The sequence below is a fragment of the Camelus bactrianus genome, chromosome 10, assembly GCF_048773025.1.
Source record: "Camelus bactrianus isolate YW-2024 breed Bactrian camel chromosome 10, ASM4877302v1, whole genome shotgun sequence".
Classification (NCBI taxonomy): domain Eukaryota; kingdom Metazoa; phylum Chordata; class Mammalia; order Artiodactyla; family Camelidae; genus Camelus; species Camelus bactrianus.
Window position 1 is genome coordinate 11,957,620 of NC_133548.1, and position 56,805 is coordinate 12,014,424.

Here is a 56,805-nt window from a genome sequence, read left to right on the forward strand (position 1 = left end):
AGCTTAGACTGGTACAATGGCCTAAGTTACACCTCAGGTCCGCCACTTGCTGTGGGACCCAGAACAGGACACGTTAGACACTTCATTGCATGGATTCCTCACCTGTAAAATCAGGAGAATCATAGGGCAGTTGAGAATATTAAATGAGTTAGTGTGAGTAAATCATTTAGAATAGTGCCACAACCACTTGGTTCTAAATAGCAATGTCAAACCATATGAAGGGACCCAGCTTCACATGTGATGTGTGTGATCCAGGGATGGGACTAGGTGATAACCACTGCCATTCAGAGTTCACCTGGATCGGGGACTGTGTGCCTCACTCTTCATAGGGTTTCTGATCTGATGCACCCAGCTGGCTAAAGATCCCGTTAGGATATGGGCTCAGGGAGGTGCTTGCCTGCTGGAGGTCTCAGGAATGGAGGCCAGGACTGACTGCTGCACATGCTGTTTCACGGAGGAGAGGTTGCATCTAATTCCCATCCTGAGGGGTGCTCTTGGAGAACTTCGCGGCTATTGAAATGTGTGGGTCACTCTCGGTAGAATTTTGTGTGACACCAGTGCCACCATGACAGCAGTGCCTTCACAGTAGAGGGAGGTGTCTGGGGAGGTAATCTCACCAGGTCGGGGGCTCACAAGTACAGGAGACAGTAGAGGCATTGATTTTCAGGCTTAGAAGTACTGGTTCAAGTCAGACTACCTGGGGTCAAATTTTCTTGCTGTGTGATCCTGAGTGAGGCATTCAACTACTCTGTGTCTCAGTTACCCCATCTACAAAGTGGTAATAAATGTACCTACTTCATTGAGTGGTTGTGAAAATTACATGTATTAATAACTAAGACACTTAGGAAAGTGCCTAGCTCATCCATGTTAAATACTCAATAATATTAGCTCTTCAAAAAAAAAATTGCTAACTGATGTAAGGAGACACCAGGTAGACCCCAAGAAAACTTCAAAACCGTTGCCTGAGGAGTGGCCAGAGAGCCTCCTCCTTTCTAGGTGTTGAAGTGCCATTTTGGGTCAACAGGTGGCGCTGTCTGCTCACGGGATCAGCACTGCTGTGAGCGATTCTACAAATGGGTATTCTTTGCCTATTTGTGGCCATTATGCTAGAAGAGGATAGTGATGAGGAAAACAGATATTGTACCTGCCCTCAGGTTTCACAAGGAACATCAAAAGTTCTCTGATAGCACATTGACGGAATGTCTAGAAGAGGTGGCAGGAGTGGAGAGAAGAGGTTCCAGCTGGAGAGAGAGCACTCGCAAAATATTTGAAGCAGCAGAAAGTGTGGAGCATTCAAGAAACAAATCTTCAGTGTGCCTGGAGCCGAGGGAAGGTCGTGGTGAGAGATGAGACTCGAGGGCTGGGCAGGTGCAGCTGCCATGAACCTGACGGACTGCGTTAAAAAGTTTGAATTTTCTCCTAAGGGCATCAGCAAACTGTTGAAGGGTGTAAACCCTGGCAGTGAAAATGACTGATCTGCATCTTCAGGGCTCCCTCTAGCTGCCAGCAAGGTGCACAGTGGTAAATGATGGTTTAATGGATTCAGGGGAGACACACCAGGGAGCCAGTGAGGAAACAAGGGGGATGATGTGAGTAAGAATAGCTATTGAGTTGCTATATTGTGCTAATAAGTATTTTATTTCAGTTACATCTTATAACAACTCTGAGGCAGGTAGGATTACTCTCATTTTATAGACGAAGAAGCTGAGGCTCTGGAAAGTTAGTAACTTGCTGAAAATCTTACAACAAGCAAGTGGCAGAGCTAGGATTCCAACTTACTCTGAGAGCCCACTTTTACCCACTCCCCTAGGACTGGAGGTGGGGAATGCTCCCTAATGAGATATATAGGAGCAAAGTCAGTGAAATCTGACATCAACATATTGTTGGCCTGCTACATGCAGACAGCTAGAGAAAGTGTGCAGGGTGAGTTAGCTAGGTCCCTGCCCTCAGTGAACCGGGAGGGGCGGCGGGGGGAGCGGGAGGGTGGGAACAGGAGAGACAGAACAACGTGTAAAGGGTAGTGGAATAGGTTAGGCCTTTCCTTCCATAGAGAAGAGTCAAAAACTTAATCCTCAAATGTGTGCTAGCTAGATTATCACAGTTTGAAAAACCAGGAAATGCCTCGTGGCAATCTGGCTTCTTCTGAAAAGTTAGAAGACCCGACAAGTCAATCTACATTCCTGCATGGCAGCACTCTGCTGGACAGTGGGCAGAGGCTCAGCTGTGCGCCAAACCTCCCACCACGGTTTCCTCCCAGGGCATCGTCTTGACCTGTAGGCATTTGTTTTTGCTTTTGTTTGGGGGGTGGGGGGTCATTAGGTTTATTTATTCATTTATGGAGGTACTGGGGATTGAACCCAGGACCTCAGGCATTTGCTAAGCATGCGCTCTACCACTGAGCTACAAGTTTGGTCCATGCATTCTGCTCTGGGTTTTCAGATGAGCTGGATGCTGTATGAGAAAACCTGTTGTCAATGTCCTGGAGTGGGCAGCCTCTAAGATGGCCCCTAAGGACCCTGCCTGCTGCTGTCCATCCCTATTCATTCCTAGTGTAATCTCCTTCCCCTGAGTGCGTGCTCCATCTAGAGAGAGACTTGCTTCAACAAGTGGAGCACGGCAAAAGTGACGGGATGCCACTTCCAAGGTCAAGTACGAAAGATTGTAATGGCCATCGTGTTAGTGTGTTCTTTCTCTCTTTCTTCCCCTCTCCTCTTGCTTGCAAACTCTGATGATGCAGGCTTCCATGTTGTGAGCCGCCCTATGAGGAGGCCACGTGGTGGGGAACTGAGCGCAGCTTCCAGCCCACAGTCAGGGAACTGAATCCTCTTGGTGACCGCATGAGTGAGCTGGGAAGCAGATCCTTTTCCAGTGGAGCTTTCAGATGACTGCAGCCCCCTGGCCAACACCTTGTAGTCTTGTGAGAGACCCTGAAGCAGACGACCAAAGTAAACTGCACCCTGACTCCCAGCCTAGAGAAACTGAGATAATAAATGCTGTTTTCAGCCCTTACGTTTTAGGGTACTTTGTTGAGCAGCAATAGATAACCACTACACAGACAGTCCTCTTGACTCTTACAATTGTCAGACACTGTGTTTGGTCATTCTACACCTACCCCTAGAAAGGGCCAGGCAGCATTCCAGGCATCTGGGGCATACTAATGAAAATCTTTGCTCTCTTGGAACTTACATTCTAAGGTGATGGTTTTGCATACACATCTGGGTTGGCAGTGCTGTTTTAAAGGAAAGACTACTTCAGGTTCTGGGAAAAGGTTCTTAACATTTCAGGTCTCGGACCCCTTTGAAACACCAACAAAAGCCACAGACTGACTCTTCAGAAAAATCGTACATGCACAAAGAAGTCTGCACTCAACTTCAGGGATTTTCATAAGAATTCTTGTGGGCTGACCTGAGGGGAGTCTTGTGAAAAGCATTGTTTTAAATGCTGAGATTGGGGGAGGGTATAGCTCAAGTGGTAGAGTGCATGGAGGTCCTGGGTTCAATCCCCAGTACCCTCTAAACATGAATAAATAAATAAACCTAATTACCTCCCCTCCAAAAAACAAAACAAAACAAAAAAAGAAAAAAAATGCTGAGGTTAAGAGAAGCAAGTCAGAACGTCAAAGAAGGGAGACATACTAAAATCAGGCACTTTTACAGTTGTGGTAAGTCCTGCAAGAGATGTCCGGAGAGCTGTGGGGCTCTATAAAAGGAGAGAATGTGTCCCCAGGTCCAAGTGCTCAGAGAAGGCTGTCCCCTAGGTGAGTAAGATTTAAAAATGGGTAGGAATTGCCAGGCAGGGGGCGTGGTGGGTGTTGGCGCCTGTGTTAAGCGGTGGGGGGACGGCGGTGAGGAAGATGGGCACAGTCCCTGCCCTCTGGCCCACACAGTCCATCAGAGGAAACAGACATGTTGTGATGAGCTTTGTAGTCAGGCAAGGAGCCTTCCCCTAGGAAGTGACTGGTAAGTCAAAATCTGACGGATTAGTTAGATAGGCCAGGGCAGGGAATGTTCCAGGCCCAGGTGGGAGAACACAGGCATTAATGGGTGAGAACAGGTTACCATGGTGGAAGCACAGAGAGAATAGGCCAGAGGGAGGTGGGGATAGTGGTGGGGGAAGCCCAGATGGACTCCGACGGGCGTTAGAGGTTGTACCTTTGCTCAGCTGTCACAGGAAATTCCCAAGGGGAGTGGCCTGATCGAAGCTGTGTTTCCCGTGACTCATTCTATCTGGAAGGTGGGCTTAGGTGCCCGAGTGGAACCAGGAAGGCCAGGCCGAGAGGGTCGCAGGAGTCCAGGTTGGAGCTGAAGAGACCTAGGCTTGGGGGATGTCAGTGGACAGAGAGGAAAGTCTTTAAAGGTAGGACCCACAACTCTCTGCTGGGTCAGATGTGGATATTCAGGCTGGGGGTGGAGTCTGGATAATTTCAGTTTTGCCTCAAGCAACTCCGTAGAAGGTGAGACTTTTACCGACACTGGCAGCAAGGGAGAAAAGCAAGTTACAGAGCAGCAAGGGGATTCCCTGTCCTTACTGAGCACTTCTTATTTTCTTAAAGATCCAGAGCAACTGGCCAGTATCTGCTTTGCCAGCTGCAACCTCACGCCACAGTCCCCCTGATTCTATGTGCTTGTCCACCCTGGCCCTCATTCAGCTCCCTGAATGGTGCAGGCATCCTCCTGCTGTAGTGTCACCCCAAAACATAAAGACCCCAGTTCTTGTCATAGCCGGAAGATAAGTTTACAGTCAGGAGATGGTGCATTGTGTAGCGAAAGATTTTAAAAGATTTATTTAGAAAAGGCAAAGTACACCCCCAAGAACGGGAGGCGGTGGGGGGGGGCTGACCCAGGGGAGGAAAAGCAGCAGTTTTTGTCTTATCCCCTCGCTCAGAGGTGGTCTCTTGATTGATTGACGGCTCCTGTCCCTGGAGTGCTTAGTCATGTTTGACCCCTTTTGCGCATGTCCTTACCCATCGTGCACACAGAAGTCCCCATGGAGGGGGGCCTAAACCACAATGTTAATTACATTACAATGAGCATTGGGACATGTCTGGTTAAGACCTTTCTGCTACCGCAGACTTGCGGCTGTTAGGTTGCAACTGGTTTCTTGCTGGCATGCGTTTAGAAGAAGTAAAGTCCCCTTATGCTGGAGGCGGGCATAATGCCATCTTCCAGACCATCCTCCATCTCTTCCCGGTGCCCCAGCTTATCCAACTATCTAACAGTAGGACGTCTGCATGTAGCGTGTCCTCCTTTTGGGGGTGGGTGAATCCTACTGATTCAGATATGGAAAGCTATCTTCGGCTCTTGACATGAACAGCAGCTTTAAGGACTCCTCCTTGACCGCCTGTCTAGATCAAACCCCCCTCCCCAGTGATCATTATAACACAATACCTCTCTCTTCTGAGGCACTTCCTTTAGATGCAATGACACTTACGTGATAATTTGATTCATCTCTGCCTCTCTCCCACCAGACTTTATGTTCTCCGAGGATAGAGTCTGTGTCTTATTCATCATCCAATCCTTAGTGCCCGATGCAGACGAAGGTGTTTTTAAATTTTTTCAAAAACTGAGATATCATTCACATATCATAAAATTCACTCTTTCACAGTGTACAAGTCTGTGGATTCTAGTATATTCACAAAGTTGTACAACCATCACCATTACCTAGTTACACAACATTTCATCACCCCAAAAAGAAACCCTGTACTCATTAGCAATCACTTCCCATTTCTCCCTTCCCCAGTTTTTGGCACCCCTCCCCAATCCACTGCTGTCTCTGTCTCTGCCTATTCTGGGCATTTCATGTAAGTGCAGGCCTACCGTATGTGGACTTCTGTGTCTGGCTTCTTTATGTTTTCAAGGTCTACCCATGTTGTAGCATGTACCAGTACTTCCCTCCTTTTTATGACCAAATAATAATACATTGTATGTCAGGTTATCACATTTTGTTGATCCATTTGTTAACAGACAATCGGGTTGTTTGCACTTTTTGGCTCTTATGAATAACAATGCTATGAACATTTGTGTCCAAGTTTTTGTGTGGACACATGTTTCAGTTCTCTTGGGTGTGTACCTAGGAGTGGAATTGCTGGGTCAGAGTGGTGACTCTGTAACTATTTGAGGAATGGCCAAATTGTCTTTCCAAAGTGGCTGCACCATTTTATTTACAATCCTCATCCAAAGGTTTATAGTAACTATTTGTTTGGCTGAATAAATGATGTCTAGCTAGTGAACTGAATACTGTCATTTCCAGCACATAACAGACTGGAAGAGTGGAGTTCAGGAGAGTGAGTCCCTTGGGCGAAATCACACAACTAATCAGCCACAGAGCCAGGATGGGGACCCAGCCTGTGACTCGTGAGCCAGGACTCCTGTCCACTTGGCTGGGAGGCAGACTCAAGCCAGCAGCCTGCAGGAGATCCAAAGTGATCGCACTGTTCTACTCAAGCTCCAGGTACTGTCCGGGGAACAGAGTCCAGGAAGGGATCGCTTTTGGGAGCAGGAGAAGGGGTTGATAAATCCTGTTGATTTGGATATGGAAGTGTGTCTTCAGTCTCTTCCCTTCTCTATTTTTCAATCTGAACTATTACAGTGGCCTCTTAATTGCGTTGAATTCCCTCTTGTTTCCACTATATCCCCTTCCATTCATTAAACACACAAATGCCATCATCCTTCCTCTGAAACAAACAAACTAAACCAAAAGAAAATGCGAAAACTAAATCCAGGAGTGCCCGTCACCCATCTCACAGCATGGGAAGACCTTGGTCTGGCAGAGATCATTTCAAGCTGACCTCAGCCCACTTTTCCAGCTCCATTTCCCACTACTCCCTTCAATTTATTGGACACTTGCTCACCATGGGCTGTTACATGCCAGGTCCCAGGATAGGTAGCAGACATACAAATAATCCACAACGTGGGTCCCGTGGCTCCTGCCCTCCAGAGATTTCTAGCTCACGGGGAGTGGAGGGGGCAGGCAACTAAACTGCTGATTCTGGGTCGGTGTGAAGGTTTCATTTCAGGATAAAATAGTGTTTGGGTGGGGGTGGGGGTGTGGGGAGTACCTGGGCAGGGCGCCTGATCCAGCCTAAGAGATCAGAGCTTCTAGAAAGAGGTGAAACTTCAGGTGAGTTATGAAGGACGAACGAGTATGTTAAAAATGAAGAAAGGAATCTGTTTTTCCCACGAGAAGGAACAGCAAGTGCCAAGGTAAGGAGGTGTGAAAGCAGCTGGCTTCATACTTCTCCCCACAGGTGTTTACTGAGTGCCTCTTAGGTGCCAGATGCTGTTTCAGATGCTGGAGATACAGCAGAGAACACAGCAGACCAGACCTTTGCTCTCATGGAGATGATAGTTCACAGGGAAGGGGTGGAGGGAGGAAAATGGAAATGTGGGTTGGAGATAAGGAAGAGCAGGCATTACAGCCATGGGGCCCATGGCCCCTAGAGCCTGGGAGGGATCCACAAAACCCCCGAAATTTGCGTAAAGGTGTGTGTTCATGTTCACACGTGCATTTTCACAGGGAGTGAACTCGGGACATGTTACTGTATTCTCAAAGGCATCCACCCATGACTGCCTGGGGTTATGGGGTCCTTATTCTATCTAGGGCCCCTTGTGTGAAGCTAAGGAATTTGATCTTGAGCTGGAAGTTCTGGGAGCCAGTAATGCATTTTAAGAAGTGAAACCATCAGACCCTGAGCCATCTGCCAGAGAGAACTCCTTTTGCCTTTTCTGCTAAGCCTTTGCCCTTGCTGTGTCCTCCAGGCCTGAAGGAATGGAAAGGGCCACACTTAAAAGCCAGACAGACCTGACTTTGCATCTGGCTTCTACCCACCATTTTCCAGCTGCCAGCCTCCAGTCTTCTCCCTCTGTGAAAAGCTGTGATGTTTAAATGAGCCGGGGATGTTTGAGGATTTAACGATAGTTTTTCCTTGGAAAATGCCCAGTGCGTAGTAATCACTCAGCAAAGGTGAATTCCTCTCTTGACTTGGTGGCTCAGCTGTTCTGAGACCCACCTCCTGTCCGAGATCTGGAACTTCCTGGGCGGCTGCTCACATTCCCACAGAGCTCTGTGGGTATCATCAATATCACTCTCAACACACCGTAATAAACTCACCTCTGTATTTAATTGCCTTTGTCCTCATTTCATTAATCCACATCGCAATCCAATTAGTGGTACTTCCCTTCCTTTTTACAGATAAGGAAACATGCTCAGGGAGGTTGAGAGATTTCCCAGGAATAGGTAAGTGTCTGGAATCACCCCATCACCACATCTTCTGAAATAATAATAATAATAATGACAGCAGTAACAAAGGTGAACACTTATTATGCTTACTCTGTGCCAAGTGCCGTCCTGCTGAGCATTTTATCTGCATCATAATCCCCAATTCCACCCCCCATCTCCCCGCACTACAATTGTAGGTACTCTTGTAAGGTAGATACTATTGTGATGAGAATTAACAGGAGGAAATCGAGGCTCAGAGAGGTTAAGCAACTTGTCCAGTGTAACCCAGGCCAGTCAGTTTTCAAGTCGACGCTCAGACCTCGAGCTGACTACAAAGAAACCCGTGTCTTTCTGCCTCTCGGAAAACACGACACCCAAATGCACAGTTCAAAACCCCACCCAAGCCTGTCCTGCAAAGCGGTCAGTCTGCTCCAGCAAGTTCTTTGTTTTGACCAAGGATACGGAGGGCGCTGCCTGATTCATCTTGGGGGCTGAGGGAGAGGGGAGGAAGTAAGGGTAGAAATTTTAGGGGCAGGGGCGTGTGCCGGGGCCCAAAGGGCGAGTCACGTGCGCGTGAAACTTGAACTGGGAGGAGGGGAAGGCAAGAGAGCCCCCGCCCCTACCTCAGGACGCAGCCCGGGAGGGGTGTAAATACAGCTACGAACGCCGTCGATCTATCTCGTCCTAGCCTCACTTCGCGGATTGGTGGCGCCTGGCGGGTTCCCGTTCCTTGACTTCGGATGGGTCAGGGGAGGTGAGAACACCAGGCTGTCTGGCTGAATCTTCGAGGCCGCCCGGACCTGGCGCGCAGAGAAGCCAGGAGCTCGGCTGCGGTTCCCAGCTGGGCACCCCTGACACCGGAGGCCGAGAGGGTGCACCCGCCGCGAAGGCGCTGCGCTCCCGCGAGGGTGCGCGGCTGCAGAAGGCGAATTTGTCCCGATCAGAGGTGAGCTGCGAGCGTGGCTGGGGGTCCCTAGCTGCGCGTCGCTGAGAACCACCCTGGCCTGCTCCCACCGACAATCCCAGGCTCCCCAGGAGAAACCCGTTACCTGAGCCCTCGGGTCCCGCCTCTCCAAGCGCGTCCCTGCCTCCCCTTTAGTCTGGCCCCTCCGACTCCCCTGCACCTCCCGGCCCCTTCTTGCTGCACTGCCTCTGTTTAGAGCAACACTCCTGCCAGAGTTCGAACGGACCTGCGGGAACTCCGGAATGCAAAGCCCCATTTCCCAGATGGGATTACTGAACCTCTCGGGCGAAGGCACTCCCGAGGTACTTTCCTCCGCTCCCTCTCGCCCTTTCTCTGTTGCCCTTCTGGTCCGTCTTCTCTCTGCTTTTCTTGGTCTCACCCCTCTAGCTGCTTTCCGCCCCCGCCCCGCCCCGGGTCCAGTCTCCTCCCGCGGTGGCGGCTGTAGCCGCGGCCCGGGCGCTCATTCCCTCCTTCTGGTAAACACCCCGGCCCGCAAGCCCATCCGCCGCCGCTGCCCTTATAAAGCCAGCGGTCGCCGGACTTCCTGCTGGAGCCCGAGCACCCTCCGCGGGCAGGAGAGGGAGGGCTGCCTCCTAGGCGAGCAGTATGGTGCCCGGGGCCCCAGGGAGGGAGTGGGTGGCGCCGGCGGCGCTGGAGGGCCCGCCTGGGTCTCCTTCCACGTGGCAGCTGTTGCCTTGGACTGAGAGACTGCAGGGACTTGGGTCGCCTGGTGCGGAAAGGGGGAGAACTTGCCGTCGCCCGGCCCCAGAGGAGAGGAGTGGTCCTATAGGGGCAACAGGAAATGGGGGGGATCCTTAGGCTAGCATCAGACTTCCCCTTCCTCCTCCTGCTTGCTTCTGGGGGGTCCTTCCTGGCGCGAGAGGCCGGATACTGGCCAGCGGTGGCTTCAGAGCGCGCTCTGCCCTTTGCTGACCTTTGGAACTTGAGGAAGTGCGGGTTTGCCACCCCCGCTCCGCTCGACAACCGGGCTTTGCGTGCCGTGGCCTGAGTGGAAGATCCTGGCAGCGCGCCAGCAATCTGTTACGCGCGGACAGGACCTTCCTTGTCTCTGTTAGTGACACGGCGGGAGCCCAATGCCACGTGCACCCCTGGCACTGCCAGAACTCCCAGAGCCAGCTAGGCTGCACCCACTGGGAAGCCCAGGGCTTTGCGAGGCCTCCATGAAGTCCCCTTTGAGGGCTGGCTCTAAGGGTCTCAGGGGCCACCATGATGCCAGGCATTCCTCCAGGTTCACTGGACCCTTCCTTCAATCCCCTATTCCTGTGCAGGCTCGTGGCCAGCATGGCCCCCACGCTGCAGGAGGCGTACCAGAGACGCTGGTGGATGGCGTGCACCGCAGTGCTGGAGAACCTCTTCTTTTCTGCGGTGCTCCTGGGCTGGAGCTCCCTGCTGATCATGCTGAAGAAGGAGGGCTTCTATTCCAGCTTGTGCTCAGGTAAGCCCGAGAAGGGGCCAGTGGGGCTGGCGAGGGCAGCAGAAGCAGAAGGTGGACTCTGGCAAAGGACAGGTGGCCAAGTGGACAGAAAGCCAGTCTGCTCACAACGCAGCACTCTGCAGGGGGTTGGACAGCCCCACTTATTTTTTTGTTGGGGGAAGGTAATTAGATTTATTTATTTATGTATTTATTTACTTATTATTTTTAATGGAGGTTCTGGGGAACTGAACCCAGGACAGCGTGCATGTGCTCTGCCACTGAGCTATACCCACCCCACTTCTTGACCTCTACCTCATTCATTTAAACCAGTCTTCACTAAACGCCAGGTGTCTGCAGGGCATCAGGATCCTGGGACTGATCCGCTGAGTCCTAAGCCTTTGGTAGCCTCAGGCCCGGAGCAGCTAGCTGGATGAGAGATGTCTTACTACGGCTAAAGGAGAGCCTGCAAGGTGGATTTGAATGTGAAGGAGGGTACACTCCTCCTTTTTCAGGACTTTTGATCCCCCAGGTCTTCAAGTCACCATTTGTACAAAGTTAATAGCCTCATTTCCTCTAGGCTCCAGTCTTGTGGAGGGTCCCTGTTTTCCATTTCAATCACCTTGGCTTTGAATGAGGGGCCCTGAATTCAGGAGTGGGAATTTGAATAATCCTTGGGAGCAGTAGCCACTTCCCCAGCTGCCTGCAGCTGCCTGGAGGCAGGGAGGGAGTCATCCCTCCTGGTGTCTGCAATTCGAGAAGCTCTAATGGTCTGATAGGTATCTTTCTTTTCTGGGAAGGAGAGAGCTGTGCTGACAGGCTCAGCCTAAGGAGCTGGATGGATGTGGAGTTTGGCCCTTCCCCTTCCTCCTTATCCTCTTCCTCCAACCTCCTTGTTGTGGAACAGGCTTTGGAGGAAGGCCAGCTTGGGTGAGAATCCCAGCTTCCACCACTTTTATCAGCTGGGTGACATTGGCGAGTTCCTGAAAACATCTAGCTTCAACTGCCCGGTCTGCAAAATGGAAAGAAGAAGAATACCTGTTCCATTGGGGCGCTATGAGAGTTAGCAGTGCTCGGTCAGGGTCAGGGTCCTTCCTGGCTTCCCCGGGCTCCTCAGCTCTGCTCCCTGCAGGCACGTGCCTTGGCTGTGGGAGAAAACAGAAAACCGTTGCCTTGGGGGTGGAGCTAGGGAGCTCTCGATCTCTGCTCTGGGCAGCACCTGCTCCACCCCTGCCAGCCTTATCTGTAAAGGAAGCAGGAGTTGGCACAAGAGATGCAATGTGCATGCATCTCCTGGCCCCAATTACAGGGTGATGGGGGCTGAGGAGGTGTTGATTAGAGCTGGCAACTGGCCAGGGGAGGCAAGTTGGGTCTGGAGGACCTGGCTTAGGATGAAATGCTGGGTGTTCCAGGGTGGCTAAGAGAACCAGGAAGAGGGGTGGAGGATCCCTTTGCAAATAGAGGTCAGGAGTTCCCGGGTTCCCTCAGAGTTATTTACGCTGGAGAATGGAGAGGCCTGCCCTTTGCTGCCTACTGGCCTTGGGTCCTGCCAGTGCTCATCGGATAGCTTCTTCCTGCCTTCTCCACTGTTTTTTTTTTTTAAATCAACTTTATTGAAGATTAATTTACATCACACAGTTTGATGAGGTATGACAAATTTATACACCTCAGGAACCATCACCACAATCAATATTTAGAATATTTCCATCACCCCCCAAACTCCTTCCCTTTTGCTGTCTATCCATCCACCTGTGCTTTTTAAAAATATGGATAAGTGCTTTATTTAAGATAAAAGAGATATAAATCACTAATAGAACTACCATATGACCCAGCAATTCCACTCCTGGGTAAATATCCAAAAACCCAAAAATGTTAATTCAAAAAGATACCTGCATTCCAATGTTCATAGCAGCACTATTTAGAATCACCAAGTAATGGAAGCAACCTAAGTGTCCATCAACAGATAGTTGCATAAGGAAGATGTGGTGTGTATATGCAATGGAATACTTCTTGGCCATAAAAAAGAATGCAGTTTTGCCATTTGCAGCAGTGTGGGTGGACTTGGACGGCATTATGCTAAGTGAAATAATTTAGACAGAAAGACAAATACCATATGATATCACTTACATGTGGAATCTAAAAAATATAGCAAACTAGCGAATAATATGAAAAAGAAGCAGACACAGATACCGAAAACAAACTAGAGGTTACTAGTGGGGAGAGAAAAGGGGGAGGGGAAGTATGGGGGCAGAAAAAGAGGGTTATTATGGGATTATGTGAAACTTTTTAAAACTGTAAACTATAGAGTTTAAAGAATCTTTCATTCAACTAAAAAAAAAAAAAAAGAAGAAGATATGTCACATGCCGTACAATACACCCTTTAAAAATATACAATTTAATGGTTTTTAGTTTACTCAGTTTTTACCTTCCCCACAACCAATTTTTATTTTAAATTTTGTGAGGGAGGTAATTAGGTTTATTTAGGTTTTTGGGGTTTTTTTGAGGGAGGCACTGGGGATTGAACCTAGGACTTCACACATGCTAAGCAGGCACTCTGCCACTGAGCTCTACCCTCCCCTTTCACCACAACCAATTTTAGAACATTTTCTTTACCCCCAAAAGTAACCTTAGACCCACTAGCGGTACCCTCTCCCCCCACCTCTCCCTCTATCCCAAGCACTATGCAACCACTCACCTACTTTCTGTTATAGGTTTGCCTATGACAAAAATAGATTTGCCTATTCTGAACATTCTGTATAAATGGCATCTTATAAAACATTATCTTTTGTAACTGGCTTTTTTTCACTTAGCATGATGTTTTTAAGGTTCATTCATGTTGGAGAATGTATCAGGACCTGGTTCTCTTCCAAATCCTCTGCTACCACATTTTATTTTTCAACAGTTGATAGACAGTTGGGTTGTTTCCATTCTGGGGCTATGATGAGTAACGCTCCTATGAACACTCATGTACAAGTTCTATGTGGACATAGCTTTCCTTCCATCTCTATCTATATATCTACGTCTGTCTATATCTATATATCTATCTAGGAGTGGAACTGCTGGGCCATAGGGTAACTCTGTTTAACATTTTGAGGAACTGCTAGACTGCTTTCCGGGGTGGCTGCACCATTTTGTATCCCCACCAGCAGTGTATGAGGGTTCCAATTTCCACATCCTAGACAACACTCATTACTACTCATCTTTTTTATGATAGTCATTCTCGTGGACATAAAGTGTTGTCTTTCTGTGGTTCTGATTTGCATTTCCCTACAGGCTAATGATGGTGAGCATCTTTTTCACGTGCGTGTTGGCCATTTTTAGTGTATCTTCTTTGGAGAAATACCTATTCGGATCCTTTGCCCATTTTTAAATTGGGTCGTTTGCCTTTTTACTATTGAGTTGCAAGAGTTCTTTGCATTCTAGATACAAGTCCCTTATGAGATATAGGATTTGCACAGTTTTTCTCCCACTCTGGGTGGTTTTTTCACATTCTTCCTGGTGTCCTTTGGTGCACAAAAGCTTTTAATATTGGTGACGTCCAGTCTGTCTTTTTTGCCATTTGTGTTTTGGTGTTACTTTTAAGAAACTGTTGCCTAGTCTAAGGTCACAAAAACTTACATCTGTGCTTTCTTCCAAGAGTCTTAAAGTCTCAGCTCTTACATTTAGATCTTTGATCCATTGGGGGTTAACCTTTGTAGGTGGTGTGAGGTATCCTCCTGGTGTTTTCAGCTGTCCAGAAATGAGTGTGCCTCTGAGCTTGGTTGTTTGGGATCGCCAGAGGTGACCGAAGTGAACCCTCCTGTTCTCAGAACTTATTTGTCCACTGTTGAAAAGCAGGGAGAATGTCTCTCGTTCAAGTGACTTCAGCCTCCAGGCATCAGAAATATCCTGTTCTGCATCAGTCATGCTGCCCTGTCGAAAGCACCTACTTTCTGCTTCTTGAAGCCTCCCTCTGCAGGGCCTTAAAAACACAAATCAGACAAGGAATCTGTGTCCCTGTCGTGTGTGGACAGAGGCAGGCCAGGCCGTATGGCTTCCCACTCCGTTATGTACTGCTTGGCTGGTTAAAATAACTTTCTTATTTATTTATTTATTTATTTATTTATATTATTATTATTTTTTTTAATGGAAGCACTAGGGATTGAGCCCAGGAACTCATGCATGCTAAACATGTATTCTACCACTGAGCTATATCCCTTCCCTCTTGTTTCTCTTTTTAAAACAACATTTTAACAAGCATTTGTATAGTGCTTACCATATGCCAAGCATGATTTCAAGTACTTTAAAAATTATTCATGCACTCAACACTTATAAAATCCCTAGGAGTTAGATGCTCTGGCTACGCCCATTTTACAGATGGAAAGCCTGAGGCTCAGGGAGGTGAAAAAATTGTCACACACTTATAAATGGCAGAGTTGATACCTGGAAGGTTCTGAGCTATACCACTGAGCTATACCCTCCCCCCCTTAACTTTCTTAATATCTCAGTTACCCCGTATATAAAATGGGACCAACAATCCTTACCTTGTGGGGATATTGTAAAAATGAACTGGAGCCAGCACACAAAATTCAGACTGCAGGCGTGTTTTCCTGTTTCGTTCTGGACCCAGCTTTGCCAGCATTTGCCAAGTGACCTTAGGCAAGTCCCCCATCCTCCCTGGATCTCTACTTGAATGTCTGTAAGATGAAGTGGACCACCCTTGTCCTCCTCGCTGCGGAGAAATGACGTGAGGACCCGATGATGCCATTTAACAAATGGGGAGCTCGTTATCGAGGTGCTCATGGGTGGCGGCTTTGGGGTTCCCTGGTCACACCCTCTGTCTTCTCAGCTCTCCCTCTTTTGAGGTACACCCTGGGGTGGATGGTTGACCCATCTGTAGGAGCCTCACAGCTAGAGAGGGAACTGGTACTCAGATGCTAGGCAGTGGCAGTTCATTTTATCCCACACTAGTGCATATCCAGCATAGGTGCCGAAATAATAAAACAATGGTTACAGTTCATTAAGCATTTACAGTTTGCTGTTTAGATTTTTAGTCCTCACAACAAATCTGTTTGTATAGAAGAGAAAGCTGGAGCTCAGAGATGCTAAGTAATTTGCCCAAGGTCACACAGCTAATAAATAGGGAGCAGAGTTGGGTGTGATGGTATAGCTAAATAAACCTAATTATCTCCCCCCACCCCAAAAAATAAATAATAAACTGGCACCTGATTACGATTTGCAAGCCAAGCCAAACATGTGTGGGGTCCAAATATGTATGGGGTTCATTGCTGGTCACCTGTGTGCAGCCTCTGGTCTAAATTATCTTTGCATTTCTCCCCGCCTTACACGGAATTCCCATACAGTGCCTGTCACACAGTAAATAGATGTGTGGTGGAGAAATGAACAGCGATGATAAACACCACTAAATTAGGGGACGGGCTAACCTGAACCTCAGAGATTGTGTGGTCTGAATCCTCACCTATTCTCCCAGGTGTCTGAGCCCTCTCCCCAGCTTTCCCGCAGCCCATCACCATGCACTCATGATCTGGAAATGACTCATTATGTTCTTCCTTATGTGAGCACACAGGTCACTGCCGCCTGCATGCCCTTCGGGTATATCTGAAGTCCAGGGTCATGGTTACCATCAAGGGCAGATACTTCCCCTTCCCAGCATTCAGGCACTATCACCTCTTCCTGTTTTGTTCTCTTCCCAGCACCTGCTACTCTTAATATCAGGGTCCGTTTGTTCCCTTGTTTATTATCCAAGCCCTGTGAGAGCTGAGAGCTTCCTGTCTCGTTCACTGTGGGATCCCCAGCACCTCTAGAAGAGGCTCAGCACATCTACCCATCAGCTGTTTCAGGAGCCCCTTCTCTGGGCCGGGTCCTGTGCAAAGCCCTTCATTTCTCTTCTCCTGTTGAATCTCCTAAGGAGTCTGTGGGTTAGGCATCCTCTGCTCCTTTTTACAGGCAGAGGGCCTGAGCCTCAGGAATTCCTTGTCCAAGGTTGCACAGCTGGTAGCGATGGTGGTGGGAATTCAGACCCTGGCCTTTCTGCCTTCCAGGGACACTCTGAGTTTGCCCTTGGTAATAAATGATGCAAAAGTAACAGATAGGAGACAGGGGAGCAGACCCCTCAGGACTCACTGAGCATTGGGTGAAGTGAACCCCCCTGCTTCCCCCACCACCAGCCTTTCTCATTAACCTACCACAACTCCAAGTTGGCATTTTACCTGGAGGGTGAGTTTTCTCAGAGGTGAACTTCTGAAGGAGTACTGGAGGACAGTGCTGTGGTCCTACTTCTGCATCTCAGTTTCGCCATTTGGAAAATGGGGATACTTTGTAAGCTGATTCATGGGGCTGTCGTGAGTCAATACTGTGACCGTTGAGAACATGCCTAGAGCATAGTTAAATGCTCAATAACTATTAGTTATTATTTTATCAGAATGTCATTTATGGGCAAAGTTTCCTCTAAGTTTTTTTTGGGGGGGAGTGACGTAATTAGGTTTATTTATTTATTATTTTTTAATGGCAGTACTGGGGATTGAACCCAGGACCTGTGCATTCTAAGCACACACTCTACCACTGAGCTATACCCTCCCCCCTCCTCTAAGTTTTAAGTGAATTCTTGTTACAGCAGTTGAGCATCACTCACTGATGTTGTCCCTAGATTTGAGGGTGGTTCCTGTTGGGGATCTGCAACCCCCTAAGTTTGGACATTGAGTGCATATTACAATTTGATAAGTACTTTGGTGTCCATTATCACGTTTGAACTAGTTGAGGCCTCAGATTGGGTATGTGACTGTTCCCGGGTCAGATACTGATTGCTGCCATTTATAGACTCCCTTCTCCACCGGAATGGATATGATTCCAGGCCACCTCCAAAGTCACCTGACTAGCAGTCAAGTGGAGGCATGGGATTTGAGTGTAGGACCCCTGATCCCAGCCACTCTCCTTGCCCAGCTGCTCCTGCAGCCATGTGCTGCCTTTCCCTCCCCTCTCTCAGCTGGGAACACCACCAACACCACCCAGGATGAGCAGCACCAGTGGCTGAGCTGTAACCAGCAGGAAGAGATGCTCAACCTGGGCTTCACCATCGGCTCCTTTGTGCTCAGTGCCACCACTCTGCCACTGGGGATCCTCATGGACCGCTTTGGTCCCCGGCCCACCAGGCTGATTGGCAGGTGAGGTGGCCAGGCTGTGGGGAGCTGGTAGGGAGCTGGAGGGCTGGGACTGGGGCTGTAGGGGGAAGGGAGGCACAGCGTTCAACCTCTCCCCCTTCCCCGCATCTTTGCAGTGCCTGCTTCGCTGCATCCTGCACCCTTATGGCCCTGGCCTCTCGGGACACTGAAGGTGAGATGTCTGGCCTCTCGTGGAAAGGAGTGGGTGGGATGAAGGTGGATATTACCCCAGCTCCTGTCTTTAGCCTCCCACAGCTCCCCAAATGCCCTCATCCATCCCTCTCCCCTTCCCAGTTCTGTCTCCGCTGATATTCCTGGCACTGTCCCTGAATGGTTTTGGTGGCATCTGCCTGACATTCTCTTCACTCACAGTGAGTATGTGAAGCCCTGACTTGGCAGCAGGGCACCCAGGAGTGCAGTAGGGGGTAGGGGTGAGGGAGGGTGTGGGTGGGAGACGGGTCAGTGGACGCAGATCAAATGTGTGTGTGAAACCGTGCTGGCTGCAGCGATGGGTGGGTGTGAGGCTGCGTATATGTGGATAAGACCGTGTCCGGATAGATGTTGTTGTGTGTGTGTCCTGAGCCCTTATGCCTATTGAGCTGTGTTCTAGGCACTGGGGCCACAGCACAGACAGAACTGACAACTTATTCACCTTTCTGGAACTTATAATCAGGGGTAGGGGAACAGGTAACCCTAAAAACAAGTAAACTAATAAATGATGTCCCTAGTCCTAAGTGCTGGAAAGAGTAAAACTGGGTAATACTAAAATAAGGGGAAGGGATAGCTTGAGACAGTGGGTATATGTTTGCATGTTGTGTGCGCGCCATGCTGTGCGTGCGTGGGTGACTGTATTTGTGTGTTAGATTGAACCATATGAAGTTGTGGACACTTGACTTGCTTGACCGACAAAAAAACGTTTTTTTCCACGGAGCTTGACCTCTTACATGTGTGTTTGGGGTGTGTTACTCTAAGTATATATGTGAACGAGTGAGCATAAGGGTTAAAGTCTTAGGAGCGTGTTGTTGGGGGAGGGGTTCCTGGCTGGGCCAGCCTCAGGCGATCTCGGAAGAGGGAGGGCCGCCTGAACGCCAAACTGGGTGTTTTTGTCTGAATATCACCTCGCCCTGCAGCCGCCTTTAATTCCAGCCCAGGACATTTCACAACTCTCTAAGGAAGCGGATCCCTTCCTCCTCGCCTCGCTCCTCAGCCCCTTCTCCACTCTGTACAACTTGGTTCAAGGCCCTAAATCCCTTGTCTCCCCCGCCCTTCGGGGCCTAAGCTCTGACCCTGCCCTGAGGCCTAGGGACCCTTGGCCCACAGCCCGCCCCCTGCTCCGCCCCCTGCTGCACCGCCTGTAGTCTCTAGCCAATGGCAGGGCTCGGCTCCGGCTCCGCCCCCTGAGCCGGCCCCGCCCCTGGACCTCTGCGCTCAGAGGCCAGAGCCAGGACGTCCGGTGCTGCTCCTTGTTAGCCAGGCTGGCTAGCGGGGTGCTGGGTGGAGACAGAGCTCTCAGACCCTGGTAGGGGTTTGGGGGAGTGCCAAAGGCCCGGCCTGGCCCTGGCACTTTCCCTGTCGTCCTTGGCAGCGTGCCTTGCAGACACACGGTGCCAGGGAAACCTTTGCCCAAGTGGGGTCAGCTTGGCCCCACCCCTTTTTCAAGACTCTTGAAGGTCGATGGGTCAATTCTCTGTGTTTATTCGCCTTCCTCTCCAGAGCCATTTGAGATCCCTTTCTGGGCCTCGGTTTCCCACTCTGGAGAGGGTTTAAGCTTTGTATGGCATCTAAGACTCTTCCAGCTATGGGATCTGTTGACTGGGGGCGTAGGGGAGGGGTGGAGGATCACAAGGGGTTGTCTGACTTTGCTTTCCCCTCCCCTGAGGGCCTGACTCAGGCCAGTGAGCAAAATACATTATCATTTCTGTACTGGTGGGAATTCTGGGCCTGCTCTGCATGTCAGAACTATATCTTCTGGACACTTGGCCTGGCCCTGTCCCCTTCCTTACTCCCACCCTCACCTCCCTAGCCATCCTGTTACTTGTCTTGGTTCAGCAGAAACCATGGACTAGGGCCTTTGGGGCCATGGAGAAGGTTAAGGGGCACCATACTATTAGAGCCAGCCATGGTCACAGCCTTGGGGTCTGGGGTAGAGCTAGGATGGCCAGAACAGGAGAGAAAGTCACTAATGTGCCCTGTGAACTTGAGTACGTTTCTTTCCCTCTCCGAGCCTCAGTGTTCTCACCTGTCAAATAAGTTACACTAGATCAGCTTTCTTATTCTGTGGGCTAGGAGACCTGTCATGATTAAAGGTCTCTGTAAACAACTAACTTGGGAAACCTTGGGGCTACACAGAATTTCTCTTTAAGGGCACTTCTGTGGGTGGGAGGGGATTATAGCACAGTTTCTGACCTTGGTTTTGCCTTAGAACTTCTCTGTTGCCACTCTGGGGCTAGTGTTCCTGGAGCGCACTTTGAGGATAGCTGGGCGAGAAGCTTCCAAGCTTTCTTGGGTGGGCCCAAGAAAGGGGAGCCCTGGGCAGGTGTCAGGGTCTCCCCTTGCTCATTGGTGCCACTCTCCTCCCTCAGCTGCCCAACATGTTTGGGAACCTGCGCTCCACATTCATGGCCCTCATGTTTGGCTCCTACGCCTCTTCGGCCATCACGTACCCGGTAATCAAGGTATGCAGTTGCTTTGAGGGGGTCGGTGAGGTCGCTTGGCTTTCTTTTTGGGGAGGGGAGGCTATTAGGTTTGTTTATTTATTTACTTACTTAATGAAGGTGCTGGGGATTGAACCCAGGACCTCGTGCATGCTAAGCATGTGCTCTACCACCGAGCTGTTCCCCGCCCTGTCCCTGGGCTTTCTTTCTGCCTTGACACAAGAGCTGGCTGAGTGCATGGTGGCTAGTATGTCTGGTGACCCATTTCCTGCCAGTGAGGGGTCAGTTCCCACTGCAGGGAAAAACACTGAAGCATCATGGGAAGAGCCCAGGTGTTGCTGTGGACCAGTGGGTCTGACTTCTCTGCTCTCCTCCCTCCCTTTTCCGTCACCCAAGTCCAGGCCTTCGTCCTTTCTCCTGGGCCAGTGCTGGTCTCCCTGCCTCCAGTCTTTTCCCTCTCCAAGCTGTCATTCACATGACTTCCAGAATGATCTTAGATGCAGGACTGGCTCCCACACCTGCTCTGCTCTGCCTACAGAATCAAGTGCAACCCCTTTACGTGCATTCCAGGCCCGCGACTTTCTAGCCCTACACCCACATCTTCTTCTCCTGCCCTGGAGAGGCCAGGTGGCTCAGGTCCAAGATCACCAAGCTAGTCCATGCCAGGCCAGCTCCCAAGGCAGGTCAGCCTGGTGGACCTAGAGCCAGAAGGCCTGAGTTCTAGTTCTGGGCAAATTTGGGGCCTTGTTTCTCCCACTGATATCAAAACAGCTTTTCAAATGGGCTGTAGCATGCCCCTCAGATTCTGCCTTGGACAGTTAACTTGTTAGTTTAGAAGGGTCTTGCTCAGTGTTCCCAGAGGGGTTGGAGAGCGCACCGGTGGGGGTGGCCAACAGTTGTTCAGGTAGGAGCAGGTCTGAAGGGTGGGGTTCTCCCTTCCCTCAGTGGGATTTGAGGAGCCAGATCTTGAGGGTGTGGCCCCTTGAAGCTCTATCTTGCTTCCTGGGAAGAAAGAGCCCCAAGGCTTGAGGCTGAGGACTGGCAGAAGTTTCCCCAGGCAGCACTAGAACTGTGAGCTGGAGCCTGGCGGGAGGGCACACAGTAGTCACCCCAGGCAGATGGTGGCAGGCGGGACATCTATCTGTACCTGGTTTCCTCACTAAAGGGGCTGAGACATTGGCACAGAATCCCAATCAACACAAAACCTACTTGTCCTGGAGTTAGGAGGCCATGGGCCCAGCACTTGCACAAACCGCCTCCCTCCTCGGCTGTCACACCCCGGAGCACCTGTGAAAAGTGAGATAAGGCTTCTCCGACTGGGTTTGTCTTTCGCTCAGGGAACCTGCCTGGGAAAGGGCAGGATAAACACGGTTAGAAGTTTTAATTCTCCTCTGTTGTACATAAAGTGAAACGACGTTGGTACAAAAACGAACATGTGTCTGGAGCCAAAGACAACACTGGTGTCTCTTTTCAAGATAATAATTGATTTCAAAGACATTTTGAGCTTGTGGCCAGCAACTTCAGCACCTTTTGGAAACTTTTTCTCAGCTCTTGGTGGGGGGCTGGGGCAAAAAAGGAAGAAGATGGCGGGGCTTCTAGGTCTGACTTTTAACTTCTGGTTTCCTCATCTGCAAATTGTGCGCAAGGAACGGGTGGGGGAGACCTTCTCTCAGCCCTCTGGGGCCTGGGTTCTGTCTCCGGCTGGAGGAGGTGGGTCTGGGGCCGCGCGGCCTCCTCCATGGGCCTGCCCCCTCCTCCACAGCTGATCTATGATGCTGGCGTGTCCTTCATGGTCATCATGTTCACCTGGTCGGGCCTGGCCTGCCTCATCTTTCTGAACTGTGCCCTCAACTGGCCAGGGGAGGCCTTTCCCTCACCGGAGGAAGTCAACTACAAGTAAATGGCCTTGGAGGGCTGGGGGCGGAAGGGGCCTCCGGAGGCCAGGGTGTGAGGGTGTGATGGACAGAATCAGCTTTGGAGTCAGAGAAACCTGGATTTGCCAATCACCTGAGCTTTCCTAGCTCTGCTTTCTCCTCTGAACCGTGGGCCTGATCCCACCCACCTGCCGGTGTGTTGAGCAGACCTGGCATATAACGGGCAGTCAAAACGTGGTGACTACTACTCTTCTTTCCAGGTTTGGAGGATGGGATCAGAGTAGGAGGGACCCCTGCAACAGTGCCATGTGGACCTAGATTGAGGAGAGACAAAGGAATGGCAGATCCCACCCTTTGTGGGGCAACCTGAATGCCAACTTTTCCCAACACCTCCATCAGTTCCCCAGGGGACTGGGGTGATGCTTGGGGTGAGCACACACAGTGCCAGTCCAATAACAGCTGGTACTGTCCGCGTGTCTCCTGTGAGCCAGGCGCCGTGCTCAGCCCATCCCCAAACAGCCCTGCGATGTGGATTTCTGTTATTAACTCCACTAATAACAAAGGCGCAGGGAACAGAGTGACTTTGCTAGGGTCATACCATTGAAAGGTGGGGGTGAGGGTGAATCTAAGGTTGGAACCAGGCTCTCTGACTCTGGAGTCTGAGTTTTGTTTTGTTTTTAATGGAGGTACTGGGGATTGAACCCAGGACCTCGTGCATGCTAAGCATGTGCTCTACCTTGGAGCTATACTTGCCCCCCACCCCCAGTCTGAGTTCTTAATGCTACCTCTGTGACAGCAGTCCTAGCAGAAAATAGCTCATCCACCGTTCACTCCCAGGTGCTGAGCTGGCCCCTGGGCTGGACCCTGAGCCGCACAGACACAAGCCCCGCGCTTGGGAGCTTGTCAGTGGCCATGTCGGTGCTGGGTAAAGGGGGCCTTGGCACCCCAGAACAACCCCCCACCCCACAGGCAGGCTGTTGAGGGTGGGCTTTGCGTGGCTGGTCCCCACATGCTGTGGCCTGGCTGCTGGCAGGGAGAAGATCAAGCTCAAAGAGCTGGCCCTGGATCACAAGGTGACAGGAGACCGCTTCTACACTTATCTGACCGCCGTGGGCCAGTGGCTGAGCCAGAAGGCCTCCAGCCTGGAGGAGGGGGTGGACACCTTCATCTCATCCCAGGATGTTCGAGGCACCTCAGTCAAGTCAGCTGAGAGTGAGTGTCTGGTCAAGGTGCCAGCCTTAGGTCCTAGCGCCTAAGTGCTCATCCTCCCTTCTTTAGTTCTGACAGCACCCCTCATACAGGTGGGCATGCTCCCCAGTTATAGAATGGGGGCGAAGTCAAAGCTCAGAGAACTCTGGGAAGCTCAGATTCAGGGGTACTCTGCTGGATTCCTGGGATGAGGGAGGGAGCAGCTTCCAGAATGGGGCAGGGTCTCCAGGCCTGTGGGAGAGCTGGTTTCATCGCGGTTCCCTGCAGTCTCTGAGCTGCTTGCATCAGGTCCTGGCAGGTGGGCCAGCCTCCAGGCTGGGTCCTCTGACGCCTGGCTGGTTGGCTCCCCCTGCTGGCTACAGGGGAGCTGCGCCTGCCTTCAGCCTCAGCCACTTGGCAAGGGGTCAGCTCCCAGATTAGTGGAAGAAAGATGGGCCTTGCAGTCAGGAGATGGGGGTTTGAGTTCAGCCAGTTACAGGCCATGTGACTTGGGTAGAATCACAATCCCCTCACTTTCCCCTGCCTCTTAAATTAGCATTGAGAACACCCAGCTCTCAGGGAAGTTAGCTGTGAGGATTGAAGGAAGCCGGGGATGTGGAAGCTCTTTGTAGACTTTGGAATGCTGTGCAGATTGAAGGTGACCCCTACTGCTGATCCTCCCACAGCGGAGCTGTTATGGGCATGAGCTGAGTCTAGCCAACCTGCAGCTTCCAGCCCTGTGAACTGGAGCAAGTCACTGAGCTCTCTGTGCTGCAGTTTCTCCTTCTGTAAAAAGTGCTAAGGAGATGGTTGTTGTACTCCATGGGTTAATACATGTCAAGTGTGCGGCACAGAGTCAGCGTTTAATAAATAGTAGCCAGAGTTATCACCGCCACCCCAAGCCTAGGGTACACACCCAGAGGTCAGCTGAGAATGTTCTAGTGAGATCGTTATAGAGCCGGGCGAGCACTTGGAGGCCGGTGAGGCTGAACTCTTGTTTTTGAGGACACCGGTCCCTCTCCAAAGTCTGTTAGGGTCAGAGCCCCTCTAGAATGGCATCAGCTGGGTTGCGCAGAGGCACATAGAAGCGCTGGCGCTCAGGGGCGCCCCCTGCTGTCTCCGCAGAGTCTGTCCCCTTGCGCAAGAGCCTCTGCTCCCCCATTTTCCTGTGGAGCCTCCTCACCATGGGCATGACCCAGCTGCGGATCATCTTCTACATGGCCGCCATGAACAAGATGCTGGAGTACCTGGTGACCCGCGGCCAGGAGCATGGTGAGGTGCTCAGAGCCCACTGGGGGCTGCGGGTGCAAGAGGGACCCCTGCCTGAGCTCCTCTCACCCTGGCTTCTCCCTTCTGCCCCCAACAGAGACGGACAGCCTGAAACAAAGGGCGACAGAGACAGGTAGGGGGATCAAAGCTGGGGCCGTGGCCCACTCCCACCCCAGCCAGTGCCCACTGCCCAGCGAGCTTGGGCCCAGCTTTGTCACTCTGGGCGTTTGGGGGATCTAAGAATTTGGGGTCCGAGGAAGGCTGTTCTGGCATCCCCTCTCCTCTGCTGAGGTGGGTGACAGTGCTGGCATCCCTCGTGGGATCCTGACCCCACTTCTCACCCCGCCCTGCCCAGTGGAGTTCTGCTCCTATGTCTTCGGGGCCATGCAGCTCTTGTGCCTTCTCACCTGCCCTCTCATCGGCTACGTCATGGACTGGCGGATCAAGGACTGCGTGGACACCCCCACTGAGGCCTCTGCCAGGTGACCTGCCCAGGGATGGAGACAGCGATGTGCTTTCCCATCCAGCGTCTCATTTCGTTCTCCTGAGAGCCCTGGGAGGGATACATCCCCATTTTACAGATGAGGAAACTGGAGACCAAGAGGAGACATGGCTGGCTTGATAAGTAAAGCTGACATCAAGGGCTGACTAGGCACTGGGCACTTGCCTTGACATATTTAGACCTGTGCCAGCTCTCCCGGGTAGGTACAAACATTATTATCCTTGTTTCACAGATGAGACGCTGAGGCATAGAAAGGTTGAGTAACTTACTCAAGATCACACAGCTTTCAGTAGCAGGTTCCAGAACCTTTCTTAAAAATGGTACACTCTAGAGTTGGAAGGTTAGGAAGAGATAGAGTTGGTATATTAGATATCTATTGCTGTGTAACAAATTACCCCTCCAAACTTGGCATCTTTAAACAACCATCATTTATTATCTCCTCGTTTCCAAGAGTTGGGAATCTGGGAATGGCTTAGCCGGGTGGTTTTGGCTCAGAGTCTGTCCGAATCTGTTCAGACTGGTATAACAAAATACCACAGACAGGGTAGTTTATAATCAATATAAGTTTATCTCTCAGAGTTCTGGAGGCTAAAAGTCCGAGATCGGGGTGACAGCACGGTTGGGTGAGGGCTGTCTTCTGGGGGCCACAGTCATTGAAGTACTGACTGGGGTTGGAGAGTCACTCCTAAGCTCACTCGTGTGGCTGTTGGCAGGAAGCTGGTTTCCTCCCTACCTGGGCCTCTCCAAAGTCTGCTCACAACACAGCAGCTGGCTGACCCCAGAGCACGATGGCCAAGGGAGGGAGACCAGGACAGAAGCTGCAATATCCTTCAAAATGTAATCTCAGAAGTACCATACACAAGTGGGGTTGTCCTCTGTGGTCACACAGAGTAACTGAACCGTGTGCAAGGGGACTGTACAAGAGTGTGAGTACAGGAGGCAGGGGTCAGTGGGGCTGTCTTTTTGGCTGGAGACCACCATTGGGTCTCCTGACTGTGTGCTCTTTTTGTGTTAATCCAAAAATCTGTTTGTCCTGAGAGGATGGGAGAGGGAGACTAGGAGAGAAGGCATCTAAGGAGCAACCCAGTGGCTTCCCTCCATATCAGTGGTGCCCAGCCCTGGTACCCAGTCTTCCTCCTCTACACTCTGTCCTGACGGCCATGGTCCATTAGCAGGGCCCTTCTGTCTGGGACCAGTGGGCAGCCTGCTGTCATCTATCTCAGCCTACTGACCTCTCCCCTGGCCCAGCCTCAGTACCCTTGATCGTGCTGGACAGAGGGTCTTGCTGGGCAGTCAGGGGCCAAGGTGATCTCCCCAGAGTGGCATCTACTTTTGTCCAGGCTGGAGGGCAGAGACACTTCTGTGGGGGCTTCTGATGAGAGAGAGGATGAGAACATCCCATTCTCTACCTTCCTTCCCATCGCTGATTCTCAGACGTCAGTGTGCTTGTGAAATACTTGGGATAGTTTTCCAAATGCAGGTTCCAGGGCCCCACTCCTGAGATTCTGCTGTCTGGGATGAGGCCCTGGAATCTGCATTCTTACCAAAGGCTCCAGATGATGCTGGGGAGCCACACTGGGAGAACCACGGGGCTGGAGAAACGGATTCTCCCTTTTCTGCCACCCTCGTGGCAAAGGCACAGCCGAGGAGGGAGGGGCCTGGCTGAGAACTGGGGGGGCTGCCCAGGAGGTGGAGGCAGCGGCCAGTGACAGCCCATTCTCCTCAGGGATGGGGCTGCCACCAAGTCCGCCAAACCACGCTACCGCAAGATCCAAAAGCTCACCAACGCCATCAATGCCTTCACCCTGACCAACTTCCTGCTGGTGGGTTTCGGCATCACATGTCTCATCGACAGCTTACATCTCCAGGTACCGGTTTCCATCCTCCCTGCTTTGCCTGCCTCCCGGAGCCCTGCCAAAGGCCCGGTTCACCTGGCCCCTGCCTTCCAGGAAGCGTGGTTCCCATCCTTTGGGTCTCTTTTCCCGGTTCTCCAGGAAGGGTTCCTAGTAGGTCGGGTTGGTGAGGGGGCAGGCGTGTGTCACCTCTGTTCTCACCCCTCACCTTGACCCATCCTTCCTCCTGCCTCCACGCTGCTCTGAATCTCTTCCCTCTCTTTTTTTGGTTTCAGTTTTTGACCTTTGTCCTGCACACTGTGGTTCGGGGCTTCTACCACTCGGCCTGTGGAGGCCTCTACGCCGCCGTGTGAGTCAGCCGGGGCCGCAGTGCCTTCCTGAACAACCCCTCATAACCAGAGACTCCAGAGCAGGGGCAAAAGGGCCGCGGGCTCCCCTTAGCGCGTCCCTCCCCAGCCTCCCTGGACTGCTGACATCGAGGCTGTCTGGCCCACTGCCCTCTCCGAGCTCCTCTAATGACGGGGAGCTCACGTCCTCAAAGGCAGCCTGCCCCACTGCGGGACGACGCCACTGTCCGGGGTCTTCCCTCAGGGGAAGCGCAAATCCTTGGTCTGATGCCCCTTCTTCTGTCCTATGTCTGCTTTCTGGAATGGGCCCCAAAGGGGCCGCTCTCCCTATGTCAGCCTTGTCGAAATTTCCAGACAGTCTCGTTTGCCTCATAGCTTCCCTGCTTCACTTTGAACCCCCCAAACCCCCGCCACCGTTCCCTTTCCCTGCTCTCTTCTGGTTCACATGGCTGAGTCTGTCTGGTGTGTGTGATGGAGGCAGCGGGGTGACACAATTGTAACCGATGTGGAGAACTTACCCCCTGGTGGGCACGGTCTGCGACATGGATCCCCCCCTTATTCAGACCTCACTATGGCCACCTCAGCGGGCAGCTCAAGCCGGACCTTGGAGTCATCCTGGATTCCTCCCTTCCTCACAGCCCACAGCCCATCCATCTGCAACCCTGCCAGCTCCATGCTCCACAGACCCCAAACCCGACCCTTCTCACGCTCTCCAGCGATGCCACCCGCATCCTGGATTATTGCCGCAGCCTCCCAGTGGTCTCCCGTATCTGCTCGTGACTCCCTCAGTGTTTCCAACACAGAAGCTGGAGACACTTGTTAGGTCATGCCTCCCCACGGCTTCCTGCCTTGTCTCACTTAGAGAAAAAGCCAAAAGCTTTAGTAAGGCTTAAAAGGCCCTACAGGATCTGGTCCCCTGGGGCCTCCCTGCCTCGCTCACCCCCTTTCCCCACGATGGCTGCCTCGTGCCTCAGAAACCCCAAGTGTGTTCCGCTCTCGGGACCCTCGGACGTGCTGTCTGTCCCCTCTTCGCGGCACGTTTTTCCTCCCGATATCCACAAGGCTCACAGCCGTCTCACCTGCTCCAGGTCTTTACCCAGCTGTCCTTGTCTCTGAGGCAGGGCTCCCCTGGCCTCTGGTCTACAGTCGCAATCCCTTGACAACCTCACCCCCTTTGTCTGCTTAACCTCTCCCCTTGGCACTTACCACTGTCTAACGCACACTGTGGGTTTATCTTGCCTGCTGTGTGATACCACCCACCCCAGCAGAACGCCACCTCCGTGTCCTTTTGGTTCACCGCTGTATCTCCACGCACATGGAATAGCACCTGGCACGTAGTAGAGGCTCAGTACATATATGTTAAAAGAACAGACAACCAGTGAGGTTCGTGCTGCCCCTGGTTTTTTAGTGAAGAAAGTGAGGCTCAGAGAGGTTGAGCCACTTGCTATTATCACACAGCTCGGTAGCCCTGAAGTCACAGCATGCAGCCCAGAGGCCAGGGACCACAGGGCACATGCAAAGAGCCTGACCTCTTAAGCTCTACCCTGCCTGGTGAACACAGAGTGATGCCCGAGGAGGGACGGGCTGGGGGCTGGGCTGGAGAGGACCACCTGCCCCTCATGTCTGGCCCTCCGTCCTCTCATTGACAGGTACCCGTCCAACCACTTTGGGACACTGACAGGCCTGCAGTCCCTCATCAGTGCTGTGTTTGCTCTGCTCCAGCAGCCGCTCTTCATGGTCATGGTGGGACCCTTGGAAGGAGAGCCCTTCTGGGTGAGGACCGGGGGCGGTATGAGGGCAGCAGGACCCTCTTTTCTGGATGTGGCCGAGGAGTTGGGGGGGGGCTCTTCCATGTGACAGAATCCCTCACTCGCATCTCAGCCAGGAGGCACCTTGGAGGTCTCTAATCTGGGGGTTCCCAAGCTGGCTGCCCACAGATTCCCCAGCCCACTGAATCAGCGTCTCTTGGCCTGGGCCCAGGAGTCTGTTTTTAATAAGATCCCAGGTGATGTGTGATCCCAGTCCTGATCCAGTCCAGTTCCACCAGTGCAGGGATCCTCCCTCTAGTACTCCTGGAAAGGAGTTCCTCTAGACCCTCTTAGCTCCAACACCCCCAGCAACAGGGTGCCATTCCCACACAAGGTGGCAACCATTGGTCTTGTCAGGAAGGCTTTTCCTTACATTGAAATGACATCACCTCCCTAAAGCTGTCTGCCCTGAGGGACCCCCCACTCCCCTAAAGCCTCCTGCAAGAACGATGACAGAGTGACAGCTGCGGTTTACCGCATGCACACAGGTGCTAAGCACATGGAGTACTTTTTTACTGAACGTCGCTGCAGCAGCCCAGAGAAGTGGTTGTGTATGGTTGGGATGACTTGCCCAGAGCCACGTAGTGAGTAATGCAGAGTAGCCTATGCGCTGGGTCCAAGCCACATGAGGGCCCCTGTGCTGTGTCCCAGGCCAAGCCCCAGAGCCTTTAACCTCCTGAGAGCCTCTTCTCACCCCCTGAATGGGGGCCCATTGTCAATGTCCTCAAGGAGGTCAAGGTTCCCAGCCCAGAAGGTCCAGTTTCAGCCCTGACTACTCAGATGGCACCAGATAGTTTAGCCACTGGCTTTCTCCGGGGTTTAAACCAGGCTCTGACATGGTTTACAAGGCTGCTGAACGTTAAGGGGAATATTGTTGGACGGTGACTGCCCACCATCAGTGCTAGCTAGATTTATCATTCCAGCCCAGAACTAATAAGGCTGCCTTCTCCGGGTGGGGAGCCAAGAAGTGTCCCCGAGGGTGATGAGGGTAAAGACGTCCCTACCTGACTCATTTTCCCTCTCTCTCCTTGCCCTAAAGGTGAATCTGGGCCTCCTGCTCTTCTCACTTCTGGGGTTCCTGCTACCTTGCTACCTCTTCTACTACCGTGCCCGGCTCCAGAGGGAGTACGTCACCCCCTGGGAGGTCCCCCTGAAGGTGCTTGGCAGCCCCGAGGTGACTGTGTAGACCTCTGAGCCAAGGGACCTGGATGACAGGCAGCCAAAGGCCTGAGCAACCAAAGGGAATGCCTCATGGCTTTTCTACCTGTAACCTCTGCACAGAGCCAGGGGCCATGGATTTATAAATACCAAAAGCATTCTATTTTTGTAGGGACTTGCTAAAAGGAAAAAAAATCCCCCAAAACAATGCTCCATTGACTGAAGACATCCCCTGTGCAGGGATTGGGCCTTCTTGATCCTGGGATTGGAAGAGACCAGGGTATGGCCCTGCCCTTTCTCTGGACCTTGTCGTAGGAGCCCACCTCCCGGTGCCTCCTGGGGGCTTATGGGATCAGCGAACAGGTGACCCTTGAGGTCTCAGCTGTGCAATGCCCAGAGTGTGCATGCATGTGAGCATTTGTAAAGAAATAACCTTCCCCTCAGAGGGAAGGGACCTGAAGTGTTGGCTGTGTCCTGGACAGGGTGTGGGGGTTAAGCCCCTTTGTGAGGCTGGAGGGTGGTGGGTTCCCTCCCTGGTGCTGATACTTGTAGATCTTAGAGGAAATAAAAAGGGAAGTGAGAGACTGGCTGGTGTGTGCCTGTGTCTTGTGGTGGGGGTGTCTTCCCACACCCCCATCCCTTTTCCTCACCCAGGCTTGCCAGGGCATTAAGTAGGACGACTCAAGTGCCAGCCTGTCCACCTCTAGCTGTCTGGCTCACCATCCTGTTCTCAGCCCTGTCCTGCCCTTAGTGTCTGCAGGGAGTCCAGATCCCGCCCTCTGCTCCTGCCCCCCACTTCCCAGGGTTTGGGGTACATCTGGGAGGTTGGCCTTTCTCCATACAGGGGATCAGGGCAGGATGCTTTGGAACAAATGCTAAGGAATGACCCTCAAACTTTCCTATCAAAGCATCCCTGGAAGTCTGTTGAAGGTAACACTTTAAAGTGTTTTATCTCAAAACTTCATGCAAATTTTGAGCTTAATTTTATGCTATATTTATATTTACTTTTGAGCAATAAAGTGAGGCTTTAAAATTACCTGCATCAAGGGAAGACACTGTCTTTGAGGACAAGGGACCTTCCAGGAAGCTATACTGTATTTATCCAACTCCTACATCTGATTTTGTCCCCAGGACCTATGCCTTAGTGGCTAGAGTAAGTCACAGAATGGAGGAATGGGGCAGGGAGGAGCCACTAACATCTGTTGATAATCTACCTGTTGGCGACACCTGTATCTCATTTCATCCTAACTATAGTGCAAGAGGTGGGTTGTTTTGTAGATTGAGGAAAACTCAGACAGATTCAGGCACGAGAACCGACGGCTGGTAAGTGGTGGAGCTGAGCTTGAAGCCTGGACATTCTGAATCCTGAGTCCTAACCATCGGTCTGCCAAGGCAATCAGAGGCAGAAAGGAGGTTCCAAGATTCCCAGCCCGGCTCTCTGCTGCCCTCTCAGGGCTGAGAGTGACCTCAAAGGCCTTACCCATCCCCCCAAAAACCTTGGAGACAGTATGACAGATGAGCCCTCCTTTCGTCTTAAACTATCTTTAGAAGCTGATGAAACAGGCTGACCTACCCATTTTACAGATGAGAAACATGCCCAGCGGGGTCTGGAGGCTCAGCAAAGTCATACAGATCCTTGGCTGCTCTGCAAAGGGTTGGGCGGTTTCCCAGAGGGCCTGCCCACGTCTCAGTCAAGGTCTCACTGCGCTGCCTGTCCCGGACCTTGACTTTTTGAACGGTCTGGTGAAGGCTGAAAGGAAGTGGGATCCACCAGATTTGGGGTGAGGGTGGGCGGAGGAAGCAAGGCGTGTGCGCCCCGTACTCGGTGTGCCCAGCAGGCGGCGCTGCGTGGCTACGGCTGGCACAGTGTGGGAGGGTGGGAGCCGGCGGCCAACCAGGAAAGGAACCCCGACACCCCTCCACTGACACTGCAAACCCACTAGTTTGCCTTTCCTGAGTCTCGATCTCCAGGCCCCTACCCTGGCCTGGGCTGCCCTCCCTTGGGATTTCCCCACGCCTTCCCCGACCCCCACCCTTTTAAGCGTTATCTCCAGCCCCACCAACCCTCGCGACCGAAGGAGGGGGTCTCGACGCTGCCCCTGCCCAGCTGGGCCGTAGGACCGGGTGGGAGATGCAGGCAGAGATCTCGGCTTCCTGGGGGAGGGTGTCTCTTCCCTCCGCGTTCCCGGGGTGGGGAGCTTGGGGAGGGGGCTGGGCAGGGGCGGAAGCGAGTTGGAGCCGTGTTTGTCGCGGCGCTGCCGAGTGGAACAGATGGCTGGGGAGGGGAGAGGGTACGTGGCGTAGAGGAGGAGGGGTGCGGGGGCCGGAGGATGAGGAACGAGGAATTTCGATGCCCCGAGTCTCCCAGGAGAAGCCCCCCCCATCTCTTCCCAGAAAGAGGGGCGGGCCAGCTCCTGCCTTTTTCCCGGAGAGCACTGGCCTCTGGCCTGCGGCAGAGCCCGCCGTCCCCTCGGGGCGCGCTCCCCACCCCCCGGACTCCGGGCGCGGGCCAGGCCCGCGGGGTCAAGGCTGCAGGGAGAGGCCCGGGTCGCAAGGGTTAATGGGGCCACAACTCCGAGGGGCGAGGGGGCGTCAGGCAGCGGGCTCCGGAGCTGGGAGCTAACTACTGCCGGGATCGTAAATAGCTGAGGGAAAATGTGTTAATTGGAACTTTATGCAGATGAGCTGGGACGGGGGCGGGGCTGGGGGCGGGTAGGGCGGGGGGAGAAGGTCAGAAGAAGGCCGGACCCGAGGAGGGGGCTGGAGGGCTCTGGCCGGGGTAGGGGTTGGGGAGTGATGGGTCGATGTGTATTCGTTTATCTGTACGTTGAACCTCCGGGAAGGGGCGCTGGTGTCTGAGGATGAGGCCTCCTCCCTGACCACACGCCCCAGAAACAAAGGAGTCTTCACATCCCGGGACCAGACGTTCAGGGTCTCAGGTCGCCACGAAGGGTGGGGACACCCTGCAAGTGACTGTTTCTGCCTGTGGTTGCTTACCTTGGGTATCACATTCCCTGCACCCCCCTCCCCTGTCTGTCTTGGAGTCCTCTCACTGCCTCCTTCATCCTTTTTCCCATCCTGGGCATCACCCTCTCCATGCAGCATTGTCTGTAACTTCCACCAAGTGTGGAGGGGGTGTGTGTGTGTTTGGTAGGGGAGGGATCTAACTCTTCTCCCTTTGCTTTCTTCTGTCTGTCCCCAGGGACCACCCCACCTTTGAGGAGTTATTTCTTAGCCTTTAGAGAGCTTGATAACCCACCCCCACATGTTAAAATACAGATTCCAGGGCTCCCTCGGAGCTCTGGTTCAGCAGGGCGGAGGGGCTCAGGAATCTGCATCTTAGCAGTTTCCCACCTAAATCAGATACAGGAGACCTTCATTTTTCAGAAACGCTCTGCAGGGAATTGATGGGCTGGAAAGATTCATCAACAGCCCTGGACCCCTACTCCCAACCCCTCCTCCGTGCTCCTGACCTCACCTCTGCTCAGGAGGGCCATCTCTGCTTCCGGTGAGAGAGTACTAGAGGATATGGAAGGTGCCAAGAAGGAGGGAAGGGAGGAAAAAAGGAAGGGAGGGAGGGAGGAAGGAAGGAGAAAGAAAGAATGAGTCTGCTCCTGGCTCTTCTCTGAGTAGGGCTGACCCTTCGTCTCTCTGCAGCCTGCTTCCCTCCCCTCTGCCTCAGCTGCTCCATTTTCTTCTCTCACCAGCCTTGCCTCACTGTCTCACTTCCCTTCCACCATCATGTCTGAAGTTTCTAAGAAGGCCAAAGAACCTTGGGGTAGGTAGTTTGGATCTTAGCAGATAATGGCGAAGCCAACGTTCCCACCTCCAAAAGAAAGAGCCAAAGGCACCTCTGGCGTTGGAAGAAAACAGGAGAGAGGCAGGGCTTGAGGAAAAATAACAGCAAACATGCAGGTCACCTTTCCATGGGCTATTGCACGTACACTCCACAACTCAGTTTAGGCAGGTGCTATTGCCCCCAGGTTATAAATGCAAAACAAAACCAGGGATGTTCAGAGAGGTTAAGTAACTTGCTCAAGGTCACACAGCAAGTGAGAAAATAACTAGGTCACTCATTCTTCTACTTCCCCCAAATCATTTCTCAGGAGGCTGCTGCGTAGCTGACCCAGGCCTACCCTCCCTGCCCCACCCCCAGGGGCAGTTAGGGATGGGGAAGGGCATCACGTACAGAGATGAAAGGAGATGCTCGGGTTTCGGAACATCTGACAGATCTGGCTGGAAGCATTAAAAATTCATCTAGAAACCTGACCCCAGCTGGACCTTGGGCCTGCCACCTGGACTGTTCCTGGCCTGGTGGCCTCTCAAGAGTCTGATGGGTGAATTTCCTTTCAGCAGTGTCCTGGGAGCACCCCTCCCACCCTCCGAAAATCTTTGTATTTCATAGGAAAGGGGTTCTCTCATGGATTAGGGAGCTAAAGTCAGGAGCCAGCAGCTCAGAAAGCAGGGCTGAAAACCCGCCACCCACTCTGAGTGTAAGAACCTTAGAGGTTTAAGGGCTTATAAACCTTGTCATCTGGCGTCCTTCTCTTCCTCTCTCCAGGCAGATAGATGCTCACTCCCAGTTTAGGATGGGGGAGCCTGGCTGTGATACCCAAGGTGGCCAGTGGGGGGCAGCCATCTGCTTGGAGGGAACCCTAGCCTGAGTCTCCACCAGCAGCTTTGAAACACAGGAAAAGAACCCCCATGGATAAGATAAGGTCAGTGAGATGCAGTTTTGGCCTTGGGGTAGGGCTCTGGAGTCTGTCATCAGAGGACAAGAGGAGACGGTTCCTAGTTTGGAGGAGACTGAGGAACTTTAGGGAGGGTTCAAAGTAGGTTTGTGGGTTAACTGATGGCCAGCATGCAGTCCTTCTAGCTGGAGTGAAGGTTTGGGGTGAGGCCAGGAGAGGAAAAGCTAGAAAGGCAGTTGGAACCAGAATCTGAAGGGTCTTTGATGCTTCGCTTAGGGTGTTTCATCTTTAACCTGCAGGAAATAGGGAGCCATTGTAGGTTCCAGAGTAACATAATGACATAATGCAAATTGTGATCAGATGAATCCGGCTACCACGGGCAGGCTGAGTGGGAGGGAGAGAGAGACTGCATGTAGAAAAACCGGGGAGGAGGTTACTGCTATTTTCTTCCATATTCTAGGCATGAGGTAATGAGATGAAGCAGGAAGGTAGTAGGGGGAATGGAAAAGGAGGGCTGGATTGAGGCTGGGAGGGGGACTGGGTGAGCGAGCAGATGAAAGACTAGAGAAAGGGACGAGGTCACTACAACTAGGCTGGGTGTCAGGCAGACTCACAGAATGCGGGAGGTGAGTGGGTTTTGTTTCTTTCAGGGATGGGGAGTCTTGACAAAACCCTCTCCCCTCTCTGGGCCTCCACTGCCCCCTCAGAGCAGTGGTGGGGGTTCGACTGGATGGCCTTGAAAGTCCCTCTTATTTCAGGGTGTGTGCAGCTCAGGGCTGTCAATCTGGGTTGTTCGGAGAGGCTGGGGTCGTGCTTACGAGATATCTGGGGATGGTTTCTGTGCAGGGGTCCCTGCGAGCGTCTGCGCATGCGTGTCGGCATTGGGGGTGCATCTGCCTGTTTCTGGGACCCGTGGGTGTTGGCATGCCTGCACGTGCTCTCTAGCTCCGCTTTGTGTAAGTGTATGTGTGAGAGCGTGTGAGCGTGGGTGTGCACGTGACGGGCGTCCGTAGGTCTGTCTGGGCGTGTGGGGGCCGGCAGTGGGGGTGGGGGAAAGTGGCACTGCTGTAGGCTTTTTCCTGGGGCTCACACACTCCTCTTGCTTTCACTGTTCCGAAATAGCATCTGGACCAAAGGCCCATGAATATTTCACAACGATAATTCTGTGACCTGGACAGCCTGCTTCTGATTTACCAGCATCCTCCCGCCTCCCCCTGCCCAGGCCCCAGCAGCCCTTCCTCCATCAGAGCTCTTGCCTGACAGGCCCCCTAGTCGCACTCATTGGCCTCCTCAAAGCCAGCCTGACACAGGTCCCTGTGAGACCCCAGATTCAGCACTGTGCCCTCACCACCAACCCCACATCCTTATCCAAAGTCCACCTGCCTCAGGCCTTAGATGTTCATTCTTTCACGTTTCTACCTCCTCTTCTTCCCATTCTTCTGACTTGTCTGGCCAGAGTCACAAAATCTCAGCATCCCTGAGCCCTGACACCCAGGTTCCCTCTCTTTCTCTTCCCAGATCCAAAGTTAGAGTTTTAATCCTAAATTTAAACTGTCAAATGTCTCCCCAATTGTTTCTGTCAGATGAGACTCACCCAAGTCCTTCTTAGCCAGGGCTCTTTCCTTTCCACAGCCTCTCCTCCACACACTGGAAAGATGAAGCTTCTGATCACACCTCAAGCCAGCAAGACACCCCCAACTTGGGATTCTTGCCCCTCTGATCACCCTAGTCTCTTGGTTTCTCCTCTAACCTGCTTGGAGAACTGCTTCTCTGACCTGATTCCTCCCTGATGCCTTCTACTTCACAGGAGCCAAGAGAAAGAGACCATTTGTCTACAGGGTTGCTGTGTACAGCTGTACAGGCTGCACACTGCACAAGGGCACCCAGCTGAGGGGGGCAAGTGCGAGCTGAAATCCAGCCTTAGGCTCTGTTTGCTAACGTGTTTGCTCTGGTGTGGGGCTGCAAGAGCCCTGAGGAAGAGGTGCCATTTTCAGATGCCCCAAGCCCTGTTTGGGCTGGCTGTGACCATGGCTGTCCATGTTGCTCCTCCCTGCAGAAGAAAGTGGGAACTGCTTTCCTGAAGGAACAAGGCCTGGCAGGGAACCATTAGCCAGGGCTGGAGGCCTTCCCCAGGCTTAGCTCCTCAGGCACAGACAACTGAAGGTCAGCTATAGCTGCTTCTCCTGGACAAATGAGGTGAGGTGCCATCAGCACCCACTCCTGGCAGTCACACTTCACCTGGCCTGCCTGGGACTCCAGGGTCACACCCCTCTTCCACAGGCTTCAGCTTCTCATCATAGGGGGAACAGCAAGAAGACTTTGATGGCGTGGAACGGCCCCCCTGGCCCTGAAATCCTGATGGTTCTAAGCCCTCCTCCCACGTTTGAGGTCGTGAGCCAACAAATCTTACAGAAGATAAAATAATAGAATTTTTTAATAAATTTTTTTCCCAAACAACTTCTGTTGATATTCACCACACAGGGGCCATGGCGGAGAGGAAAGTTCTCTCCAGGCACCCTAAAAAGTGTCCAGGGTAGACTTAGGAGAAAAGTATTTCTCCAGTGTCGGGAGGTTGAGGGGGGGCTAGGATAAGCAGGGGCCGAGGGTTAGCCTGGCCCCGACTGAGGCAACCCTCCAAAGGGCTCCTGGGTGGGGCTCCCTTCCCGGGAGCTTCCAAAGGCTGTGCTGGTGGGAGATGCTCTGCAGACAAAGCCCGTCCCGAGTCCACTGCGGGCACTGGGGGAGGGGCAGCGGCTGCCTGCGGTGCCCACCCAGCCTTGGGATGGCGACGGGTATTAATGGCCAGAGCTAGGGAGAAGAGGGCTGAGCCACCGGACAGGCCCTCCTGGGGCTGCCATAAGCCAGCAGCTTGGGAGGCAGGGAGAGGTGGCCTGGTCCCAGGGGAAGAGAGGAGCTGGGAGGGGAAAGAAGGCAACAAGGCCGCAAGGGCGGGGATGGGCCAGAGCAGCAGCGGGGGATGGGGGATGGGGGGTGGGGGGTGGAGGGGAGACACACCGGCCCCTTCAGTCTCAGCACCGCAGTCAAAGGTGGTGGGGCGCCAGGAGCAAGAGGCAAAGCAGAGGGCTGGGGAGCCCGGCCGAGAGCGCGGGGCCGCGGGAGTCCGGCGGCGCCTGGCAGGCAGCGCCGGGGCACGTCTGCTCGCCCCGCTGGTCCTCGCCGCCGTAGCCCCCCCAGTAGTCGTCCTCGGTGGGCGCGTCCCCGCCCTGGCGGCCCCGCGGGTCTTCGGCGGGCAGGTCGCGGTAGAGGGTGGAGGGGTCGGCGGGGGGCGCCCCGGCCTCGGCCACGCCGTACAGGTGGTTGGACGAGCTGTTGCCGCGCGCGCGGCTGCCGGGCCGCGTGGGCGCGGCGGGCGGGCAGGCCTGGAAGTCGGCCTCGCGGAGCGCGCGCAGGTCGCGGCCCTGGCGCTCGGGCGGGGAGGCGCAGGTCACGTCGGAGCTGGACACGCGCGCGCGCTGGAACCAGGCCCAGAGCGGCCGCGCGCGGCAGTCGCACGCCCAGGGGTTGGCGTTGAGCCGCAGGAACTCGAGCGCCGGCAGGTCGGCCAGCGCCTCGCCCGGCAGCGAGGCCAGGCTGTTGTTGAACAGGTAGAGGATGGTGAGGCGGCTGAGGCCGCGGAAGGCCGCGCGGTGCACGCCCTGCAGCCGGTTCCCGTGCAGCAGCAGCCGGTCCAGGCTGCCCAGGCCGCGGAACACGTGCTCCGTGAGCAGCCGCAGGCGGTTCCCGTGGAGGAAGAGGTGGCTCAGGTTGGCCAGGTCCGCGAACAGGTCATCCTGGCGGGGGGCGGGGGAGGGTGGCGAGAAGAAGAGAGTGGTCCTGAGACACGTGTGGATTTCGTCGTGGCAGAACAGAAAGGGTTTGACCTTCTGAGTCCTGGGTTCCAATCCTGCCTCCTCTAACCTATTTAGGGGTTAATGTGAGAGAAGCAATATCATTCTTAAAACTTTGAGGGGCATCAGAAGCCAAAGAGATCCCTGAGCCCTGCCCAGGGCTTCTGATTCAGCAGATCCTGAGCGAGGGAGGGGGAGGCGGAGGTGAGATTCTGCGTGTCTTTACAAGTTACCAGGTGATGCTCATGCTGCTGGTGGGAGGACCACACTTGGAGAATGAGAACCTCTGATTTGGCTAAGCATGCAGACTGGGAGCCAGCCTTCCAGACTTCAAATCCTGGCCCTGTCATTAGCTGACACTTGAGCTAATCTCTCAGTATCCCTGTGATTCAGTTTCCTCCTCTGTAAGATGTGGAGATGAAATGAAGCAACATGTATTAATACACGTGGTGGGCATTTTCTGCGTTAGCAATGATTGTGAACTTGGCCAAGCCAGCTCTCTGTTTCCTCAGCCATAAAGTGAGGGTGAGTGTCCCTCCTCCTGGGTTTGTTCTGAGGTTTCAAGAAGACAGTCCACATACAGATCAGATGGGGGAGGTGCTGGGCAGAGTGCCTGGCACACTGGGATTTGGCCCAGTGATGAAGCCTACAGGCCCAGGAGTCAGCAGAACCCCCGTTCAAATCCAGCTTGCCCTCTTCCCAGCTGCTTGACTTTGGGCAAGTTATTTAGTCTCACTGAGCCTCAGTTTCCTCAGTAGGTATAATGCAGAGAACAACCCTCTCAGCAGGCTAAGGGAGGGTTAGATCATGTGAGGATACAGTACCGGGTGGGCATGCAGATCACTATCAATAAAGGGTGGTTATTATGACAATAGGGATTCAGTTAGAATTAGGTCCCATCCCTTTTCCTCTAACACAGGAGCTACCTGGGGCCCCAAAGTTCTGTTGCTGGGCTGGGATATTAAGGGGACCAATTGTCAGGTCCACCCTCCCCAGGCCATAGCGGAGGGGAAGGAAGCCTGCTGCCCTGATGTCCTGCATCATTGTCCCCTTAGAGTGGCCGTCCCACACATAAGGCTGGGAGTCTCTGAATTAGACCATATTAGTGCTGGAAGGACCTTGAACTGTGGTTCAGGGGGTGGAGGAGTGGGCATGCTCCACGGAGGGGAAAAAGCAGGGGGCTGGATTCTGCATTTTACCCAGCTCACCAAGGTATTGGTGATGGGCAACCATATTTGGGTCCACCAGCCCAGCCTACTTTTTTTTTTTTCACAGAGAGCACTGAGCCCCAGGACTGAGGTCCTCCCCTCCTGTGTAGGACATCACGTGGTCAGCAGGCCCAGGAGGCCTGGTTCTGGGGGCCCAGAGCATCCTCTCTGTTCAAGCCAGCTCATCCTGGGGTCCTGTTTCCTGTCTGTGGCTCTCCCACCCTTCCCTGCCTGGGGAGAGGATCCCCCTCCCCACCCAGGAACTTGGTCTCAGGCTCTCAGGTGGGGGGGAGGGCGCTGACTCCCAGCCCACACCCACAGCCTCCACCTTCCTGTGCTCCTGCATTTTCTCGCCCCCTCCCATCTGGCTTCCGCCCTCTCCGCTACAGGAACTGAGCCTGCCAAGAGCCCTCCTCTTGGCCACATTGAGATCCATCCCCCTCAACCTTCTCGGCTGCCTCTGACACCAGCGTTCTCCGCCCCCTGCTGCCATCGCCCCACGCCCAGCTCAGGTCTCCAGCAGGCTCCGAATCTCTGTGGCCTCAGCCTGGCCCAACCCGGCCTGGTCCCCTTGTCCTTTTCTGGCCCACCCAGTGGCAGGCTCTGAATTCCTTCCACTCAAACACCTATTTAAGGTTCTCTTCTTTATGGAGTGTCAGCAAGAGTAGGATGCACCCAGAGATACCTGGTCAAAGGATGAATATGGGGGAGGCAGAGAGGGAGCAGAGGTAATTGTCACTTTGGGGACTTCAGGAGGTCAGGAAGGAAAAATCAAAAGTTCAGAGACCCTGGGGAATTCAGGCACCTTTGACCCACAGCCTCAATTTTTGGGCTACAGAATTCCTGATTCCAATCACCCTATCTTCCCTTTAGTCCTTCTTCAAGAATCCTGCCCCTCCCCTCTCTGAGCCTCAGCCTGGGGGTCCATTCCCCACCGCTCCCCCCACCCCGCATCCAAGCTGTTGCCAAATCCCTCTGCCACTTCCTCAGGCGGGCTGTAACTCTCAAATCTGGTCCTTCCTCTCTCCACCGTTAAAACTGTTCTCTGTGCATTAATAAGCTCTTGACTTTCACAGCCCTCGCCCTCCCCCACCACCCTCCCTATCACCCCCTCCCTCTGGGCTGAGAGCCTCTGCTAAAGTCATCCTCTTCCATTTCGAAAACCACATTTCCCTCACCTCCCCCAGCCGGCCAGTTCACAGCTCTCTGCATCCGTTTGGAATCTCAAGGCAGCATCCCTGCCCCCTTCCCCGGACAGCACCCTGTTCTTAACCTTGCCTCCCTCCAAGCTCCCAGCTCATTTCTGGCACTATTCAAGTCGGCTGCTGGACTGTGTGACCTTGGGCAGCTCCAGGCACCTCTCTGAGCCTCAGTTTTTTTCATCTGTGAAACAAGGGACTTGAGATCATTGATCATTAAGATCCATCCTCATCTGATATTTATGAGCAAGTGAGCCCTGGAATGTACCTCATTCATTGAACAAAGCTGTACTGAGTATCTACGCTGTGCCAGGCACCGCCGCTCACAGTGCTCACCAATCTACGCTGGGTATCATCGCAATCATTTGCGTCAGCAGCTGACTAACCGAGTGCTCACTGTGTGCCAAGCTCTGTGCTACACAGATCCCGTGTAGTAACCTAACCGTCACAGCCCTATGAAGCAGCTAATGTTATTCTCCCCCTTTCAAAGGTTAGGAGAGGGAGGCTCAGAGAAGGCGAGTGACTGGCCTAGGGTTGAACAGCTAATATGTAGTGGAATGCAGATGTGAACTCTGGAGACAGGACTCTGAACAGCTGCTCTCTGGAGTCAGAGGGACCTGGGCCAGTTCGAAGCTGTGCCCCTTATGAATCGAGTGACTTTGGATTGGTCACTTAACTCCTGTAAGCCTCAGTGTCCTCAGCTGCTGAATGGGGGAAGTGATGCTTCCTCTGGACTAGACAAGCTGAGCCCTTTTCAAGTAGCATCTCCTTTAATTCTCTCAACAAACCCCTGAGTTATAAGCCTTTTCCTCCATTTCATGGATGGGCCCGTTGAGTCTCAGAGTGGTTGAGTAACTTGCCCAAAGCCACAGAGCAAATTGGATCTGCTTGAATGTAAAGACTGCTCTTTTACACCATGCAGGCTGCTCTAGTGATTAAAAGAGGGATGACTGTCTCTATCATCTGGTTCCACTCCAGTCGGAAATATGCTCCAGGAGAGCAAGGACACTGTTTTTTGTTCCCTCCTGAATCCCTGACACCCAGCACAGTGCCTGGCTTACAGCAGACGGTCCCTGAGACCCTCCATCCCACCCCCTTTCCATTTCCACCTTCCTCATCCTGAAAAGCTGTGGTCTTCTTGCCTCCTCCAGAGCTCCCGTCTCAGGGCAGGCCTGGCTCCATACTGGGTCACACCTGCATTTTGTGGCTCTCCCCAGCCCGCATGCTTCCCCACCTGCCTGTGGCATCTCCCAGCCTAGTTTTTCCAGGCATTTCACAGGCAGATGCTGTGTCTTTCTTTCTCTTCTCTAAAGGGCCAGGTGTAAAGATGCTTCCTTCCCATGATGCCCTGGACCATTCATGCCAGGGCTGTGCAGAACAGACACTTCCCATTTCAGGAGACCCCTTGGCATCCACTCAAGGTCCCCCTTGCCCAGGTTTTTCCTGTCCCCAGACCCTGGTTGCCACTGTGGACTGAGTTGATGGGGGATCAGGTCGTGGTGACATAATTTATTCAGCACTGAACGATGTGCTTTACGTATACTAACTCATTTACTCTTTACAGCCATTCTTTATGGAAGGTATTATTTTTATTATTCCCACTTTAAAGATGAGAAAACTGAGGTTCAGAGGGGGGAAGCAACTTGCCTGAAGTTAAATAAGTCAGAAAACAGCAGAGCAGGAATTCAAACTCAGGCGCGTGGACCCCAGCTTCCCCATTCTGAACAACGAATATATGCTGATAAGGAGGAAAGGGTCTCAGTAGTAGTGGCCGTCAGACTACTAGTAATAACAATAATAAGAATTACGACAGCATGCATGTATTGATGTGGCCCTGTGCTAAATTTTAACCCTTACAAAACTTCTTAGATAAGTACTGTTGTTAAGAACATCATGATTGCCATTTTACAGATGAGGAAATGGAGGTGGAGAGAGGTTAAGTAATTTGTCCAAAGTCATACGGGAGCTGGGATTTGAACTTAGGTCTGGCAGACTCCAAAGTGTGTGCTTTCAAAAATGAGCCCGCTCTGCTGGACTTCGGAGTACCATCCTCCCTGCACCCGGACAGACCCCAGGGGAGAGTTCTCGGTGAGGAAAAGGGCCTGAAATGTCATCACGCCATGGAAGTTCAAGTACCACCAGGTCTTCCTAGCTGTGTGGCCTCATCCTCTGTCCCTGCCGCCAGCCTGCTGTGAGGTTGGGCATGAGAACGCATCAGTCTCCAGTCACACCAATGGTGGCTTTAGAGACTTTGGGACAAAGTCTTTGGGACCCTTGCTCTCAACTTCCTCATCTGTAAGGAGGTGTAAACAGTCTCCCGACAGGGCTGTAGAAATGAGATGAGGTGGCTGAGCTCACTTGGAAACCATGAAGTGCAAAGTTAAGAAGTGAAAAAAAAAGGGGGGGGGTGTTCTGGGACCCACCCATGGTCTCAGTATAATCCTTGAAGTTGACCATCCAAATCTTCAGGATGGGGTCCAAGATGGACCATTTCACCGAGACCAATATTAAATGAGGCTTGTTTCCCTTTTTATTTTCTAATAAAAAAGTACTGAGGATTGAACCCAGGACTTCATACATGCTAAGCATGTGCTCTATCACTGACCTATATCCCTCTCCTCTTGTCTTTTTTTTTTTTTCAATTTGTGTGTGTGTGTGTGTGTGTGGGGAGGTAATTAGGTTTATTTATTTATTTTAATGGAGGTGCTGGAGATTGAACCCAGGACCTCACGCATGCTAGGCATGCGCTCTACCACTGAGCTCTACCCTCCCCCCTTCTCTTTTTAAAATAGCACTTTAACAAGCATCTGTATGGTGCTTACCATATGCCAAGCACTATTCCAAGTACTTTACAAATTATTCATGCACTTAACGCTCCCTAGGAGCTGGATGCTATGGCTACCCCCATTTTACAGAAGGAAAGACTGAGGCCCATAGAGGTGAAAAAATGTCACACACTTGTGAACGTCAGAGCTGATACCTGGAAAGTCCTAAGCACCGGGCCTGACACATAGTGTGCCTGCTAAGTGCTAGTGGGCTATTATCATTATTTATATAATAATAATAGCACACAACATATTTCCCCAGCATACTGTATACTTTACTCCTGGTCTGTCTCCACCACTAGAATGCTCTCTGTGAAGGCATGAGTTTCTGTTTCGTTCACTGCTCTTTTCTCAGCACCTCACACATCCTGGGGGCTCAATAAATGTTAAATTATTATTACTATAGCTATTCTCATTATCAGCCTCAAATCTGCACGTGGGCGACCAGTTCGGCCCCAGCCCCGGGGTGGGGAGGAGGAAGTGCCTTCCAGGTTGATGTGGGGAGAGGGGAGAGTTTGGATATCCAGAGAGAACTTTCTCCCAGAGTGGTTTGGAGGGTGTGTTATTGCTTCCTGAGGAAATAGAGTGGGAGGACCTGACTGTCAAACAGTCAGCATAACAACAACAATAAACAATATTGAGATCAATAATAATAACAATAGATAGCAATTACTGTTTTTCCTTCCGTTTTCAGGGCATCCACTTTCCAGCTACTTAACAGCTCTTTACCCATTTTGCTTTCTCCCATTGCACTGAGACAACAGGTTTGGGGGACAGCGTCTCAGAAGGGCAGGGTTCCCCCTGGTCCCACTACCCAGCGAGATGGAGAGAGGTGGAACCTTCTATGGGGTACCAGTTGCAGTGGCTCTGCCCTCTCGCTCCACCTCCCGATGATGTGGGAGGGCATGGGGGTGGGTGAGAAGAGCAGCCATGAAGGTCTTGGGGCTGGGGTGCCTGGGGACAGGCAGTCCCCCGAAGGCAAACACGGGGCGGGGGAAGGAGAGATCACAGAAAGAGAGACACACACACACCCAGACAGACACGGGGGTGTGTGTGGAGTGGGCGTGTGAAGGGAGATAGACAGAAGAGGCAGGAGACAGATGGGGGAGGCAAGTTCGGGAGCGAGACAGAGAGGGACAGAAAGGGAGAGACAGACAGACAGGCAGAGGGAGTCAGATGGGGGCTTGGGTGAAAGATAGCCAGAAGAGCCAAAATAAAGAAAAGCCCCTGGAGAAAGCGGGAGGGACAGAAAGATGGAAAAGGGACAGAGAAATAGAGGGGCTGAGACCCTGAGGCCAGAAGGGTGTCCCCTGCGCACAGGGATGGAGGAGCCGGGAGAGGTGTGTGTGTGTGTGTGTGTGTGTGTGAGTGTGTGTGTGTGTGTGTGAGTGTGTGTGAGTGTGTGTGTGTGTGTGTGTGTGTGTGTGTGTGTGTGTGTGTGTGTGTGTCTCGGAGTGGGGCAGGCTCACCTGTAGGTGGAGCAGGCTGTTCTCCTGGAGGTAGAGGTACTGCAGGCTGACCAGGCCACGGAAGATGTTGCCGGGCAGGCTGCTGAGCTGACAGCGGTACAGGTGCAGCGACTGCAGCCGCTCCAGGCCCTGGAAGGTGTCGGGCTCCAGAGAGCGCAGGTGCCGGTTGTCGCCGAGGTCCAGCTCCTCCAGGGCCTGCAGGTGGCGGAAGGTGCCCGGGTAGATGGTGGAGAGGTTGTTGGAGAAGAGCCACAGGGTGAGCAGGCTGGGCCCGAAGGTGCCTGGCCGCAGCGTGCGGATGAGGTTGTTCTGCAGGAAGAGGCGCTGCGTGCTGGGCGGCAGGGACAGCGGCACCGACGAGAAGTTATTGGCCTGGCAGCTCACGGTGGGCGGGGACGAGTAGCAGGTACAGAGCATGGGGCAGCTGGGGGCTGCTGGGGGCAGGGCCAGGAGCATCAGCAGGAGGCAGGCCGAGGCGGGACCTGCGGGGAGAGGGAGGGGGGCCTCTCTGGGTGGATGGCTGGGGTGGGAGTGCCAGCTGGTGGGGGGGGGGGAGCCCACCCACCCCTAGTGGGACCCTGGCTGGGAGCCTTGTGTTCCTAGTGGGGTGGGGGATTCTGGGTACAACCTCAGAGTTGCTAGAGGCCTCCGCTTTTTGAGGCTCCCAGTATATTAAAAAGTAAAGAAATGCCAAGAGGACATTGTAGAAAGCACTGCGATAGGTTGAAAGTTGTTTGATGAGTGATCAGAGTGACTGTCCACTTTCATTCCTGTTTTCACTATGGTAGATCTGACCGTGTTAACAGTCAGGGCTTCTCAACCTTGGTCTTGAGAGGTGGGCAGGGCAGTTCTTTGTTATGGGGCACTCCTATATGATGTCCTACGTAGGGTGTTTAGCAGCATCCCTGTCCTCAACCCACCACATGCATAGCACCTCTCCCCCTCTCCCCTGGGCCCCGTTATGATAACCAGAATGTCCCTAGACATGGGCAGATATCACCTGGGGAGCAATATCAACCCCATTTGAGAATGGATGGACCTAAATTGAGACCCTCTGTGAATCTAAAGACCGTGTGAAATGGCCCTCAGGCTTCCCTTGAGGTCCTGTCTTGCTGACCCACTGCTGACCGCAGCCTTCCTCCTTCACCTATCCACCCTGGAAGGGCTCTTGGGGACCAGGGGGCAGTGGGTCTTCAACAGGGGCCACCAGCCACCTACAACAGAATCAGCCAGGGATCCTGGAAAGCAGGCAGTGTCCTCCGCCCTGCCTGTGCTCAATCAGCATCCTGGGGGTAGCCCGGGAACCTGCATTTTACACCCCAAGTGCTTCTCATTCAAAGTCACTTAAACAGTTTTTTTCAAAGTAACTTTTGAAAGTTGGCTGTGATCCAACCTTCTTGTGCTACAGATGGAGGGGCAGGCCCAGGGAGGCCCAAGGGTCTGGGGCTGAAGAGTTGTGCCTAGGCCCCAGTATCCCTGGGCTACAGCAGGAGGTGCAGGGCCCCTCATCCACCCCTGTCCCCTGGCCTTCTGCCCCTCTCCTGCAGCTGATGAAAGTTCTGGGCTGAAACTGGCTTGACCTCTGCCCTTCATTATGAGTTTCAGAAATCTTGGGATTTCCTTCTGGCAGGTTTGTCTGGGAGAAGGAGAGCCTACACCCCAAAAGCCAGGTGGTTATCCCCTGGGTACAGATCCAGTGAGCACCTTCTGCTCCAAGCAGTGGCCTAGGCCTGCCAAGGCAGAGGAAGACGCCATCCTTGGACCTAAGGACCTGAGATCCTGGGCTCCCGGGTTCCGAGACACGGAGGGAGAGCCTGAGGGGTCCATGACTTCCGTATGCCTCGTGTCAGAGGCTGCTGTGGGTGAATGTGTGTGTGAGCTGGGCGCTCTCTCCACGAAGTGCTGCTGAGCCCGGGGTGTGCACCTGGCGCCCACAGGCCCCGCGTGTGGCGTGGACATCACGGCTGCTCCTGCACCTCCTCCCGTGGGGGGATGTGAAGGCGCCAGGTGGGGGACCCGTCCCACGGCGAGTGTCCCCGGCCCCTCCCCGCGCCGGGCGTGCAAGGGTGTGTCCGCCGCCCTCCGCGCGTGTGTGAATACCGGGCCCCGTGCGTGTGTAGGCTGGGTGTGATGTAATACTCAGTGACACAGCGGCTGCTGTTCATTCGTTCACACCACCTCCGCGTTTCTCGGCCCTTCTCACCCCTCCCCCGTGCGGCGTTTCACGATTACTTTCTCCTCTTGAGTTTTTCAGAGCCACGTGGGGTGGAGGAGCACGTCTCTCACCCCTCAACCCAACCAGGCAGGGTGGGGTATGGGGACCCAGTAGGGAGAGCCCTGGGTGGGTTTCAAGAGGGCTGAGGTTCTGGGCTTAGAACACAAAATCTCAGAGCTGGAAAAATCCTCCGTGTTCATCCTATTTGAACTCTGGTTCTACTGAGGTGACAGCTGAGGCTCAGAGAGGGCAAGCAACTTGCCCAAGGTCACACAGCAAAGTGGTTGGCAGGGCAAGGGCCAGAAAGGAGTCTCCTGATGACAGGCTAGGGCACTTCCCTTCCTGGTGGAGTCACCCTCTAAGCTCGCTTCCCCCAAGGACTTGACACCAGAGAAAGCCAAATCTCTCTGTGATCCCTTAATCCCATCCCTTAGCCAGAAGCTCACAGAGAGTGCATTCAGGAGGCCGCCAGCCCTCAGGAGGATTACGGAGCTTTTACCACAGCCTCTGGAGCCGACTGTTCCCCCAGGAGAGACAGAGGGAAGGACATGCGAGCCCAGAGTGCTCCAGAGTCAGGAGCCAGTACCCTGGCACCAGGGTCTCTTCCAGCTTGGAGGCTCAGCAGGGACTGGCAGGGGCCCCACTCATCCCTCTTACCCATGACTCCCGGGTCCCCTGCCCACCCACATTAGGGGGCTTCCTTCCCCACATCCCCTCCTCTTGCCCACTGTATCTCCCCCCATCACGGCCCACCTTCCCACGGCTGAGATGGTGTTCCCTGTGGGCTCTCTGAGGAGGGGCCCTGGGCCGGGGGCCCCTCCGTGACAGCTGCTGCGTAACAGTGACTCTGTTGCCATTTCTGGCCCTCGCTGCCACTGTGCAAAGCAGCTGTAACCCAAGGAGCCTCATCCATAATTCAGGCTGCGGCTCTCACTGGAAGCGAGGAGGAGGGGAAGGTGGGGGGCTCTGGCTGCCTCTGCCCCTGGGCCTGGTTGGAGAGCTCCTGGGCAGAGGCGGCAGACCTGGTGAATGGTGCCTTCCTCTCCCTCCTCCACCTTCAGCCCCTGCCTGGCATGTGCCCTTTTCCTTCTCGCCACTGTCCCTTCCCCACCCTCTGCTTCTCACGGCTTTAACCCGTCACTCCTTCCCTCCCGGCCCGTGTCTTCTCTCTCTCCCCAAGGACCACAGTTTCACTCCCGGCCCCCATTTTGTGACTCCCTGGCAAAGACTGGGGCAAGATGCACAGTGTCAGAGCAGGAGATGCAGCCATCTCATCAGGCAACAGGAGCAAACCCCTTATTTCACAGGGAGTACCCTCAAGGGCTGGGGAGGGGAAGGGTCCAGTTCTGAGTGAGCAGCCCAGGCTTCCTGACCTGAATCTCTGACAGCCTGCCTCCAATATCTTTCTCAAAGGCTTCGTGTCATCACTCCACTACTATCTGGGCCCAGGAAAGCCCATTCTAACACCACCCTCCACGCCTCTGCTCATCCCATCCTATCTCTTTCCTTTTCTTTTTTTCTCAAGTCAGCAAGTGATGGCTAGAGTTGCAGGCGAGCATGGAGCAGGGATGGGCAGAAACCATCCATTAGTGAGCACCTACTGCGTGCCAGCCACTGTATTTGTAGGTCTTTGTGTGTAGAATACAATATAACGTAATCCCCAGGAGATCAACATTATGGCCCCCAATTTGCAGGCGAGGGGAGGGAGGCTCACACACACATGAAATGAGTTGTTTCAAGTCATGCACCTAGAACAAGGTGGAACCCAGACTGGATAAGTCCATGTCTCTGACCTTTCTTTGGGAGATCCTCATGTCATCCACAGAAACCACCTGAGTGAGAGTTGCTGCACTCCAGGTAACAGGGGCGGGGGGACAGGAGCTGCACCCAGGGGCACAGGGCTGGGCCAGCAATGACACTGGGTCTGTTTGGCTGTTCAGGGTCAAGGCAAGGAAGGGACCCAGGCTCTCTGCAACTTTCCCCTCCTGGGCTCTAGGCTGTGGTTATTCTAGAGGACAGCAGGGAGCCAGGAAGCAATGACCAGTGTCCAAAAGATGTGGCCAGAACTGACCGGGGGAAGGAACAGAGAGAGAAAGGCCAGAACCCGATATTGATCCTGGAAGGCTGAGGTGCCCAGAGCCAAAAAGTATCCATTCACCGAGGGACCGTTGTCAAGGACTCCGGGCTATCAGCCTGGAGCACCAACGCTCACAAACAAAGTTCTCAGCCCAGGAGGTCCCCCTTTAGTCCAGAGACCCGGTGAAAGAAGAAAATTGAGGAGGAAGCAGACGGACACAGGCTGGAGGGCAAGAGCCAGGGTGCCAACCTACAGGGCAGAGCAGCCCCAGGAAAATGCTCCCTGGAAAGGGAGTCCAGGCCTCTGGCTCTGAAGGAGGGGCACACGGGGTCCCAGACAAGAAGCAACAGCTCCACACTCAAAAGGCTAGGAAGGGCTGGGGCCTCTGGGCAGCTGCTGAGGGGGCAGGGGCTGAGGAGGTGGTGGTGATGCCAGTGACGCAGGGGCCTGGGGAGGCACTGACGCGGGTGACGGAGGTTTAGAGCTGCTGCAAACAGCTTCTCACCCTGCCAGAATGTAACACCCCAAAATAAGCAGTCACCGTGGTGGCAGCGGCAGGATCCGACGACGAGGCCCCGAGATATAAATGGCAGCACAGAGCCAGCCAGAGTGCCTGCCCTTGAAGGCTGCCACCCCACTCGAATGTGAATGTCCGCCCTCACCGTTCACCCTCACAGCTGCCCCCAAGACCCTGAGCTCAGAGTCCAAGGTCTGGCCCCACTGGCCGCTCCCTGAGAGAAAGGATGTGTCAGGCAAGCGCTTTGGAAATGGAGGGCTTCCCACGTGGAAGTGGTTACCAGAAGCCTCTTTGTCTCATCTCTGGGCAGCCCCCCTGATCTCTCTCTCATCCTTTTCTCTCCTTTCTCCCCGCCCTCCCTTTCCAGCCCCTATCCCCATCCTGATTAACCCAGCCCCTCTCCCATCTATGGTTTCCCATCTCAACCTTAGTTCTCATCCTGACCCTCTTTCCCTGTTCCTGACACCCCATCTCTGTCCACCATTCCCATCCTCCTCTGGTTTCTGGGGTTCTGATTTTCCTACTCCCCTTTCCTTCCTGGCCCTCAGGGTCCCAGCCCTCTTTCTCTTTCTCATTACTGCCACCCTCAGGCTCTGGGCCCCTGTCCCTAGTGGCCCTAGTCTGCCCTCCACCCCTCGCCTAATCTGGTCTCCCCTCTCCTTCCCTGTTCCTCCGTCTTAACGAGGGTCCCACTTCCCTCCAAGCTTTTCCCGTCTAACCTCTATTCCTCCTCCTCCTCCCCATCTCCCTCTGCCAGCCACTCTCTCCATCCTTGACTGGGCCCTTCCTATCCCCCTCGGCCTTCCCCACCCCACCACCAATCCCTGGCCCACACCCTTGTCGGTCTGTCACTCAGTCTGGGGAACTAACCCGTTTCTAGTGCCCTCCCTCTGTTCTACCAGGGAGGGACGTTTGGATTTCTCTCTGCGCCCCCAGTCCTCCCAGACGGTTCCCTACCCACATTCTCCGTCCTCCCAGGTGACTGGAAAGTGCTGAGGCACCGGGCACTGAGAAGCTGCTGAGTCGGCGCTTCCCCAGCCGGTCCGAGTCCTCGGCGTCCCCCGGAGCAGGTGGAGCCGGGACAGCGGAACCTGAGCCTCCCTCCCCCTCCCAGCCGGGTCCGCCCGCCCCTTGCATCCCTCCTCGGTCACGAGCTCCCGGCACAGCCCGGCAGGCTCCGAGTCGGGTGCGCTGCTCCAGCCGGCGGCACTGGGGGCGGGGGCGGGGCCCGGGGCTAAGCGTTTTTCCCTCCCCGGGTGCCCCCATACCCACCGCCGCCCCACCCTCGCGCCCTCAGGGGAGGGGGCGCCCTGCTCCCCTCCGCAGGATGCCCTCCCGCAGGCTGGGATCCCTACCTTGCAGCAGGCTCCTGAGCCCGGGCAGCATCTTGTCTCGACGCTCGGGGGAGAGGGCGGCGGGGGGAGGGCGCTCCCACTCGCTCCCTGAGCCCGCCAGACGGACGGCGGGGACTCCGCGGGGCTCCGGGAGGGCCCGGGAGTCCCCGGGCTGTGTGGCCCGGCCGCGGCGCTCTACCCTGCGCCCCCCGGACTGCAGACCTCGAGAGGAGCCATCGGCCCCGACGGGACGGGGCGGGGCGTGACGGGACAGGGAGGGCTGTAGCTGACCGTCGACGACCGGTGCCCGCGCCCCCCAGCAGCGCAGGCAGCGCGCGGGTCCGTCAGTCCGTCGGTCCGTGCGCCCCGGCTGCTCGCGGAGGGAGAGTGGGGACGGCTCTTCCCAACCACCCCTCCTCCTTCCTGCACTCCCTGGCTCCTCCCTCGCTTTCTAGCTGGACGACTTAACCCTTTCCTGGCCACTAGGAGGCGGGAGCGGTTCTCTAGCCCCGTCCATCACAGACCCCTCCCTTTCCTGGGAAACCCGGAGGACTGTGTTCGATCGCCTTCGTGGCGCCACGCTTCTAGAGAAATCCCTTCCTGTGGGGGTGCGATAGTGTAAGGGAACCCCGTGGACTCCTCCAGTTTTTCCCCTCCCAACTTTCCTGGAGGAGCTGGGCTCCCGAGTCACCTCTCCCTCCTTGCCGGGTGCCAGGCACCCGATGTCCAAGCCTCCAGCGTTTCTCTCCTCTGGGAGAGCTCCAAGATTCCACTTTCCCTTCCGTTCCCGGACCCCGAGCCCTGAGTGTGTGCCACTATAAGAATAGTCTATGCAAGAGTCTGTGGGTGCAAGACCAGCGCACATACGCGTGCATGCGCGCGCAAGGACGCTTGTGCAGGTGTGACTGAGTGCTTGCACGCTTTTATACGGGCCAGGGGAAGCAGGGTTACGTGAGTGTGCGAACCGATGAGCCGCTGAATGCCCAGCAGCATGTGTGTCTGCCCTGGTGGGAAACGCGCGCCCGCGTGAGAGTTTGGCGCAAGCGAGCTTGGGGATGGGTGGCCAGAGTATGTACACCCTGGTGTGTGTAAGTCCCTTAACGCATTTACAAGCGAGTGCAAGTTTGGGTGCGCTTGTGTCTCATCACCCTCGAGGGGGATAGAAGATTTAAAGGTGAGAGGAGAGCTTTGGCTTCACGGGAGCTTCTTCTACTTCCTTTTCAAGAGGGGTGCATTCTGATTTCTTCGGGGCCCCTTGCGCCCCTCATGCCTCTCGTGGCCTCGTTCGGGGCGATACCAGCAGACCCGCGACCTAAGCGTCCCCTTACAAAGGAGGCGATGCAGATCACCCTGGCCTTGACCTGGTCCAGGGCGTCGGGCATCCGGACGTTGAGAGCCCCTTCGGCGCAGGACAGGCGCAGGGCCCTCGAGGTAGCCGTTTGGGGGACCGTGGCCAAGCGGCGCAGGCGGGGTTGGGACTGCTGGAGCGGCGCCTAACCGCCGGTGCGAGGGCCATCTGCGCGAAGCCGGGCCCGGCCGGAGGAAGCGCGGGAGTCCCGGGCGGCCGCTTCCACCTATAAAGAAACCCCTCGCCCCTCCGCCTGACTCTCTGGCTCCTCCTCTCCTGTCTGCGCCAGAGCGCAACGCAGCGCCTGGCATACAGTCGGCGCTTTATAAATGCTGGTCTCATTTTTCCATTCATTCTCCGTTCCATCCATAATGTCATTCTTCCCTCGTTCTCATTCGATTTCTCTAATTTTCTCCCCCAAATCTTATTCATATTTTATGGTCTCCGTCTCTCTGTTCCCTCCCTCCCTTCCTCCCCTCCTTACTGTCTCCCTGTCATTTCCTTCCTTTATGCATCTGTTTCTTTCTGTCACTGTCTTCTCTGTCCCTCTCACTTTCTGGCCGTGTCTCTGTCGCTTCCCTTCTGTCCTTGTGGCTCCCTGCCTCTCCATCTTTGTGTTTTATGTCTCGCTATCTCTGTCCCTACGTCCCTTTCCACCCCGTTTCATTAGACGTCTCCGAGCCCTCTGGCACCTTGACGCTTGGGCGCCCCCTTCTGGCTCCATCCTTTGCCCTTCCTGGGCTCCCACGCCCTCCGAGCGCCTAAATTTCCTCTCCCCGCCCGTCTTATGTTCAGATGAGGTAGGAGCGGAAAGGGGCGTCTCTGGGGCTCCAGTCTCCCTCCCATCTCTAGAAGGCAGGGTTCCTGCGTTTCCCGGGACCCACCCTGCCGAAGGCCCGCGCCTGGGAGGAGGGCCTGGAGGGGGCGGCGGGGAGGGAGTGTTGGGGGTAGCAGGGTGGGATTTGGCGTCTTTCCCCGGAATGAGCCGCGGCACAATCTGTCGCTGGGTTTGTTTGCCGAGCTGCCTCCGGAGCGCAGTGGGGCTGGCTCCCGGGGAGCGAAATATCACAAGATGCGGAGACAGACGCTGAGGGGCGGGTGGGCGGCGGGGCTGACTCAGGTGTGTGCTGTAATCGGCTCCTTGGGCCAGCACTCTTCTGAGAGGGGTGGGGGGTGGGACCCTGGGCCCCCAACACAATTGGGGACCCAAAGCTGGGAGGGGTCCCCCCACCCCGGGATGAGCTGCAGGAAAGGGAGGTGCTCCTGCCAATCATCCTTGGCTCCAGTCCTGTCCTTCAGGCCTGGGAGCCCCAAAAGACACCCCAAATGTGGGTGTGCCACAGGCGGTCAAAAATCCCTCTGCTCGTATCCCACTATACAGGCGTCGGTTTCCTATAATTATCTGCTGAATCACCACTTTCCCCTACTAGAACGCCAGCTTTTTGAGGGCAGGAAATTCCTCTCATCCGTCTTCGTGTCCCCAGCAGGTGCTCAATGAACACTGTTGGATGGATGAATGTCGGGTGGGTGGATGGCTCTCTCAGTTTGCAGGAAACATCACAATGCCTTCGGTTTTCCCCGTGGAGCATTCTGATCCCTTGTTCCTCCTCTGCCTAGCCACATTTGCAGCCCCCCGAATTCCCAACCTCTCCTCCAGACAGACAGGGAATTGGAAACAGCTCTCCCTGAAGACCAGAGTCCTCTAAGAAAGTTACTCCCCTCCCCCGTGCCTCAGTTTTCTCAACTGTGCAGTGGAATATACCACCACGCATAAGCTTCAGCTTATCCAGTAATTCTCCAGTCAGTCAAGGTATGAAAAAGTGCTTAGTCAAATGAGGCTCTGACCAGTGTCTGTGGTGGTCACTGTTGCTACTACTCTTTTCGTGGTGATTCTTAAGACCGTTGTCTCAGTAGAATATGTCTGATCGAGTTGAACGTCTGCAGTTAGACGTTTTGAGATCGAAGGGAATAAACTGATGGTAAAATGTAACTGAGGGTTGTGCCTTGAGGGCATCTAGGTCCGTTCCTGGCTAGACTGTTGGCTCGGCTCTGGGAGGGGGCGGGGCGGGGGGGCGTCGTCCTCAGGACTTGCCATAGAGCTGGCCCGCCCTCTGGTGGCTGTAGGTGGATCTGCATTCCCCAAGGGAAGCCGAGGCTCCTAGGGAAATGGGCGGTTGGACTGGATTTTCCCTGAGGATTCACCGTGCGGAGGGAGAACTGTGAGGTTTGGCAAGGAGGTCATGTAGAAGAAGCAGGACATTGACAGAACCGAGATAAATCTTAACTTCATCTATGAGTTCCCACTTACGGGACCTGTCTGTTGAGTCCATGGAATTTCCCTGGTTCTTTTCTCCACCTACTTGGTAACTTCACCGTATGACCCTTGGCAGTTGGCATATGAGGTTGGGCGGCTCCATGGTCGGGAGCAAAGGCTTTGCCAGGTTCATGCCCTGGCTCTGCTGCTTACTTAGCTAGATGACCTTGGGCAAGGTGTTCAGTTTTCTCATCTGGAAAATGGGAGAGGGGACAATAGTAGCTCCCAGCTCATCTGGTGGTTTAAGGATTAAATGAGATAAAGCATGAAAGAACCTCACAGCGAGCGTGACCCTATGCCCAATAGACACGAGTCATATTAGTGTTAATTTTCTCGTTTAGACTAATGTCCACCTGAAGAAATAGATGTTGCCGTCTAGGGGCAGAAAGTAAAGCTACGACCTGAGGTCTCAGAAGTCATGAATGGCAGAGCGCTGTCTGGGAGTCAGCCCTTAGTTCTTCCTTCCCACCTGGTTGTGTGTGTGTCTGACCTGCTCCTGCCGTAAACCAGGGCCGCCTGCCCAGCATGATGAAAGCGATCCAGACCTGAATTCAAAGTCTTGCGCTTTAGCTAGGACTCTGCCTCCGAGTGGCTGTGTAATGTGGGCCAGACCTCTCTCCTCTCTGGGCTTCAAGCTCCCCATTATTGAAAGGTATGTTTTGAATCCAATGCCCTTGAAGGTCCCACAAAGCATTGACTTGGTGAATCCTCCTTTCTCTGTGACTCTGGAATCAGAAGCTATGAAAATGAAGTCTCTCAGCTAGATTCCAGCTCTGGGGTTGTGATGTCCCAGAGGAAGACCAGAATTTCTTCCCCAGATTGCTCCCAGTGGCCAGCTGGCCTGATCTTGAGCCTTGACGGTGATCATACACTCTGGAGGGAGGGGAAAGAGCTGTGCCTGGACTTGCCACCCAGAACCTTTGCCCGTGAGCTCCACGTCCTACTCTGCCTGGCCTGATGAGGACGGGGTTGCCTTCAGGTCCTTTCTAAAACAGGGAAGAAAACCTACACTAGATTCATTTAAAGGGCAAAGGTGTCAGAACGTGCTTTCTCCTTCCCTGTTTGGTTTCTGGGGTCTCTGCCCATCTCTATTATTTATAATAATAACTGGCCTTTATTAACTACTTGCTTCATGTCATGAATTTATGTGTATTCGCTCACTTAACATTCAGAGCAGCTCTATGTTGGAGCAGGGGGAAGTCTATTAATATCACCTTTTTACAGATGGGGATGCAAATTCAGAGACTTTGTACTACTTTTAGATCTGGGCAAGAAGGTCTTGCCCTGGGTTCCTTGCTTTAGAGACCTTTGCTCTGGTCCTCCTGCAGCCAGCACCC

General features: G+C 53.8%; 2 protein-coding genes, 1 long non-coding RNA gene and 1 other non-coding gene across 11 annotated transcripts; 1 reads left to right on the forward strand and 3 right to left on the reverse strand.

The window, feature by feature from the left end:
• Window positions 1-7,027: 7,027 nt before the first annotated feature.
• Window positions 7,028-9,572, reverse strand: LOC123616128 (uncharacterized). The gene is made up of 2 exons (XR_006723984.2): window positions 9,408-9,572; window positions 7,028-9,133 (listed from the first exon to the last, which is right to left on the reverse strand). It is a non-coding gene; the product is annotated as an uncharacterized LOC123616128 (long non-coding RNA).
• Window positions 9,029-31,010, forward strand: SLC43A1 (solute carrier family 43 member 1). Of its 8 annotated transcripts, XM_045514791.2 has the most exons (16): window positions 9,029-9,163; window positions 9,378-9,483; window positions 10,471-10,637; window positions 17,596-17,773; window positions 17,887-17,942; window positions 18,065-18,141; window positions 20,353-20,445; window positions 22,187-22,320; window positions 23,332-23,510; window positions 24,588-24,758; window positions 24,853-24,888; window positions 25,111-25,237; window positions 26,984-27,125; window positions 27,386-27,459; window positions 29,107-29,230; window positions 30,305-31,010. In XM_045514791.2, exons 3-16 carry the CDS (start codon window positions 10,484-10,486, stop codon window positions 30,449-30,451), a joined length of 1,692 nt encoding a protein of 563 aa, XP_045370747.1. In that variant the 5' UTR covers window positions 9,029-9,163; window positions 9,378-9,483; window positions 10,471-10,483; the 3' UTR covers window positions 30,452-31,010. The 8 variants fall into 8 exon arrangements, with proteins under 8 accessions (XP_045370747.1, XP_045370745.1, XP_010950704.1 ...); XM_045514789.2 differs by lacking the exon at window positions 9,378-9,483 and having other exon boundaries at window positions 9,030-9,163; XM_010952402.3 differs by lacking the exon at window positions 9,378-9,483 and having other exon boundaries at window positions 9,030-9,163; window positions 24,612-24,758.
• TRNAS-AGA (transfer RNA serine (anticodon AGA)) lies at window positions 17,119-17,190 on the reverse strand. The gene has a single exon. It is a non-coding gene; the product is annotated as a tRNA-Ser (tRNA).
• A 6,520-nt stretch (window positions 31,011-37,530) lies between the features above and the next one.
• On the reverse strand, window positions 37,531-52,212 carry RTN4RL2 (reticulon 4 receptor like 2). Its single transcript, XM_074371993.1, has 3 exons — window positions 51,828-52,212; window positions 45,664-46,145; window positions 37,531-38,905 (listed from the first exon to the last, which is right to left on the reverse strand). Exons 1-3 carry the CDS (start codon window positions 51,856-51,858, stop codon window positions 38,156-38,158), a joined length of 1,263 nt encoding a protein of 420 aa, XP_074228094.1. The 5' UTR covers window positions 51,859-52,212; the 3' UTR covers window positions 37,531-38,155.
• Between the last annotated feature and the right edge of the window lie 4,593 nt (window positions 52,213-56,805).

What these genes read in the sequence shown, in the direction of transcription:
- SLC43A1 (XM_045514791.2), top strand. Translation starts at nt 10,484, where the DNA reads ATGGCCCCCACGCTGCAGGAGGCGTACCAGAGACGCTGGTGGATGGCG. An exon ending in TCACGTACCCGGTAATCAAG is followed by an intron (nt 20,446 to 22,186) that starts GTATGCAGTTGC and finishes CCTCCTCCACAG; the next exon opens with CTGATCTATGATGCTGGCGT. An exon ending in CCCACTGAGGCCTCTGCCAG is followed by an intron (nt 25,238 to 26,983) that starts GTGACCTGCCCA and finishes CATTCTCCTCAG; the next exon opens with GGATGGGGCTGCCACCAAGT.
- RTN4RL2 (XM_074371993.1), bottom strand. Translation starts at nt 51,858, where the DNA reads ATGCTGCCCGGGCTCAGGAGCCTGCTGCAAG. An exon ending in GCTCAGGAGCCTGCTGCAAG is followed by an intron (nt 46,146 to 51,827) that starts GTAGGGATCCCA and finishes CTCTCCCCGCAG; the next exon opens with GTCCCGCCTCGGCCTGCCTC. An exon ending in ACAGCCTGCTCCACCTACAG is followed by an intron (nt 38,906 to 45,663) that starts GTGAGCCTGCCC and finishes GCCCCCCGCCAG; the next exon opens with GATGACCTGTTCGCGGACCT.